A 58895-nucleotide genomic window follows, 5' to 3' on the forward strand; every position below is an offset into this window, starting at 1 on the left:
AGATAGTACCAAACCTGTACAGAGTTTTTTCCTGTAGGTACACAGCTGTGTTTTATAAAAGTTTAATTTGTAAAGTTGGCACGGTACAAAATTAAGAAACATAACTAATAATAAAATAGAACCATTAAAACAATATACTATAGGAGTTCCTTTTGTGGCTCATTGGGTTAAGAACCCAACATAATGCCCACGAAGATGTGTGTTCAATCCCCAGCCTCACTTAGTGGGTTGCGGCAAGCCATGGCATTGCTGTGGCTGTGGCACAGGCCTGCAGCTACAGCTCCGATTCAGCCCCTAGCCCGAGAACGTCCATGTGCTGCAGGTCCAGCCTTTGCATTTCTCTTATAATCAGGGATGTATAGTATATTGTTAAAAAATAACAATATACTATAATAAAAGGTATGTGAATGTGGTCTCTCTCTCCCAAAATACTTTATTGTAGGGAATTCCCACTGTGCTGCAATGGGTTAAGAACCTGACTGCAATGGCTTAGGTTGTTGCAGAGGTACAGGCAGCTGTGGCCTGGATTCAATCCCTGACCGGGGAACTTCCATATGCCATAGGTGTGGCCTTAAAATAAAAACAAAAGAACTCATTGTACAAACGTGATGCCTTTTCCATTTTAACTAAGCACTTTTCACGCACGGTGGCCTCAATTTTTGCAGTTGGAGGTGTGACAACAAAACTAGCATAAAAATCTTTTTCCCTCTTCACAATTTCACAGTAGAAAATTTGTTCTTACCATAGATCTTAGAAACCTCGGCATACATTTTTTTCTTTTCTATTCACGTCAAGAATGGTCATTTTTTCAATTAAAGGAAGCACTTTATTGTTTTTCTCCAGCACACCTGAGTCGCCAGCATCACTACTCTGGTGCTTTGGGGCCATCATTAAGTAAAATAAGGATTATCTGAACACAAACACTGCAACACCCAGAAGAATCAATCTGATAATCCTGACAGCTGTTGTGATTAATGGGCAGGATACACTCCATAAAGGGATGATTTATGTGCCAGGTAGGCTGCAGCTATTGGCATGGGTTTCATCATGCTGCCAAGAATGGTGAGCGATTTAAAAGTCTATGGATTGCAAATGAACATTTCCACAGAAAAGAAACTCATGGACTTGCAGAACAGGCTTTATGATTGCCAAGGGGAAGGGGGAGGGAGTGGGATGGACTAGGAATCTGGGGTTAATAGATGCAAACTATTGCATTTGGAGTAGATAAGCAATGAGATCCTGCTGTATAGCACTGGGGAGCTATATCTATTCGCTTAGGATGGAGGATGTGAGAAAAAGAAAGTATACATGTATGTGTGACTGGGTCACTTTGCTGTACAGTAGAAAATTGACAGAACACTGTAAACCAGCTATAATGGGAAAAAATCATTAAAAAAAAGAAAAATAAATTAAAAAACATGGGTTGTTTCTGGAATTTTCCATTTAGTATTTTCAGGCCAAGTTGGACCACAGGTAAATGAAACCACAGGAAGTAAAACCATGGATAAGGGGGATTACTGTCACCTTTAAACTGAAGGATGAGGAGGCCATTGAAGGGAACAGGAAGCATCATCCACCTGAAAGCAAGCATTTAAAACCACAGGTGCAAACATGCCTTGAGGCAGGGAGGAATTTGGCATGACAGAACTGGAAAGAGTGAGCTGGAGCCTAATGTGGCAGATGGTGAGATAACAGGTGGGGAGACAGGCCAGGAAGAGAGGTGCAGGTCCTTAGAAATCATATTTTAAATGTGGAGTTTTATTCAAAGGGCAAAGCCTTCAAGGTTTTAACCAGGAAGCAAATAAGCAGAATAATGATTTTGAAAAATTACAGCTTTAGGTGTGAAACTCAATACTCTGAGCCCAAGGAGTCCCAGGCATATTTTCACCTCTATGGGGATATAACTAACTTTTGTTTTGGGCTGCACCCATGGTATGTGGAAGTTCCTAGGGCAGTGATCAAACCCAAGCCACAGCAGCGAAAAACACCGAATCTTTAACTACTAGGCAACCAGGGAACGCCTAAATAACTTTTTAAAAACGTTACCAGCACAGTGATAAAATATGTCTTTGGCAAGGAAAATGCAAAATTGACATTTTCCTAGATTAAAGTCTTAGGGGAGTGTACGGCAAACTGTGTTCCTTAAGGATTCCTTTTCTTTAAGTGGGGTCTATGTATTAAGCAGTCTGAGAAGTGCTGCTCAAGGAGTTGGTCAATCAGAGAATGACTCATGCAAGTGACTACGAAAAAATTTGGAAGTTACTATTAAGGTGCCGAAATTATGGTCATTTGGACCAAGGTCATGGCGGTAGAGGCAGATAGAAGCAGGTTCCAGAAGGTAAAGTATATGACACTAATCAGATCAGTAATTGAGGGAGACAGAAGTTATCAGGTTTGACAACCAGACTTAGGTATAGACAACCAAGTTGATAGTTATTGGTGAGACAATGAGAGTTAACAATTATATACTGCCTATTATGTACTAGGTACTATTCTAATCACTCCCACAGTAACTCATCAAATTCTCACAAAACCTTGGGAGATTATTATTACCTAAAATTTACAGACAAGGAAGCTGAGACTCAGGTTAAGGCACTTACCTAAGGTCACACAGTTATTACATAGCAAGGATGGCAGTACCAACAAAGTGAGCAAGTTAGCAATAAAAGAAAAAGATTTCATGGGAGTTCCCATCATGGCACAGTGGTTAACGAATCCGACTAGAAATCATGAGGTTTCGAGTTCGGTCCCTGCCCTTGCTCAGTGGGTTGGCGATCCGGCATTGCCGTGAGCTGTGGTGTAGGTTGCAGACGCGGCTCGGATCCCGCGTTGCTGTGGCTCTGGCGTAGGCCGGTGGCTGCAGCTCCAATTGGACCCCTAGCCTGGGAACCTCTATATGCCGCGGGAGCAGCCCAAGAAATAGCAAAAAGACAAAAAAAAAGAAAAGAAAAAGATTTCAGTTTTGGATATGCTGACTTTGAGATTCCCATGAGACCATCCAAGTAGAAATATGGAGAAAGTATTTGACTAGAAGTTGTGTCTCAGAAGGGAATCTAAGATAGAAACAAAAATGTGGAAAATATTAGAACGTTTGAAGGCTTCTACTTGAGTGTGAGACAACCTAGAGTATGTAGGATGAGGAAAAAAACAATAGTTTAATGCAAAGCTCTGAGGACCTACAACATTTGAAGTTAAAAATATGTATCTATTGGTAGTGAGTACTTAGAAGGAGCAGTCAAAAAACTGGGACGGAGCTCCCATCGTGGCTCAGGGCTAATGAACACAACTAGTGTTCATGAGGAAGCAGGTTTTATCCCTGGCCTCACGCAGTGGGCTAAGGATCCGGTGTTGCCATGACCTGTGGTGTAGGTCAAAGAGGCAGCTCAGATCTGGCATTGCTGTGGCTGTGGCTGTGGCGTAGGCTGGCAGCAGCAGCTCCTATTCCACCTCTAGCCTGGGAACTTCAATATGCTACAGGTGTGCCCCTAAGAAGAAAGAAAATGAAAATGAAAAAAAAAATCAAAAATAAAATGTGGTCAAGTTAGGTGAAAACTTAAAGCTGCCTTACATTTGGAAACAATTTGTTGGTAACATTGACTAAGAAGTTTGATACAATGGTGGGGCAGAAGCCAATTGTAGAAGTTGAAAGGAGTCTGCCAGCCATTAGACTACTGTAAGGGCTGTTCTCTGCCCTTCTCTTCTCAGCTCTGAATCAGAGAGCTGATCTCTACAATCTTATTCCCCACCAGATGTCTCTACTAACTGGCTTGCAATTAGGAGTAACCAGTGCGAAGCTGGATGGTAAGAATTTCCATCTGGTTCTATTACTGGTCATCTAGTTTTCAGGGATGCCTGGGAATCTGACCCTTGGTTAACTCTCTTGACATAAATTCAAGGAAATGTCATGAAATTACCTATACCAGGTACAAAAGAGATGACAATCTAAGCAAGGACTATGTACTGCTTTGTCGTTGCTGCCCCAGAGAGTGAGGGCTAGTCACATATACCAAGGAGCTGTATAACGAGGTAGGCATGAAAGGGGAAGAGCCCCTGGTACTGATGGTTTCCTTGAGCTAAGTTTGTCCATCTACAGCTAAGCCTCAGCTCTCATGGCCATGCTCATTTCAAGTGCCAAATGACCAGAACATCAGAAGCTGTGCCTGGGAGTTGTAACATCTCCCCTATGGTGATATTGTGCTTGCTGAGTAATTGTATGTCCTGTACCCTTTGTTATGGCTAGGTAGACCTGATGCTGAGAGAGGTCTACAGTGCCTCCTGAATTTGGTCATGAATCTGCATCCAACCTCACCGCTGCTGGTACAGCAGAGTGGACCTTGCTGGAAGGAGACTGGAGGGTGGGAGAAGAGGAGGATCTAGGGTATGTCTCCCCCTTAATCTCTTCTTCTGAGACTTCTCCAGTGAGTCTACACCTGCTAGGCAGACCTACCTTCCATAGTTCCATTGCTTCTATTTACCACTCCAAGTCTAGGGTAATGGCAATTGGCAGCCACCAAACCTGGGGTGCCTCGCCTTCTCCTATTTACTCTTTCAGTTCATCTAAAACCCCTCATTATTAGCAGAAAATGAGATAATATCCTGTGGCATGGGATGGCATCACATCCCTTAATTTGTCACCCATTGTTTCTTACAATGGTGAACCAGTCAAAGGCAAGATTTTTGAGGATGTAACTTCTGCAGTTGTCTGTGGTAGCAACAATAAAGGTTAAGGAGAATATGGGGTGAGGTGGCTGCCTCTGACATTGTGGATCAGCTTACAGGAATAACATTTTCAATTCAAGATCTCAATTTCTCTTACTTCGACTTACATTCCAAAAACCAGAAAGCATCTATACAAGCTGACAAGGTGTAATTATTTTTGCTGTCCACAGGCCAGAGGAGGCTGAGAATTAAAGCCAAGATCTAATTGTTCAGCTCACAGAATTATAATGCAAGTTTAGCGTACATCCCACCAAGGTCTCTATTGTAAGGATTTGATCATTGTCTAGGAAGCAGCGAGATCCTGAGACTCAAGATAGGTATTTTGAATACACCTGAGAGGATCTGAGCCTCTCAATCATCTAATCACTTTGAGACTTAAAGCATTAGCTTCTCCTTTTCTGACTGAACAACCTGGACTTCCTTTGCTTGAAGACCCTGAAATAATCTAATGTGAGGCAGTTTTCTTGTTCCAAAGGATATGTCTGTTCTCCGTCAAGCGTATACCTATAAATTATTGTCTCTGGAACCATCACTAGGGTTGGATCCCAGTCTGCAACAAGAAGACACATAAAAAGTTTGATCCAACAGGAGATAGCTTAAACACAAAAATAATGACAAGATATTTCTAATTTATATTTGCATAAATTTAGGAGATGTATTTGGAATTGAATTCTTGGTGAATTAGATTTTTTTTAAAAAAAAAGAACACAAGTTGGATTGTGCCACACTTATTAATGTAGATGCAGTTATGAAATGTGCTATCTTAAGCAACAAGAATTGACCCCAACATTTTGCTTGATGGAAAGCTGAACTTGGAGTTCCCTGGTGAAGCAGTAGGTTAAAGATCCAGCATTGTAACTGCTATGGCTTGAGTTGCAGCTGTGGTGCAGCTTCAGTCCCTGGCCCTGAAATTTCTGCATGCCACTGGCACAGCCAAAAAAGAAAAAAGAAAGAAAGCTGGTCTTAATAGTGACCAAGAGTAGGAAGAATGGAAAGCCAGAAATACATTGTCAAGTGCTTAAGGAGTTGGTAATGTTGAAGAGGATTTATTAATGTACAACCCACTCACCTAGTCTCTTTCTTCCTTGGGAAGGTGTGGAGATCTTAACTATGACATTGGGAAATGAACTAGTGAAGGGAAATGGTTGGGAGGGATAGCCAGAGATGGGGCCCTGAAATTATCTGTCAGTTTAATCTGATTCTAAACTTGCTAAAATCAGATAGCGGTCCTTAATCACTAGAGAAAAGGTTGTAGCAATGTCTCTAATTGGTTACAAAACCAGGGTGACAATAGGAGTGTTCTGACCAATAGAGATTTGTGACATCAGAGAATGAGTAATAGGTAGAAATGAAATAGATGGTCAGCTACAAGGATTTCTTAAACTACATAACTGGAAAAAAATTTAATTATTGCATATCAATCATCTAGTGCTGCATAACTAACCTATAATAATAATCCACTTTAATAAGTGGATTAAAACAATCATTTTCTCACAAATTTGGGCTGGATTTAGCTAGATAGTTATTGTATTAACTTTGCTTGGGGTTAGCCATGTTATTTTACTCATCTGGTGGCTCACCTAATGCAAAATGATCAAAAAAACACCCCACTCAATACCAAGGGTTCCAGGCTGACAGCTAGACTGTCCCAGTTCTCCACTATATGGCCTTTCCAACATACTAGCTCATGTTCATACACATGGTGGGTCTCCAGAGTCAAACAGCAGCACTCAATGCAAAAGAAATTTTCAACCTCCCATTTACATCATATCTGCCAACTTTCTATGGAGCCAAGGAAGTCACATGACTAAGCCTAAATTCAAGTCTAGACCTAAGGAGATCTCCTGTACAGAGATTTAAATTTTAGAAACCTTAGCATCTCAGTATCACTTAAAGCATTGCGATTTAATGAGCTCACTAAAGGAGAAAGAAGCACTTCAGGAACTAGAATATTACAACTTTTAGAAACTTCAGTCACATTAGGAAGAAGCAGCAAGAGAAAACCACGAAGGATCAGTCAGAAAGGTAGGGGAAAAATTCCATAAGAGGATAGTGTTCCAGCCAAGTAAAGGAAGTATGAAAGAAGAGAGCAATCAATTGTCAGGTGAGGTAAATGAGAACTTAAAATCAACATTGAGAGCAGCAGTGTGGTAGTGACATGGGATCTTGATAAGACTTGCTTCAGTGAAGGGGTGGGGGCTATCCAAGTCTAAATGGAATCATTTTAAGTCAGAAATGAGAAAGTAGTTTGTAGCTGTAAGACATTGCTTCTGATGCAATAACTAGGAAAAAATATGACAAAATTTTTAAATCACATTTTGAAGAGACTGGAAAGCTGGAAGTAGCAAAGGCTAAATGAATTAGAGGTAGTAAAGTGTAATTCTAAAAAAATAAAAAATAATTTTTAACCCCAAAAATGAAATACACACACACACACACACGTGTATGTAATCATCCTCAAATTAAAAAAAATTGGAGTTCCCTTTGTGGCTAAACAGTTCACAAACGCAACTAGGATCTTTGAGGAAGTGGGTTCTATCCCTGGCCTCGCTCAGTGGGTTAAGGATCTGGCATTGCTGAGATCTGTAGAGTAGGTTGCAGATGCAGCTCTGATCTGGTGTTTCTGTGGCTGTGGCATAGGCTGGCAGCTGTAGCTCTGATTTGACCCCTAGCCTGGGAACTTCCATATGCTGCAGGTGTGGCCCTAAAAAGAAAAAAAAGGATCTGTCCATTGTAATGGACAACGGAGGCAAACCCATAGGTGATCAACACATCAGCATTAGCAGAGGGAAAACATGGAGGAAAGTATGTCATAATTAAGTCCATACCTAAGTTGATACAGTCTTTTTTCCCATCTTTATTGAAATATAGTTGAGAAACAAAAATTGTATATATATCAAGGTGAACAATAAGATGATTTGATATGCATATATATTATGAAATGATGACCACAAGCAAACTAATTAACATACTCATCATCTCACATAATTACCATTTTTTTCGTATTTGAGGGGTAACACCTAAGATCTAGTCTTTGCAAATTGCAAGCATACAATACAGTATTATCACTTATAGGCACTATGCTGTACATTAGATCCTCAGAATACATTTGTCTTATAGCTCAAATTTGTACCCTTGGGCCAACATTTCCCCCTTCATCTCAAGCCCCATCTCCTAGCAACCACCATTCTGCCATCTGCTTCTATGAGTTCAACTTTTTTTTTTTAGATGCCACATATAAGTGATACCATAAAGTATTTGTCTTGCTCTAATTTATTTCATTTAGCATAATGCCCTCAAGGTCAATCCATGTTGTCACAAATGGTATGAATTCCTCTTTCTCATGGCTGATTAATATCGCCTTGTATAAACATACCGTAGTGTCTTTATCCATTCATCAGTTGACGGGCATTTAGGTTGATGTCATAATCATGGCTTTGCCAACAATGCTGCAAAAAACATGGGAGTAAAGATATCTCTTGAAATACTGTAACCGGACTTGTTTTACAACCAAAGCCTTGTTAATAGCTAAAGCTCAGGGGTTTGATGGACTGGTTCTTGTTTCGCTTTGCCCATTTTGCTCTGTTTCTGCCTTGGTTCTTGTTTCTCCAGAAATGCACAGATGTGTGTGTGCTAATCTGGACCATGCAATGACCAGACTCAAGTTCTAATATCAGCAAAGCACCTCATGATTAATGTACACAGCTCCAAAAATGGAAGCATAGCCTGCCGTAGCACATGACCTGCAGCCATTTCCTGCTTTCCTTCGTATACAAATCCTGGCTAAACATGGGGAGTTGGAAGTTGGTTCTTTCAGACAGTAGTTCATCTTCCCCTGAGGTTGCCAACTTCCTTAAAATAAAGCTACTTTTCCTTTACCCAACACTTGTCTCTCAGTATTGGTTTCTTGAGCAACAAGCAGCAGAGCCTGAGTGCAGTAATGAAGCTGATTGCATTTCCTTTGGATACATACTCAGCATTGAGATTGCTGTGTCAAACAATAGTTCTATTTTTAATTTCTTAAGAAAGTGACATACTGTTTTTCATAAGGGCTATACCAGTTTATACTCCAATCAATAGAGCACAAGGGTTCCCTTTTTTCCACATCCTCATCAAAACTTGTTACCTCTTTTCTTTTTAATAACAGCCATCCTAATGGATGTGAGGTGATATCTCACTGTGGTTTTAATTTGTATTTCCCTAATGGTAGTGATGTTGAGCATCTTTACACATACCTGCTGGCCAATTATGTATCTTCTTTGGAAAATTTCTCTCGCTCTCTCTTTTTTTTTTGGGGGGGGGTCTTTTTTTTTTAGGGCATAGGGAGGTTCCCAGGCTAGGGATCAAACTGGAGCTGCAGCTGCAGGCCTGTGCCACATCCCTGGCTACTTGGATCCGAGCCGCATCTGTGACCTACACAGCAGCTTGCAGCAAGGCCAGATCCTTAACCCACTGAGACAGCCAGAGATCAAACTGCATCCTCATGGAGACTATGTCAGCTCTTAACCCACAGAGCCACAACAGGAACTCCAGTCCTTATATATTTTAGATATTAATACCTTCTCAGATATATGCCGTACGATATAAATATTTTCTCCTCCCATTCCCTAGGTTGCCTCTTTACTTTGTTGATGGTTCTTTTACTACCCAAAATTTTTTCAGTTTTTGTAGTTCCACTTGGTTTTTTTTTGTTTTGTTGTTTATGCTTTTATAGTCAAAAAGCCATTGCTTCTTCCCTATGTTTTTTTGTACATATAAATTCGATCCATTTACGAGTTTCCTTCAGTGGTGTTCTGTTTGCCTTTGTGATCTGCATGGCCTCACATTGGTGTCTGTACATTTCAAGGCACAAACCGCTCCCCATTTTACATACTGCTTTTTATAGCCTACTGTTATCAGGCTGTGGGCAGATGGGATTGCCTCTGGGATCACAGTCAAGCAGGGGTGGAACTGAGTCATTTGGCTGCTGAGTCACTTGGTCATCAGTTGAGTCTGCAGACAGCAGACCTGTTTCTGGGCACAAAAATGGCTGTGGTTCCTGCTCGGTCACTGGGCAGATCCCTGCATGAGCACTGGCCCAGAACCATACCTGAGAGGGGCTGGAGCCAAGTCGCCAGGTCCCTTCATGATCCCTAACTGAACCAAGGTCAGTGGACCTGCCCCTGGGCACAGATGAGTATGTCTCCTGCCAAGTCTCTGGGTGGAGGACACTCCCGGACCATGGCTGAGCTTGGATAGAGCCAGGTCTATATTTAGGATCCAAAGCCCTAATTAAGATTGGCAGGCTTATTACCCAAGGCTCAGTTGGGCATGACTTCTCCCATGTCCCTTGTCTGATGGTACCATTCGTAGGACCAAAGTCAAACAGAGCTGAAGCCAAGTCTTCTAGGGGATGAGGCTGTTTCTGGGTCTGTAGCCAGGACTACGGCCAGTGAGCCTTCCTCCTCAGGACAACAGGGAAATAACAGGCCAGGAAGAAAAATTTGAGCTGGAAGATGCTGTGCTTTAGTGTGCTTTTGTGTGAATGAAAATCTGTCTTCTTTAGTTTACTTTTTTAATACAGCCTCCTCTATGGCTTCACTGAGACCACAATCTTCTACCTGGAACCCAAAGCTTCCACACAGGAATCTTTGTCCATTGATGGCTGCTAAAATTACTATTGCTATGGGGGGCGGGGGTGACGTAGCAAAGGTCCTCCTATTCCGCCATCTTGCTGACTCGGAGCAAATATTTTAAAGCCAAACCAAGAGTATTCTCTAATACTTTTTTGGAAGAACTATGATAAGCAGCATTTCTCACAGGTAGCATGTAACATCCTTCCTGGCACACCAAAAATTCACTTTGATGTACTCCTCTATGATCTTCTTCTTCTTGGGCTAGAAAATTCTCAGAGCATCTACCTTAAGAGAAAATCAGAAGTCAAAAACCACTATGCCGGAGACCTTCTCATGCGCCAGGCTCCCGCATCCTGCCTGCTCCAACTTCAGATTTAGAGCTTCTACTTCCATTTGTATCTGTTGTCAGCCCTTGTCCCCATCCAATCTAATCTCTCAGGAGATAGAAATAAAGCGTAACCAAAATAGGATGGGAAAATAATCCTTTACATCATTTATTCCCACTGGGCCGAAGGCAAATAAGGAAGGAGGACCCTGCAGGTTTGGTATAGGAGACAAATAAAAATGATTTCTTCATTTTCCCTGACCGTATCTTTCAAGTCATCTTCCTGGTTTATTACATTATTTGGACAAACGCACTTGACCACACCTCCTGACATTGCTCAATATTTGCTTCAGTGAAAGAGGCTGAGGCAAACTAAAGGAGGAGCTCCCATTACCCTATGTCCATCACCCAATAAATAGACAGTCAAGCCCTCGCCATTCCCATACAACTGCTGGAGAGATGAGACAATCACACCAGCTGCCCCTCGTGGGGCTCCTATTATTCTCTCTCATTCCAAGCCAACTATGCCAGAGCTGTGGTGAGTATCCTTTGAGCTAAAATTGCTCTAGTATGATGGTCTCCTGAAGGCTACAGACAGGGAGCTTTGTGTAAAGTTACCTAAGAAAAGACCCTATTCCAGTGCTGTATGTTGTTGGACTCTACGAGCAAGGCGAAGGGTGGAAGGAGATGGTGAGGAAGATTCTGCAATGTGCGTTATCTTAAGAAGGATCCTAGACTCAATATTAACTTGCCTAACTGTTGTTCCCATGCTGAGATCATCTCGACCACAACAGCCCTACCAAGTAATTACCTCTTCTTGTTCATTGTCAATGACAGAAAATTCACAGAAGTTTTCCAAGAGGTGGAAAGGTATCTTTTGATGTTGAGAGGCAATCTTTTGATGTTCTGAAGTTCCACACATGGGTTTTGGGCTAACTCCTTGTAATGGCACAGAAAAAAAAAATAATATCCATAATCTCTTTGAAATGATGATGACTGCTGTCTTGTCATTATTGAGTTTAGTTATTCCAAGCTACACATACCTCTCTTGTCAACTCTTCCCCAAGGACATGGATAGAAGCAACATCATGTAGGCTCCAGAGAGTGTGTGATTCCATTAAAAAAGAAAGAATAATGAGGTTGAGGTCTAGTCTGATCCCTTAGTAACTTAACATTCCATGTTTCTAAATTTTTTAGTTTCATCCATCCATAAATGGAAAATAATCAGGGAAGAGTATTGAAGCAGGTGATTTCTTAAAGTCTGATATGGCTAACAGGTACATGATATCACTCTCTCTCCCTCTCTCTCTCTCTCTCATTGAAGTATAGCTGATTTATAGTATTATGCCAGTTTCTGCTATACAGCATAGTGACCCAGTCACACACACATATATATATATATATATATATATATACATTCTTTTTCTCATACTATCTTCCATCATGGTCTATCCTAAGAGATTGGATATAGTTCCCTGTGCTCTACAATAGGACCTCATTGCTTATCCATCTAAATGTAATAGTTTGCATCTACCAACCCCAAAATCCCCATGCACTCCACTCCCTCCTGCCTCCACCTTGGCAGCCTCAAGTCATTCTCCATGTCTATGAGTCTGTTTCTGTTTTGTAGATAGGTTCATCTACACCATAGTGTAGATTTCTCTTTTATAAGTCTTTACGCTGGAGTTGAGCTTCAAATCAGTGCAGAGATGATGCTACTAGGTGGTGCCATCTGCGATCACATCTTCTGATACTCTAGAGCCTACAAGAAGACATCCGGCCCACAGCAGAAAGACTAGAGCTCAGACTCTGCCAACTCTAATTTTTTTCCTGGCCTGTCATTTCCTCTGCTGTATCCTGAGAATAGGGGTTCTCTATAGATGCTTGAAATTTAAATCATCATACAAAACATAGTTAACTTTGTAATCAGTGGTCAAGGAAGCCGATTTGAGTTGTGGACCAGGAACTAAAAAGTCTATTTCAGTGCCAGAAAATCTGCTGAACTGGATGCTTCCACAGAATCTCAGAGGTGACTCACAATTGTCCAATTGTACAAACCTTTCTACAGTCACTTTATTCAGATCTTTCTGGAAAAAGTGAAGAAAGGTGGGTGTGGAAGATCACATTTCCAGGACTCCCTTAGTGACAGAAACTTGAGTTGAGCTAGAAGTAATAATATGCACAGTATTTTATATTTTATGAAGTGGTCTCTTATCCAACACCTATGAGCAATGTTAATGTCCATAATTTTTACTGAGGTCAAGAAAGTTACATAACTTACTCCCACTTACAAGTTAAGAAGCAAAGAATCCAGCCAATGTCTGCCTCAACCCAGGGTTCACGGTCTCACTATTCCACAAACCCATGAGATAACCTGGAGATGGATAGGCGTTTTCTTGGGGACCATGGTCAAACTACATTTAGAAATGCTGAAGTGACAGTTAACTCTTCTTAGTCCCCTCTAGTGCTTGGAGGGCTCTGTATTTTCTCTTCATCTCCACAGCGAAATGTGACTCCCTCCATTTTTGCCTGCGATTTGAACGTGCTGTAGGCTAACACTGGGAAATGTTCCAAAGGGTGCATATGGCTGAGCAACCATCTTATGATAATGCCTGGCCAGCTCGGCAATCAGACAATGCAGCTTTGGGGTCAATCACCAATGACGCATAGAGTGTTTTGCCGCCTTTCTCTTTTCTCTTCTTCTCTTTAGTATTAACCCAATGGGATTAGAAGATGGAAAAGGAAATAACTGAATCCAGAAAGCAGATTGGTCTCTAGGCTGGGAGGGCAAAAGATGTGTATTATGGTCTCAACTAAAGCTCTATTGTGGCTCAGTGGGTTAAGAACCTGACATAGTATCTGTAAGGATGTAGGTTCAATTCCTGGTCTTGCTCAGCAGCTTAAGGATCTGGCATTGCTGCAAGCTGCAGTGTAGTTCACAGCCGCGGCTCAGCTATGGTGTAGGCCTGGAGCTGCAGCTCCAATTCAACCCCTAGCCTGGGAACTTCCATGTGACGTAAAAAGAAAAAAAAAATTTTAAAAGGCTCCAGTGACCAAGGTCTCTTTAAGGACACACCCTCTAGGCCTCAAATCAGATGGGCGTACTAGATCTACCAGGCAGGACTTGAATTTCACCAGGATACAATGGAAAGGCTGAACCGGTTGTTAAAATATCTGACACTTCCATGCTGGTTCGCAAAAAAGTCCACCTGGCATAAGTGGGGCTCCAGACCCACCTTCGTCTTGTTACAGCAACATTGCCAGATGGGTCTATGTCTGTGCCATATCTGCTACTACATATTTTAATAGTACCCTTGTTCCGAGCCCAAATATTTCATGAGTCTGTTTTTCCTACTTCCTCCCTCCCTTGCCAAAGCGGTAAGCGAGAAAGACTACCCCCATCTAAGGCCGCTGATAAGCGCAATGGACAATTTAAAACAAATCAGAGGAATCTATGGAGCCAGCATCCTGTTGTCGCAAAGACTTGCCGGGATTCAGAACGCAAGCCTCGAAGAAGAGCTGAGTCAGCAAATCCAAGATGATATGAACAGGAGAGGTGAGTGTGCTTACATTCCCCAGAAGACTTAGGGAAAGACTCACCTACCTTTAAAGATGAACCCTGGTGAGTCCTAAGAATTGTGCCCAAAATATCCCCAATACATCAATATCAGCAGTATAACACCTGAAGTGAGCAGAAGTGGTAACAAAACACTACACACACAAAAGGTATGTATTATAAACCAATGCTACTTAAATTTTTTTAAAGAAATCTAGCACAAGTATGTAATTTTTTAAATAAATTTAAAAATTCACATTAAACTTTAAAAAAGTGAGATGACAAAAAGTTTCCTCAAAATATCAATCCCTTGCCACTTACTCTAGAGCTGGGCCTTCCTTCTTTGGGCCCTGAAAACCATTTTCTTTCCAGAAGTCACAGGGAAAAGCAAAAGTAATTATGGACTCACATCCATTAAGACTGTTATATAATCTAGCTGAGTTCAGGAGGAGACAGGAGTGAGAACCACAGCTAAGGAAACTGTCAACAGGAGTTTCCATTGTGGCTCAGTGGGTTACGAACCCGACACCATCTCTACGAGGATTCTGGTTCAATTTGATCCCTGGCCTTGCTCAGTGGGTTAAGGATCTGGCATTGCCATATGATGCAGTAGGTCACAGATGTGGCTCAGATTCTGTGTTGCTGTGGCTGTGGTTAGGCCTGCAGCTGCAGCTCCGATTCAACCCCTAGCCCAGGAATTCCATATGTCTCAGGTACAGCCATAAAAAAAAAAAAAAAAATTAATTTTTTTAACTCTAAAAAAGAAAGAAAGCTGACAACAGAGAGGCAACCATAGAGCAATGGAGATGTGGACTGGATTTGAGACCAGACCCCACCTGGAGCATTTCACATCAGTATGGAGCCTTTGCTTTCAAACAAGTATGGGGGGCCAGGGGGGCGCCATCCCCACCTCGCTAACAAAATTATTGTGAGAATTAGGAGCAACCTGGGAGTTTTGATACTCTATAAAGCAGAAAACACAAGTCAATTGCTCCTATCCTGCCAGATGGCACCCTCAAAAAGAAATTCCCAAGGCTTTATTATTTATCTATTTTTATTCTTTGTTCATTTTCACATGATTCCAAACAAGAGCCCATAATTTCATGGCGAAGGCTAAGATCTAGCTTGCTGCTAGAAAAGAATCGTATCTCGTGGAGATAAAGAAGAGAACTATCAAATATCACTATTGAGTGGAACAGGAGAAAGAAGTGCTGGCAATGGAAGTCACAAGGAAGACTGGAGGCAAAAAAAAAAAATCACACGAGCATGTACCTTGTTTAACTTGAATACTTTTCTTTGCAGACGTGTCCAATTTAACCTCAGGACAGCTTGCCTTGATTATTCTGGCTTTTGGAGCATGCAAAAACCCTGATGCCAGGTTTATACACGATCATCACCTTGTTGAGAAACTAGGGGAAAAGTTCAAAGAAGAAATTAAGAACATGGGTGAGAATCAAATGTTCAGAGACCCTGGACACTCTTGCCTTCTCCTCCACTGATTCAGAACTGTATGACGTTTCTCTCCACTCCTTCCTTCTCTTCGTCACATTCATCCTGCTCTCCCTTTGAAAATCACTTTCCCTTCTTCCCTCTTTCGACGTGTGCCTTGACTTTTCTTTCCAAACGTGTTCAGCTGAGCATTGACCCTATGTCAAGCACCACATCCCCACACAAATGAATGGGCCACAGTTCCCTAATCCTTGGAAGCCTGGCTTTTAGACAAACGACACCAGAAATAATCAGGCAATACAAGACACTGTGTCATAAGTCCCCAACTATGTGATCCTTGAATAAAAGCTAAAGATGGCAAAAAGAATTTCATCACTGGGAAAAACAGGCTGACCATCCTGGCTGCTGGTGAGACATGGTTTTTATTTCTGGGGTCTAGCCTTAGCGCTGTTACCGCTGAGTAAGAGGATGGCAAGGATGGCATTTTTATCTCTTTAGCACTGGATCTCCCAAGTCATAAAACGAAAGGGTTTTTTTTGGGAGGGGGGGTTGGTTTTTTCATCTTTTTAGGGCCACAGCTGGGGCATGTGGAAGTTCCCAGGCTAGGGGTCACATCGGAGCTACAGCTGCAGGCCTGTGCCACAGCCACAGCAACGAGGGATCTGAGCTGCATTTGAGACCTACACCCCAGCTCATGGCCACACCCACTGAGCCACTGAGGCCGGGGATCAAACCCGCATCCTCCTGGAACCTAGTCGGGTTTGTTACTGCTGAGCCACAACGGGAACTCCCTAAAACGAAAGCCGAGTTGCATTTGGTGGCCCTTAACAGCCCTTCGATGTCCCCGGTTTGTTGATTCTCTGTGATCTCTCCTCTCCCTTAGTCACTTCTCTTTCAATGCAAAGAAATGGAAATCAAGGCAGGAGAAACAAGGTGAACCAGTACCATGTTCCCGAGTAAGGTGTTTGTTTTCTCTCTGCCAGAAATACACGACGGCAATCCGCTGACTAACTACTACCAGCTCAGCTTCGACGTTTTGACCTTGTGTCTGTTCAGAGGGAACTATTCAATCAGCAATGTTACTCATTACTTCAATCCTGAAAATAAAAACTTTAATCTTAGCGGCCGTTTCTCAGTGGGTGAGTCATTAAACACAATCCCCTTGACTGAGAAGCCACGGACACCAATAGGTCTTGTCCTTTGAATTTTTCCACCAATAAGTACTTGAAATTTTTCTATCCCCTTTACCCTGGTCTCCTCGGGAGAGAATCTGTTTTAGAAAAATGGATGTTGGGTGGTATTTAAGCCTCTTTCTAGACAAGCAATATAGTATATAGACCTGGTTCCTGCTCCCTCTTCTCATCAAGTCACCAATGGATGTCAACCCTTGACTTTAATTTTCCCATCAGTAAAGTGAGGCTAGATCATGAGAATCTTCATATGCATCTCAGAAGGTATAAATGTTAGAGAAAGGGGTGGCTGCTATATCTTGAAATCCCTCTCTCCCATCATTAACTAGCATGACCGACCATCCCAATTTGCCCGGATCTATCCTTCTGTTGGTAGTGACATTCCTTCATACCAGGGAATTGCTCCATCCAGGCAAACCAGGATGGTGGCCCTGTCACCCACATTTTGTGTCCTGACAGATACGGGAGCCATGGCTGTTCTTGCTCTGACCTGTGTGAAGAGGAGTATAAGCAATGGGAAGATTAAAGCAACTATTAAGGATTCAGACACAATCCAAAAATATATAGAGTCACTGGTACATAAGATCCAGTCTGAGAAAAATGATGGTCTCTTTGGAAACGCGTATAGCACAGGAGAAGCTATGCAGGTGAGTCAGAAGGTAAAACAGAAGACAGAAGGAATCATGCAGGAAAGCAACATCTTGATCCTTCCTTACTGGCCTCCTGAGGGCATAGTATCCATCCTGTTTCCTACACTGACTGATTTGGCCCATGTGATACCCCTTCCCTGTTTGAATTGTACTCGCCTCACCTCCATATTTACCTTTCCACATCTGCTGCTTCTGTGAAGCTTTTCCTGACTACATTTAAGAAATTCTAGAGCCTACTACATACAACCTATCTTGCTCTATCACAAGCAGTTTCACAATTGACCACGGACCATTGTTTGGTGCTTTCATCTTTCCTCCCCAAATTAGGCTATTGTTATGAAAATTACAAGTGGTAGTGGCAGCTGGCATATATTTATTGATAGTCTGTCATTAATGTACACAACCACCCAATGAGGAAAGATTTACTACCTCCATTTCCTAGAATAAGAGCATGAGTCATGGAGTACCAGTAACTTGCTTAAGGGTACGAGGCCAGAGAGTGATTACAGATGAGGTAGGATTGAAATAGCTGGTTTCAAAGTTCATACTCAGCACCTATACTGTCCTATATATGTTCTTTAAAGTCTGAGACTTTATTCTTGCATTCACTCACTGATCTACTCAACTCTAAGGAGTAGAGACAAGAAGAGATCAAGAAAGGTGTATAGGAAAAAAAAAAGTTTACTACGTCTTTAGTATGACTTAGCGTCTGTTAGGCTGACTCAGTTTAAAAGGACTTTCAAAAAAAGAGAAGCAAGGACAAAGGACAAAGGCAGGAAAGGACATTATGTTAGGAAGATCACGGTGTTCGGCATGGCCAGCACAGAGTCCTCGGGAAAAAGTACAACACGAGGCTGAAGACGTAAGCAAGGGGCTGATCATAAAGTTTGCTTGTGTTGTTGTTCCTGTTTATGCTTGCTAAGCTTGAAATTAATATAAAACAGGGAGTTCCTGTTGTGGAGCAGTGGAAATGAATCCAACTAGCAGCCATGAGGCTGCGGGTTGAATCCCTGGCCTCGCTCAGTGGGTCAGGGATCCGGTATTGCAGTGAGCTGTGGTGTAGGTCACAGATGCAGCTTGGATCCTGTGTTGCTGTGGCTATTGTGTAGGGCAGCAGCTGCAGCTCTGATTCGACCCCTAGCTTGGGAACTTCCATGTGCTACAGGTGTGGCCCTGAAAAAAAAAAAGAAGAAATTAATATAAAATAGCGGTTTCCCATTCTGGTTGCACATTTGAATCACTGAGAGGCACGTTTAGAAAGCATTAATGTTTATGCCCCACCCAGCCAGTTAATACCAAAATTTAGGGGTGGAATGTGGGCCTTGGTCTTGTTGAAAAACCCTACAGGTGGTATTAATTCACAGCAGGATCAAGAGCTCCTTGTCTATCAGACAGTTTATAAGAGGAGATGTAATAGGATCAGGTCGTTTTAACATCCCACAAATGCTGGTTGACTTCATGGTTATTTTTAAGGGTCTTTGAGAAAAGATGAAAAGGGGGCCTGTCCTTCCTTGAGAAACTACAGAGAAACATCTTTAAGTTCAGCCCATTTGAGTCCTTGTCTTATTCACTCTCATACCCTCCTAACTTTTCCTACCCCATAATTCTGCCCCTTCAGTCCAGTTTACATCTGCTGCATGGATAGTTTTAATTCAAGAACCTATTTGACTTTCCACTGCCAAGTAAACAATGGCAAACATTGCATTGCGAAACTCAAGGCTCTACCAATCTGGCCCCAAACTTCTCCAGGCTGTCCCACAATTGCCTGAATGCTCCCCTTACACCAGTCCTCTTAAGCCAGAAGGAATCCTCTGGGGATTTTACTAAAGTGCAGAGACTCTCATCATGGCCAGGCCGTGCCCTGCCCATTCCTACTTTAGCCCCTTTGGTCACATCATTGCTTCCTCATGTCATCTGCTGAAACGTCATCACAGCGCCAAGGTCTATTCAAGTATCGCCTTCTCCACCAAGCCTTTCCTCAGTCTCACTCAGTGTGTAGGAGCTCTTCCTCCTCAGAAACGCCACGAATCTGTTAACAATATTTACGGAGTGCCTCCCACATGAGGGCATTGTTCCAGTCAATGTTGGCAATACAAGAGTGAAGAGGGTAAAGAAAGCCTGACACTATGATAGTTTGTGCTATTATGCAACTCCCACCTCCCTATCCAAGCTAGCTCATGAGCTTCTTGATGGTAGGAAACATATCTTAGTGGTCTAAGGCGGGTCCTACACAATGTCCAATACATATTTACTGAATTAGATGTCAGCTGTCCCCTATTTGAAATTTCTCTCATTTATTCTCATTCTCTCACTCTCTCATTAGGCTCTCTTTGTCGCATCAGACTATTACCAAAATGAGTCAAATTGCCAAGAAACTCTGGACGCAGTGTTTGACAACATTTCTCAGGGAGTATTCCGTCTACCAATCGCTGCAGCCCAGATCTTACCTGCCCTGATGGGAAAGACCTACCTGGACGTTAACGAAACTGCTACTTGTCCCCAAAGTCCAGGTATAGTACTAAAGAGCAAACTCTTTTGCCTTTCAGCATAACACCCAAAGTGTGTGAGATGTGAGTGTCCGCTGGGACTGAAAGGGACCAGATAAACCCGTAAAGCATAACAGTCCCCAGATGGAATTCAGCCCGCCAAATGTCATCATGGATTAGAACCACCTGACGGTTCATTCTGAACAGGGTAGGAGATGCTGTTCTTGGTTCAAACACTGACAAACAAGGTGGGGGTTGATTAAAGGATGCTGATCTCCCAAGGGGTGTTTTCTGATTGCCATGTGCAGAGCTCAATGAACAATCCCTCGGGGACATAAAGCATTTGTATGGAAAGAATAAGGCAGTACTATAAGAAAATTGCAACATGAATCATTCATCAAACTGATTTTGCAGCAAGAGATAAAAAAGGGACATTTTTTTTCCCTTCTATCTTGTTCATTTCTGTTTCAACCACTTATAGGTTTAGGGACTTTGGACAAAATGTTTAACATCTAGCTTCAGTTTTCAACTATAAGAAATGCAGGGAGTTCCCATTGTGGCTCAACGGGTTAAGGACCCAACGTTATCTTCATGAGGATACGGGTTGCTCCCTGGCCTTGCTCAGTAGGTTAAGGATCCAGTTGCCGCAAGCTGTGGTGCAGGTTGCAGCGAAAGCTCTGATTTGACACCTGGCCTGGGGACTTTCATATGTCGCAGGTGTGGCCATAAAAAAAGTGCAAATGATAATAGTATGTAACATAGGTAATCATAAGGACTGGAAGGAGAGAACCCATATAAAATGATTAGTACATTTCCTCAGCACTTACTGTTTTCAATAAATGTTAAGAAATAAAAAGGAAGTGGATTGGGTGAAATAGGGGAAGGACACTAAGAGGTACAAACCTCCAGTTAGAAAATAAATAAGTCATGGTTATATAACATACAGCATAGAGAGCAGAATCAATAACATAACTTTGCTTGGTAACAGACCGTTACTAGACATGTTGCAGTATCAATTCATAATGTATGTTTGTTTTGCTTTGTTTTGTTTTTTGTCTTTTTGCCTTTTCTAGGGCCGTGATGTGGCATATGGAGGTTTCCAGGCTAGGGGTCGAATCAGAGCTGTAGCCACCGGCCTATGCCAGAGCCACAGCAATGCCAGATCTGAGCCGCGTCTGTGACCTACACCACAGCTCACGGCAACGCCGGATCCTTAACCCGCTGAGCAAGGCCAGGGATCGAACCCACAACCTCGTGGTTCCTAGTCGGATTCGTTAACCACTGCGCCACGACGGGAACTCAATTTGTAATGTATGAAAATGTCAAATCACTGTGTTTTACACCTGAAACTAACATAATATTGTAGGTCATGCTGCATAGCACAGGGAACTCTACCCAGTATTCTGTGATAATCTATGCGGGGAAAGAAGCTGAGGGAGAATGGATGTGTGTATATGTATGACTGAGTCACTTTGTTGTATGCAGAAATAATCACAAACTTGTAAATCAACTATAATAAAACAAAAAAATATTGTAGGTCAATTATACATAAATTTTTAAAAAAGGAAAAAAAAGAAAGGGGGAGCAGTATTGTAGGCTGTTGTAGGCTGCACCAAAGCAAAAAAAAAAAAAAAAGCCAAACCACTTCTGTAGGAAGTGGGAGGTGGGGCAATTGAATTTTACTGAAATAGCTAGAGGCTGAGGCAAACACAAGCCTTCCCAAACTGATGAGTATCTGGTTTCAACTTGTGCTCTAGTCATGTGAGATCCACCCCTCAATGGATGGTACTTGGTTCTTGCACAAACCCTCTTTTACCTAAAGAAAAGGGGTCAATAGATAGGGGTTGGATAGCTTGCAGATTCTAACAGCATTTTTATTATTCTGAACAATAATTTTTCTCTGCTTTTCCATGTCTGCCAGTTAATATCACTGATGAGTCTGTACCTGTGGTACCTACTCTCTCACCTGAAAATATCTCAGTCATTTACTGTGTGGAAATCAATGAAACATCAAATTGCATTAACATCACTGTGAAAAATGGTTCTGTCTTCCTCGATGTAATGAAGGCGGCTCAGGAAAAAAACAGAGCTATATATGGGTATGTCTGTATGTAACCTAAGGTTAAGGAATGTAATATGATTATAAGAGCCTCGGCAAGAATGCATCTGCACCTGAATACAAAATACATTGAAAACACTTCTCAATCAGTACCTTTGCTGTCCACCCACATTGCAGGGCAGGACTTAAAAAAAGGGAGGTGAAACTTCACCTTCTAGTACATAGCATATACTAAATTACTGCTCACTGAATAGATGAATAAGTACCAGGGATCTCTCTCCTGTTAATAAAACTCTTTCAAGAAATAGAACTTCTTCGAGTTCCCTGGTGGCTCATCGGGTTAAGGATCTGGCGTGGTCATTGCTGTGGTGCAGGTTCAATCCCTGACCAGGGAACTTCTGCATGCTGCAGGTGCAGTCAAAGAACCCCTGCAGTCAGATATTTTATGTTTAGAACCGTGGTTCTTAACTTTTTTTTTTTGTCTTTTGTTGTTGTTGTTGTTGTTGTTGCTATTTCTTGGGCCACTCCTGCGGCATATGGAGGTTCCCAGGCTAGGGGTCTAATCGGAGCTGCAGCCACCGGCCTACGCCAGAGCCACAGCAACGCGGGATCCGAGCCGCGTCTGCAACCTATACCACAGCTCACGGCAACGCCGGATCGTTAACTCACTGAGCAAGGGCAGGGACCGAACCCACAACCTCATGGTTCCTAATCGGATTCGTTAACCACTGCGCCACGACGGGAACTCCCTTAACTATTTTTGAATCACCAATCCCTTTGAAAATCAAGCAAGTGGGATTCTCATCCCAGAAAAATGAACAAATGCACAAAACTTGTCATTTAAATCAGAGGTTTCACAAATGCCCACTTCTTTATGCCATCCCTACCTTTAGGGGATTCATGTACATCCTAGGTTAAATTCCTCATACTTGAAAGGATAAATATTAAATTAAGATATTGACTTTGCCTCTAAAAAATACGGTGTATTTGGCTTCTTAAATCCAACTGACAAGAGTTTATCATGTCAAATAGCATAAAGTAAGACACTACAGATAAAGTCATATACGTGTGAAAATATATGCCTGTGTGTGTTTATAACTCTAATTATATATATGTAGTTATAATTATGAAGGTGGCTTTCAAGTGTCCCCAGGAAGATAGAGAAATGTGACTAAAGACTATGAAACAGACATTGACTATGTCACTTTTTATTAAACAAACATAAAATATTAAATATCCTTTCCTGTTCCTCATTTGTAAGCGCCTGTAGGACAAGAGGTTAACACTTCGTTGTACTGCTTTAGTATCTTCGACAGCTACTGTCTTGGGTAGAAGATTAGAAATTGCTGATGGCAGAGCGTCCTCTACAACAGGAGGGAGGGGCAGAAACCTTGGGAATGATTTCTCTAGTTTTGCATGGATTGTCAGTGCCTGTATCAGAATTATCAGGAATGTTGACAAAATGTGCAGGTTCCTGGTCTCAGAACAGACTTACAGAATCAGAGTATCTGGGGATAGGGTGAAAAGATGTGCATTTTTTTTTTGTAATATCTTCCAGTGATTCTTAGGTACATTAAAGTTTGAGAAATGCCCATGTGGAGTTGCCTTGAACATGCTAAGTTCTTGTAACCCATTCACTGTCCCCCAATAGTTTCACCATGAAGGAGACCCCATGGGGCCCCTACATCACCTCTGTTCAGGGCATACGGGCCAATAATAATGAGAGAACCTACTGGGAACTTCTGAGCAACAACAAACCACTAAGCCAAGGTAAGGGGGAATACGCCAAACAACTACGCAGGGTGAGATGCCCAAAGCATTTGGGTGTGAAAGTGAAAGTTTTGGTGGAGAGTGTGCCAAGGAGTTGGGAGAGCAATATCCATTATTTGATGATTGGGTGATCCAATCACTTGACCCACTTCTCCTCCTTCATCCTTTTCAGGAGCTGGGAATTATGTTGTCAAAAATGGAGAGCATTTAGAGATTCGTTGGGCCACATACTAAGAAACTCAAACCCTCCTCCATGGGTCTAATCCTCTTGGAATGGAATTACGTGTGGAAATTGATTTTCATGTTTTCCTTTTCATTTAGCTCAATCCCAATAACACAGTCAATAACCTCGGCATCTCTCTTTGCACATTCAATAAAATATCAGCAATTATACAAAAAAAAAGCATGTCCTAATCATTTCACATTAAAAGGGGATGCTTATTAGAGAGAAAACAACCTCCGGAAGAAGTGAAGCGAAAGAGATTAGACCAATGTGTCTAACAAGCTGAGTTCTACTCACGGATCCCCTACTCACTATCTAGGTGACCTTGGGCAGCTGAGGGAAATGGAGAAAAAAGTTCTAGGTCTAATGTTGCAGCTGCAACCAATGAGATCCAGGAGAAAGTTTGTAGGGAGACTGAGCTGTCTGAAACTCAGATGCAAGTGAGGAATAGAGATGTCTTGGCTTCCTATAGACAGTGGGTAGGGAGAAAAATATTGCTCTGGAGAAAGGGTAAAATGTGAGGCTTATACATCAAAAGTCAGTCCATAAAGTTTGAGCAACAATTTCAACCTCTCCTCCAGCTGCCTCCCCTGGGTCCCACTTGTTCTTCTGCCACATTTATTTTCCTTTTATTTCACCATAAAAATCACTCTTATATTTATATCATCAAAATACACATGCAAAAAAAAAAAAACACTCTAATGTTCATTTCAGCGGAATTCACTTTAAAAAAAAGTTGAATCATATCTAAGCATCACAAGGTGGGCTAACCTTTTTACCGAGTACCTGAGCTCCATGCACATTCAGTCGGGAACCAGAAATGCCTTTAAGATGCCAAAGGGCAAAGGATGCTCCCGATAAAGCATGAAGTAACCCATTTAGGCCATCAACATAGGATTGGATAAAGAAGGTGTGGGACATGTATACAATGGGAAATTACTCAGCCATAAAGAAGAATGAAATAATGTCATTTGTGGCAATATGGATGGACCTAGAGATTATCATACTAAGTGAAGTAAGTCAGACAAAGAAAGACAAATATCATAAGAAATCACTAAGATGTGGAACCGCCTTTTAAATTGATACAAAGTAACTTATTTGCAATACAGAAACAGACTCAAAGATTTTGAAATCAAACTTGTGGTTACCAAAGGTGAAACATTGAGAGGGAGGAATAAATCGGGAGGTTGGGGTGGGCATATACACACTACTATATACTAAATCAATAAGTAACAAGGACTTGCTTTATAGCACAGGGAAGTCTACTCAATACTCTATGATGGCCTATATGGGAAAAGAATCTGAAAAAGAATGGATATATGTATATGTATAACTGATTCACTTTGCTGTACACCTGAAGCTAACACAATATTGTAAGTCAACTAGACTCCAATAAAATTTAAAGAAGACAAATAATCAAGCAAAATGTAACACATTTAAAATAACCTCCAGAAGGAAGGAAGCCTGTAAGTAGAATTAGTTAAATTATTTCAGCAGTGTCTCCCTCATTTCTCCTTGCGTTTTCATGATAATCTCTTGTTTCCCCTCCACCAGCAATCCTTCTTCAGAGTCAGGGTTTGAGCTCTCTTCTAGTTTCAATTCTCAACTCTGCCTTGGCCTTCACTAACTAGATATGACAGATGACTCCATAGCTGGACAGCAATGGATTCTGCCCTCTTGGGTCTGTGTTGCATCTTGAAAGCTAAGACACGGGGGACCCTCCTGGTGCCATTAGCATGGTACCAGCTGTCAGATCTGTTTGTAGACTATACAGTCTATGTCAGATTGAAGGATAACAGTTTCGGGTCACAGATATGGAAACTCATATTTGATTTTATCATCATATTTAATGATAAACTGTGACTACTGAAAGTGAATACTATCAATAATTACACTCAGAAAAAAGAAAACAGATTAAAAACTGAGACTCTCCCGGGAAAACCAGTGCATATGGTCAATATTGTCCATAAGGAAAAATAAAGACACTCAAGCAAAAAAGTACGCAAATATGTCAAAATAACAAAAAGTATTGCCCCTAAAATTAACCAATGAAACTGAATCTCAATATCACAAAGTTGGATCAGGTCTCTCTAAGATCTGTAACTTTCTCAATGGTTTTAGCTCAATTTTAATAATAGTTGGTCAATACCAGTGAAGTAGCCAACTTATATTAAACCTATTTTCCCAAATATGGTACAGTGGCATTTTTCTAGTGGTCTAGTGGTTAGAATTCAGTGCCTTCACTGCTGTTGGCCTGGGTCCAGTCCTTGGTCTGGGAACTGAGATCCCACATCAAGCTGCTGTACACCATGGACAGAAAAAAAGAAAGAAAAAAATTTATACATCCAAATATGGTACAAGAAATTAATCTAATTGGTATACCGACATGGACTCAAATAACATGGCATCGGAAGTATTAAAGCCACTTTCTCTGCAATCCTCATTTAATTCTGATGGGATCAAACATAAAATCTCACTTTATGTCACTATGTTTTCCAATACCAGCACTGCTAGCCTCCGTTTCTGACAGAGATGAGTTTCTCCGAGCTGCGGTCTCTAAGTAGAAGGTAGTTAACGCTGCTGTTTGATAGAAATGCCATTAATTCCAGAGACAGACATGAAGCTCAGTAGAATAATATCCTCTTAGCCTTCCACCAACATCAGCCAGTGAACTCTTGCTCAGGCCACACTTGCACTCTGAGACGTGCCGGTGGCTTGGGATTATGTCAGAACCTAGACCGAGTCTGAACGGAGAAATTTATGTCTGCTGCTACAATCAATACAAATAAATCTTTTGGATATCCAGAGAGAGTCTGGATGCTCTGATACCAGAAAATTAGGCACAGGGAAAAAAAGGGGGGGGGTATGGAATAAATAAATAAGCCTAGTCAAGAGTTAGCCAAGGACTGGGTTGTGGCTCAGCAGGTTAAGAACCCAACTGCTATCCATGAGGATGCAGGTTCAGTCCCTGGCTTAACTCAGTGGATTAAATGATCTGGCCTTGCCACAAACTGCGGTGTAGGTCATAGATGTGGCCGCTTAGATCCGGCATTGCAGTGGCCGTGGCATAGGTCAGCAACTGCAGCTCGGGTTCCACCCCTAGGTGCCTGCCTAAAAAGAAAAAAGTAAAAGAAAAAAAAAAGCCAAGGACTATCAAAACATACTAGTTAAGAAATGTATGGCCTCTGTGGTTTCTGTTCTGGAAGTTGTTTGCTAATGGAAACAATTGTGTCAACATGAGTCTTGTAGCAACCTTGGCTGTGAGTGGTAATTTACAACAAAGTGTGTGTTGGAAGAGCCAGCACATCAAAGGCTGCCTGGGTCACCTCAGATGGTTATGAATAGGCTCTGGAACCCAAGGCCAGCACCATGCTGGTTCCTAATACTGTACTGGGTTCTTTCTTTTCTTTTTTGTCTTTTTGACTTTTCTGGGGCCGCACCCATGGCATATGGAGGTTCCCAGACTAGGGGTCTAATTGGAGCTGTAGCCACCGGCCTATGCCAGAGCCTCAGCATGCGGGATCCAAGCCTCCTCTGCGACCTACACCACAACTCATGGCTACGCTGGATCCTTAACCCACTGAGCGAGGCCAGGGATCAAACCCGCAACCTCCTGGTTCCTAATCGGATTCGTTAACCACTGAGCCACAACGGGAACTCCTGTACTGGGTTCTTACTGCTGCTGTTAACAAATTACCACAAATAGACTGGCTTAAAATACACATATATTCTCATACACTTCTGGAGGTCAGAAGTCTGTCCTGAGACTTTCTGGGCTAAAATTAAAGTGTTGAAAGGGCTGTGTTCTTCTAGAGCTTTCAGGGGAGAATCTATTTCCTTGTGTGTTCCAGCTTCAGAGAGAATACCATCTAACTAGGCTCAGGGTGACTCCATCTTCAAAGCCAGCAATGGCGTCATTCTGACCTCTGCTTCCTTCTCACATCTCCTTCTCCACTCATAAGGACCCCTGTGATTATGTTGGGCCCACACAGATTATCGAAGATAATCTTCCTATCTTAAAGTCAGTTTAATAACTCTCTTCACCGTGCAACCTAACATATTCACAGACGCCAGGGATTCAAGGTTAGGACATGGACCTCTTGCAGTGAGGAATTCTCTAATTCCTCACATGGCGTGCAAAGCCCTCCACCGTGCAGACCCAAACTGTCTTTCTGGCTTCATCTCCCACCAAAGGCTGTGTAGTAGTTATACACTGCTGTGTAACAAGTCACCCTAGAACTTAACAGCTTACGGGAACAACTGTATTATCTCACAGTTTCTATGGGTGAGGAATCCAGGGACAGGTTACCTGGGTCCTCTGGCTCATGGTCCTTCCTGAGGCTGCCACCAAGATGTTGTGGCTAGGGCTGTCTTCATCTCCAAGCTCAGCTGGGGAAGGATCTGCTTTCAAGATCACCCTCCTAATCATTGGCAGGACTCCTCCCTCCCTGGCTATGGACTGGAAGATGCTCTCAGTTCTTTGCCTCCTCAAGGCAGCTCACAACATGGCAGCAGCCTCATCAGAGCAAAACGTGGGAAGAGCCAGAGGGACTGCAAGCAAGAGGGAGCTGGTCTTCTGTAACCTCATCCCATCACTTTTGCTGTTTTCTATTTATTGGAAGCAAGGCCAACCCACATGGTGAGAGAAGGGAATCAGTTACCTAATGACAGGATCACCAGGAGGTGGGGACATTCGGTGATGATAGAAGCTGTCTGGTACACCCCAATATGTATCCTGTGTTCTCACCTAAGAAACCACTGACATTCACCAAGAAAGAAAAAAAAATGCTTTATCACCCATGTTATACTAATGTCCACTAATTCACTCACTCGCAAAGTATTCACTGGATAATGCCACGTGCAGCAACATGGATGAATCTAGAGATCATCATGCCAAGTGAGACAGAGAAAGACAAATACTATATGATATCACTTATACGTGAAATCCAAAATATGACACGTGAACTTATTTACAAAACAGAAACAGACTCACACACATAGAACATAAACTTGTGGTTGCCAAGGGGGACACATGGGGTGGGGGGATAAACTGGGAGTTTGGGATTATACATAAAATAGATATCTAACGAGGACCTAACTGTGTAGCACAGGGAACTCTGTTCCATATTCTGTAATAAGCTAGAGGGGAAAAGAATCTGAAAAAAATGTATATATGTATATATTATGGCTTATTCACTTCGCTGTACACCTGAAACTAACACAGTGTTGTAAATCAACTATACTCCAATTAATTAAATAAAAAAAAAAACCTTATGGTTACCAAAGGGAAAAGGGTGGGGGAGAGGTAAATTATGAGCTTGAGATTAGCAGATACACACTACTATATATAAAATAGATAAGCGGAGTTCCCATCGTGGCGCAGTGGTTAACGAATCCGACTAGGAACCATGAGGTTGCGGGTTCGGTCCCTGCCCTTGCTCAGTGGCTTAACGATCCGGCATTGCCGTGAGCTGTGGTGTAGGTTGCAGACGCGGCTCGGATCCTGCGTTGCTGTGGCTCTGGCGTAGGCCCGTGGCTACAGCTCCGATTCAACCCCTAGCCTGGGAACCTCCATATGCCGCGGGAGCGGCCCAAGAGATAGCAACAACAACAACAACAATAACAACAACAACAACAAAAAGACAAAAAATAAATAAATAAATAAACTAAAATAGATAAGGAAGTTCCTGCTGCAGTACAGTGGGTTAATAATCAGCTTGTCTTTGTGGAGGCTGCAGCTGTGGTGTAGGTCACAGTTTCAGTTCATATTCGATCCCTGGCCCAGGAATTTCCATATGCCATACAAGTGAGGCTGAAAGAGAAAAAATAAAATTTTTTTTAAAAAGTAGGAGTTCCCATTGTGGCTCAGAGAGTTAAGAACTTAGAATAGTGTTCATGAGCATGCAGGTTTGATACCTGGCCTTGCTCAGTGGGTTAAGGATCCGGTGTTGCTGCAAGTTGTGGCATAGGTCACAGATGCAACTCAGATCCGAGGTTGCTATGGCTGTGGTGGAGGCCAGTAGCTACAGCTCCATTTCAACCCCTAGCCTGGGAATTTCCATATGCTAGAGGTGTAGCTGTAAAAAAGTAATTAATTAATTAATTAATTAAAACCAAAAATAAAATAAACAACAAAGTCCTACTGTATAGCACAGGGAACTATATTCAGTATCCTGTAATAAACCATAATGGAAAAGAATATGAAATTATATATATACATATAATTTACCATATATACAAATCATTTTTCTGTACACCAGAAATTAACGCAACATTGTAAATCAATTCTATTTCAAGAAAAAAATAAAATTAGATTTTAAAAATGTTTTTCAGTATTCATTTGATTCCTACTGTGAGTTTGGTAGTATCTCAAGTGCCTGGGACAAAGCAGTGAACAAAAGAGGAGGCCTTACCCCTTTGGAGCAGCGGGGAACAAGACAGACCATGAAGGAACCACTCACATGATGTGACAGAGGGTGAGGAGCTATAAAGGGCTCAGTGGGTGTCAGCGGGGGTGATGCTGTCTCCTATGTCATGGTCTGGGAAGGCATCTGTAAAAGCTGACCATCGAGCAGAGACATGAAAGAAGTGAAGGAGCCGCACTGAGGATATTTGGAGTAAGAGTGTCCTGGCCAGAGAGGACAGCAAGTGCAAAGGTAGCTGAAGGGTTCAAGGAACAATGAGACATGCTAGACCATGGGGGCTGAGCAAGCAAGGAGGAGAGGGTGGTGAGGTCCAGAAGGAAACCAGACACCAGACTTTACAGAGCCTGTAGTTCACTCAAAGGACTTTGAATTTTGGAGTTCCCATTGTGGCTCGGTGGGTTAAGAACCTTGACATAGTGTCCATGATATGCAGGTTCCCTGGACTCTCTCAGTGGGTTGAGGAGGTGGTGTTGCGGTGGCTGCGGCTCAGGCTGCCATCTGCAACTCCCGTTTGACCCCTAGCCTGGGAACTTCCGTATGCCACAGGTGCGGCTGTAAAAAGATTTTTTAAAAAAAGAACTTTAAATTTTTTGAATTTTATTCTAAGATGGGAGTCACTAGAGAAGCCCCCCCCCTTAAAGGAGCTACTTAAAATGTGGTCGTTAGGGAAAAAAGGTAGCCCCACTTTATACTCTCATTATTTCCAGTTTCTGTGATAGGGAAGTGTACTTTGCTTTATTATACAGCTACAACTCTGAAAAAAATATACCTGTATGTCAATGAAAAACTAATCAATCTAAGAAAGAAATGGACATTCTTATTTGAGCCAAACTGAGGTTGATAAAGAGCATCTCAGAAAGGTCTGAGGACTCAAAAAGCCTGTGTTGTTGCTAGGAGCTTTCTAATAGCCTTCAACTCTGAGTCAGACTTTCCCTGGTCACAGATGCCATTTTGGCCTTTAGCTTTGCCAAATTTAAGGCAAAATACTTCAAGTTTCCTGGAGAAAGCCTAGGCAGGAGCTTTTAAAACTCATAATTCTTTAAATTGTCTAATGCTGCTGGGCATGTAATTATTACATATGTGTAATCAGGCTGGTTGGAGGGAGGAACAGAAAAGGGGACACACAGGAAAGCAGACTTGGAACCCTCTTCAGAATTATAACAGCTGGCTTATACTGGGAGGAATCGTATATCTTTGGGGAACTATAATAATAAAAGACATCAGTATCCAGTATAATGGAATACATGTGTTATCTTTACCAATAAAATTTTTTAATGATTTTTTTTCCATTGTAGTTGGTTTACAGTGTTCTGTCAATTTTCTACTGTACAGCATGTCACACCTATACGCCTACATTCTTTTTCTCACATAATCCTCCATCATGTTCCATCACAAGTGGCTAGATATAGTTCCTGGCACTACACAGCAGGATCTCATTGCTTATCCATTTCAAATGCAATAGTTGGCATCTATTAACCTCACACTCCCAGTCCATCCCACTCCCTCCCCCTCCGGGTCCAGCCAACTTAATTAACTGCATAAAGCCAGACCTCACCTGGAGAATGCACTACCTGAGAGCCTAAAAGGGCTAATTGTAAACCAAGTGCCCTGGACCTGAAGTGAGGTGCCGCCTTAGGACTCGCCCAAACCACCATGAAGCGGTTGTTGATAAGCAGCCAGGAGGCAGTCTGGGTGTGAAAAGACTTTGGAGGAAGCTTCTTTATACTCACACAGGAGCCAATGACCCGTGTGACCTCTTAGGGTTTTGGTAAAGACACTTTGTCATCATTGCCTTCACTGTACACTAAGCCCTAAGCATTTCATATGACCCCACATGACCGGGCTGCCTAGAAGTCACCTTCAGACACCTTGGAGGGTCTATAGCAGGTAAACTTAGATAAGCAGATGGAAAATTATTTCACCCAGGGAGAGAGAGAGAGGTCAACAGAAGCAATTAGAGTAGCTGGGAGGAGGGAGGAGGGCAGGGTGTTTTACCAAGGGAAGCATATATAAGAAAAAGGAGAGGAAGAGTCTATTTGTGAACCCTGGGACTTGTGAACAGGAGACATGGATAGCACAGGAGAGAGTGGGATGGCCCGAGCTGCCCTCCAGCTCCTGACCCTTCTCTGGGCTGTGGCCGGAACCAGCACCCAGACCCGAAGCTCATGCTGTGAGTAGAGTATTTTTTCCAAGTAGGTCAAGGCAGCAAATACCCTGGGGACAGGAAGAAACCTCAGACACTGGCTTCTGCTGATGAGAAAGAGACTGAAAATAGCCATCATGATGGGAGTTTCAAAATGGGAGGGTCAGGGAGTGAGTGTGTGTGCTTCACCTTTCCTGACTCAAGGGCACAAGTTCGTCGAGAGGCAAGTCTATGCATTTTACATTAAGAGCAACCGAAAAACTGTTGCAGGAATGATGGTTGGGTGGTACAGGGAGAGACCTTCAGGGGCTGTTCTGACCAGATACCGCCACTAGTGGGAATGTTGGGTACCTGCTACAGATAGGTCAGATCCCAAATCTTTCGTATTTTTCTGGTAAGAGTAAGGGGAAAAAGAGATGCAAGGAAACCAATGCTTTCTAGGAACAAGCTAGAAATAGTATGAAAGGTCTGTGAGTCATATGGCTTGATGTTACTAAGTGAGAAATCACTCTTTTGTTATTGCTGCTGTTTTTGCTTTTTTATGGCTGCACCTGCCACGTGAGGAAGCTCCCAGGCTAGGGGTCAAATCAGAGTTGCAGCTGCTGGCTTATGACACAGACACAGCCACAGCAACACAGGATCCGAGCTGCATCTGCAACCTATACCACAGCTCATGGCAATGCCGGATCCCTAACCCACCAGTCAAGGTCAGGGATTGAACCTGCATCCTCATGGATAATAGTCGGGTTGTTACTGATGAGCCACGACAGGAACTCCTGAGAAATCACTTTCTTAAAGATAAGATTTATTTGGGTAGGTGGAGGAACCGACTGACCTCTAAAGAAAATCTCAGTGTTTTCTCCATTTACCTTTTTTGTTTATTTTAATGCAATTTATTTATTCAATTTAAAAAATTTTATCCAGGAGTTCCCATCGTGGCTCAGTGGTTAACGAATCCGACTAGGAACCATGAGGTTGTGGGTTCGGTCCCTGGCCTGGCTCAGTGGATTGAGGATCCGACGTTGCCGTGAGCTGTGGTGCAGGTCGCAGACACAGCTCGGATCCTGCGTTGCTGTGGCTCTGGTGTAGGCCGGCGGCTACAGCTCCGATTAGATCCCTAGTCTGGGAACCTTCATGTGCCAAGGGAGTGGCCCCAGAAAAGGCAAAAAGACCAAAAAAAAAAAAAACCAATTTATCCAAGTATAATTGATTCTCCATTTCTCTTTAATAATCACCCCTATGAGTTCCCTTGTGGCAAAGCAGCTTAAGGACCTGGTATTGTCACCATAATGGCTGGCACCACTGTTGTGATACAGGTTCGATCCCTGGCCCAAGAGCTTCCTCATGCTGTGGACGTGGCCAAAAAATAATAATAATCACCCCTAAAGGAGGCGTCTCTGAGTATATTGATGCTTATCCTGTCCTCTCTGAGAGATGCAGAAACCGTGTTTCTGAGAAAGGAGGAGTGAGGGAGAGGGGTTTAGTAAATGGCTTTGCCCTTGTCAGCTGTTCCCTCTGCAGAGCAGCCCTTGGTTAATGGCATCCAGGTGCTCATGGAGCACTCCGTGACCAGCTCAGCCTTCCCAAACCCCAGCATCCTGATTGCCATGAACCTGGCCGGAGCCTACAACACAGAGGCCCAGGAGCTCCTGACTTACAAGCTCATGGCCAGCAACACCTCCGGTGAGAAGCCACAGCCCTCTGCATGCCCCCTGAATCTCCACCCCCAGACCCCCATATCCGTGTCCCCCCAACCCCAGTGCCACTTCTGACTGCACCTGAGTCACCCAAACACCTTTCCCTACATACCTGGGAGGATCCTCAGAGGAGGGCAATAAAGCAGAAAGAGCTCCAGATTAGATGTCAAAGAGCCAGCTTCTGGGTCTGCTCTGCCAGTTATTAACTCTGTGACCTTGAACTGGTCACCGATCCCAATCAACCTCACCTTCCTCATCTGCAAGATGCAGATAATTCTAATACCAATAACACTGACAGCAAGATGCAGATAATTCTAATACCAATAACACTGACAGCAAGATGCAGATGATTCTAATACCAATAACACTGACAGCAAGATGCAGATAATTCTAATACCAATAACACTGACAGCAAGATGCAGATAATTCTAATACCAATAACACTGACAGCAAGATGCAGATAATTCTAATACCAATAACACTGACAGCAAGATGCAGATAATTCTAATACCAATAACACTGACAGCAATAACAGAGACAACAATAATAAAACCTCTGTTCAGCCTACCTCACTGGAGTTGCCTTGAGGCTCAAGTTAGATAAACATGAATCCAGTAAAAAATTATTTTGTACCTATACATTCCTGTATATGAATTGGTGTGAGGACTCTTGCTGCTTTTCCAAACAGATACCAGAAGTTCCTGATGGGCTTGTCAAGTCCCAGAGGCCACTAGATTAAACGTTCCTTTGGTGTTTTTCTATACGCCTTTCCTTCAGGAAGACAGGTCAAAAAAGCATCTAATCACATTATTAAAAAGTCAAAAGGATCTGGAAAGAAGCCGAGAGCCCAGCCCTGATTTCGGTACTCTCTCCCCTAAGAATGCCTTTATTGAACGATTTGTTCTCTCGTCTACAGACCTGACCACAGGTCAGCTCGCCCTCACCATCATGGCACTCACCTCCTCCTGCCGAGACCCTGGGAACAGAATAGCCATTCTACAGGAGCAAATGGAGAACTGGGCACCTCCAAGTAAGAGGAAGGGAGAAGGGAGGCAAACGGTCCTTTCCAAAAATTTGAAATCTATAAAGAAAAGGATTGGGAGACTGGAAACTTAGGGAAGAGATACCAAGTAACTCTGATAACCCCACCGGTGAGCTCTCCACTTCCAGTCCAGTGAACTGACCACTATCCCAGGGATGCAAGTCAATGCTATCACCTGAGGACAGCAGCATCCTTATATTCTCTTCTCATGCCACATGACATTCTGAGACCCCCTGAAGTTACCCCCTGCCACTATGGAATCTTTCTTTTTGGACAGGTTTTCTAGCAATGTCTATGTAGACAGATCACAGACATGGAGAGCAGGCTTGTGTTTGCCATGGGGGAAAGAGAGAGTGAGATGGAAGGGGAGTTTGGGGTTAGTAGATGCAAACTATTACATTTGTAATGGATAAGCAATGGCGTCCTACCATACAGCACAGGGAACTATGTCCAGTCACTTGGGTTAGAACATGATGGAAGATAGTACAAGAAAAAAAAAAGAATGTATATACATGTATGACTGGGTCACTTTGCTGTACAGCAGAAACTGAAGGAACACTGGAAATCAACTATAATTTTTAAAAAGAATCACCATAATATAAAATTCTACCATTTTAACAATTTTGTTGTCAAAGGGTCCCCTTTCTGGTCATGTTACTAAAATCAAGTATCAAATGAAAAAGAAAATAACTAGCCTTAGACAATTTTTTTCTTTTTCTTTTTTTTTTTTTTTTTTTTTTGCTTTTTAGGGCCCCACCTGTGGCATATAGAAGTTCTCAGGCTAGGGGTCTGCCAGCCTACACCACAGCCACAACAACATGGGATCCAAGCCACATCTGCAGCCTACACCACTGTTCATGGCAACTCCAGATCCCTGACCCACTGAGCAAGGCCAGGGATCGAACCTGAATGCTCACGAATACTAGTCGGATTTGTTTCCACTGTGCCACCACAGGAACTCCCCAGCCTTAGACAATTTATTTAACCTATGTTGTCATCAGTTTCCTCATTTGTAAAATGAATTTACAATTAAGAAAAAAAAAGGTTGGCTTTTCCTTTTTCACAACATTAGTCTTAGGAAGGCCCTCCTTCTCCTTCCCAGGCCTGGATACCCATGCTTCAACCTTCTATGAGCCAAGTCTGGGAATCCTGACGCTGTGCCAGAATAACCCAGAGAAGACCTTACCGCTAGCAGCCCGTTTTGCCAAGACCCTGATGGCCAATTCCTCTCCCTTCAACATGGGTGAGTAGGTCAGCACTTGCAAACACCGTCCTGAGCTGGGAACATCAAAGCACTGAAGGGTAGAGCTACAGGGGACAGTGCGGGGGGAGCTTTCCATGGAGGAGGGGCTGAGGACCATGAAAATGTCTGCAGATGGAAGATGCTTAGCAAATATTGGTTAGACATGTGAATGAAGGCATAAATGAAAGAGAGAAAGTAAAACATGGAAACCAGGACAATGCTTGCCATGTCTGCTAGTTACAGAATCTCCGTTGGGAATAAGAAACACATCATCCAAATCAGGCATTGTTCCCAGGGGAATGATTCAATGATTAAATCAATGTCGACACAAAGCCCCACCCTGAACCTCATCTTGAACTGATACTGATGCTTCCACGCATGCTTCTTCTCAGTGCTTCCCCTTACAACATCCAAATGTTCTCTTTATAATAAACAGCTACCCTCTGAACCTTAAACCCATGATGCTCCCCTCAAAGGATACACTAGAACCATCATTCCTTTATCCTACAAGCACGTGGCTACTTGTGAATTTCCGAAGCCTTATCCTCTACAACGCCACAGCCTTCTTCTGTGCATACCAATCCCTTCTCTATATAATCCCCTCTGTGAGGGCCACTTTTATGTCCCTCACTTGTGGTCATCTTTTTTCCTCTGCCACTCTCCAAGCAATAGCATGATCTCAGGTTTTCACCCCTTATACGGGCCTCATCAGCAACCTCTCTCATTTCAGGTTCAGTCAGACCAACACACAGGTAGATATTCATTTACTAAAGTACCCTCCCTGGAGTTCCCATCGTGGCGCAGTGGTTAACGAATCTGACTAGGAACCATGAGATTGTGGGTTCGATCCCTGGCCTTGCTCAGTGGGTTAAGGATCCGGCATTGCCGTGAGCTGTGGTGTAGGCTGCAGATGCGGATTGGATCCCGCGTTGCTGTGGCTGTGGTGTAGGCCGGCGGCTACCGCTCCAATTCAACCCCTAGCCTGGGAACCTCCATATGCTGCGGGACGCGGTCCTAGAAAAAGGCAAAAAGACAAAAATGAAAATAAAATTTAAAAAACAAATAAAATAAAGCACCCTCCCTGTGAGTCAAAAACACGGTAGTCTTTGTTCCCCATCTGGGACCTTGTGCATTGCTGGGGTATCTCTGCGGGTTCAGGAAATTGGGACTTTGCCAATGTTGTCCCCCTTAATGAGGTGATGCAACCTTTGGGTGGAGATTAGGGTGAGGAGGAAAAAAAATCAATGAAAAAAAAAATGCCATCTGGCAAGTGTTTGATTTGTTCTGGTCTCCTCATGCCACAGTTTGCTATTATATGTTTGAGTCCACATACAATAATAATGAAATAATGAAAAAAATCTCCTCTGCTGGTTACTGTGGGGGATGCAAAATCCAACCCCCCACACCCAAGCTCCCAGAGCACAGTGACAGCACAAAGTGTCGAGATGTTAAAACAGGTACAAACAACAAACACTAAGGGAGTTCAGAAGAGAGCCTGCACCTGTCGGGTGGGAGGGGCCGGAAGGCTTCATGCAGAGGTGGGCCTCGCTGGGCCTTCACGAACTGGTGACATTTCGAAAGAGAAGCCCCAGGACAAGAGGAGTGGGCTTGCATATGCTGCCGGTCTCCTTTCATTCAAAACATGAGTTGTGGCATCACACGGATCTGCATTCAGGTGCCAGTGCTGCTGCTTACGAGCTGTGTGGCCTTGGGCAGTTACCTATCTTCTCTGAGCCTCCATTTCCTCCTCCCTTACATGGAGATCATTAGGTCCTACTTCACGGATTGTCCTGAAGGGTAAAGGAAATGCTAGCTGTTCGTGTTGTGGTGGAGGTGGTGGTCTTACTCCGCTAGCTGTTCGTGTTGTGGTGGAGGTGGTGGTCTTACTCCTCTCTGTGACTCACAGACACAGGAGCAATGGCAACCTTGGCCCTGACCTGCACGTACAACAAGATCCCCGTAGGCTCAGAGGAAGGGTACAGAGCCCTGTTCGGTCAGGTACTGAGGAATACTGTGGAGAATATCGGCATGAGGATCCAAGACAACGGAATCATTGGAAACATCTATAGCACTGGCCTCGCCATGCAGGTAACCGCATCACTGACGCTCTTCCTTGCACCCATGCCGCTAAGCCTGGCTTGTGGGACCGAGACCAGGCTGCTGCTTATATCTTGGGGAAGACTGGCTAGTGTGACCCGAGGTAGATTCCTTATGGCACCTCACTTTCTCTACTGGTCAAATATAGGTAAGCGGTAATTCCCCCACCTCATAGGTAAAGTATAAAAACAAGCATACATAAACTCTTTTCCATTCCTTGGAAACTAAAAAAAGGAACAAATCTAAGAAATGTATTTGTTTGTTATTAATAATAATCAGCTTGTTCATAATCATTATGGACAACTGAAAGTTTGGTGCCTAAAGAAATGGATATTCGAGTAGGTTCTCAAAAGGTATTGAATCTCCTGATTCCATCTTGCCAATCAAGTGTTCTTTTACCAGCCCTTTATCTTGACCCGAAAATGGTGGGATTGTATTCAAAATGATTAACGAAAATAATCTAAAGCTGGCTGGACATTAATCTTTATCAAGCTCTTTTGCCATCTCAATCTCATCTCAATCCCACAAAGATCCCTAATATATGGCAAAGCCAGATGGGTCTGGTCATCAAGTCTATATTCAGTCCTATGCTTCCCTCATATAGATTCTCAGGCTTGGGTCCTATAAGATGCTACTTGATATAGCCCCAAATACGACTACACACACACACACACACACACACACACACACCTCCCTCTTCATTGATTAGGGTTGACTAGAGCACCATCATTCCTTGGAAGAGACTCCAGTAATAGTGGGGAGAGAGAACAAACTAAAATCAGAAATTGAAGGGTCGTCTGTGGCCAAATCCTCTAGTCTAACCGAAGAAATTTATTTTCCAAAAATCTCAAAATGCTCTACAGGATTGACAGAAAAACTACATCATGACCTTTCCAACTTGGAAAGCCCTAGAAACAGAGAATCACAATATTATGCTTAGTGAAATTAAATCAGACAGAAAAAGATAAGTGCTGTATCATATCACTTATTGGTAGAATCCAAAAAGTAATACATGGTGTTCCCATCGTGGCAAGGCAGAAACGAATCCAACTAGGGACCGTGAGGTTGCGGGTTTGATCCCTGGCCTCGCTCAGTGGGTTGGGGATCCAGGGTTGCTGTGAGCTGTGGTGTGGATCGCAGATGCGGCTCGGATCTGGCTTGGATGTGGCTGTGGCATAGGCTGGCAGCTGTAGCTCCGATCAGACCCCTAGCTTGGGAACCTCCCTATGCCGCAGGTGTGGCTGTAAAGAGCAAAAAAGTTTTTTTAATTAATAAATAAAAAATAAAAATAATACAAATGAAAGCGCATGCAAAACAAAAATAGACTCCTTGATAGAGAAAACAAACTTGTAGTTACCAAAGAGGAGAGGGAGGGAAGGAGGCACAAATTAGGGTATGGGATTAACAGATACAAAAGACCACATATAAAATAGATAAGCAACAAACACATAACTCTATAGCCCAGGGAATGATAGCTATTATTTTATAATAATCTATAATGGGGTGTAATCTGCAAAAATGCTGAATCGCTATGCTATACACTTGAAATTAATCTAATATCATAAATTAACTATACATCAGTTAAAAAGAAAACAGAATCATGGAGTTACAGCCTCAAATCCAAGTTAGCTCTGAACTAGTGCTAGGGGATGAAGACCAGTTTGATATTCCACACATCAAAAATTAGCAATGTAATATACAGCATGGTGAATACAATTAATAATACTGTACTATATATTTGAAAGTTCCTAAGAGAGTAAATCTTAAAAGTTCTGATCACCAAAAAAAAGTTCTCATCACAAGAAAACACTGTGAAACTATACGTGATAGAGGTTAAACAGACTCACTGACAATATACACCTTCAGCAGTGTACCTTTGACAGTATACACAAATACCAAGTCATTTGTTAGTATACTTGAAACTAAGATAATGTGATGTGTCAATTACATCTCAATTTTAAAAATATTTCTAAAAATTAAGATTAGGAGTTCCCTGGTGGCCTAGCAGTTGAGGATTCCGCATTGTCACTTCTGGGGCTCTGGTTCAATCCCTGACCCGGGAACTTCTAAATGCCATGAGTACAGTCCAAAAAAAGAAAAAAATTAAGATTAAAAAAGTAAAGAGAGGGCATAAAGAGACTAGAAATGTGTTCCTGTTAAACATAAGAATAAATACAAAATCCCCGCTCCAATGTGCCATAGAACCAACTGAGGAAAACAAAGCCAGTTTCTACATCATGTTGTAGTCAATGAAATTTTGCCAGAGAACAAAACGCTGTTTCTATAGCTGAAACGAAAGCATTCAATGGGCTCAGGTTCAGAAAGCTTTGTGGAGGAACAGAGGGAGAATGGAAGAAATACAAAACCTGTTTTCCTTATGACTCAGGTAAAACAAACTTGCTCACCTTATCGCCGTAGAAATGTTTGCTTTTGTTAATTTGGTTTGTGAATTCTGTTTGGGATTTTATCTTGTACAGGGTACACCCTGACAAACTGTCCCGGGGAACTAAAGCTATTCCTGGGAAAAAGGCAGGACCTCATCCATCTAGATAGCAAAAGCCACTTAGATTTCTTGTCAGAACACAAAACCTTATGCCAGAGTTTACCCAGGCAATCGAATGTCTAAAATCACCAGACATCTAATAAATAATCTTTTTCCAATACAAAATTAGTGTAGAAAAGCAAAGCGTTCTAAGGCTGTAACAACTTGGATTTGAAACCCAGATTGGCCGATACTGAATTCCTCAGAATTTCATTTTCCCCATAATAGCAAAGGTATTTTTAAAAAAAATCACCAGCACAGTGCAGTTTTCCATAATTGTCCCAGCAGAAGAGAGGGCGATCTTTTTTTTTTTTTTTTGGCTTTTTTTTAGGGCCACACTCATGGCATATGGAAGTTTCCCGGCTAGGGGTCTAATTGGAGCTACAGCTGTGGGACTTAGACAGCAGCCACAGCAACACAGGATCTGAGCTGCATCTGTGACCTACACCATAGCTCATGGCAACCCTGGATCCTGAACCCATTGAGCAAGGCCAGGGATCAAACCCCCGTCCTCACGGATCCTGGTCAGGTTCATCACCACTGAGCCACGATGGGAACTCCAAGAGGGTGATCTTAGCCTTCCTTGTCAGCCTTCCTTCGCCCTCTGCCAGCTGTCATTGCCCTTCGAGTGACCTAAGCCATCCACACTGCTTCCCAGAGGCACTCCTGGGGCATTTCCCCTCTTCCAGAATCCCTCCTCTTTCTTCCATCGGCATTCCAACGCTCTCAAGCTTCCTCTAACAAAAACTGAACTTGGAGAGATAAACTTCTTCATGCAAAATAATTCATGACTTGTAACAGTTACACCTCTCTACAGAGTGTTGGCTTTGGAAATGTTTTATCCCGTAAGCAAGGGGATACATCTTGTTTAGTGGGTTTTGGGAGGCGAATGTGGCAAGTGGACAGGATGTTTGCTGGGAGTAGCGACCTGATGCCCTTTAACCAAACTGCCCTGTAACTTGGCCTCTGGGACAAGTCATTGTTATGGTAAGAGGGAGGAACAGGGCCCAGCCAAACTGCCCCGTTGCTCATACTGCTGCCTCTAGCTCACAGAGCCTTTTCTAGCTCCCGTCTCCCTCTTCTCTCATTTCCCACTCAAATCTCAGGTAAATCCATCATCAGCAACCCCAGCCCATTAACACACTCTGGTGGCTGTGGTCAGCATGGCCCTAAAAACAGAGAGGTGGTAACGACAGCTTTCACATCACACATCCCAAAGTGCATTTGCCTGGGGGTCCCATCTAAGCCTGCAGCGACCGCTCCAAAAGTAGGCAGGAACTATGATTTCTCTTTTACCCATGAGCGATAGAAAGCTCAGCAAAGGAGAGTGACTTGCTTGGTGTATTCCTCAAGACTCATTTTGCAAATGAGTCTTTTTGCTTAAGAAAAAGAAAAAACAAAAAAAAACTGGGAATCACTATTTCACTGTAAACTGGGGGAATTCATGGCTGGATTGGGTGATTTCAGGATTCATCAAAATAAAGGGCTCAAATCATGATATCAGGGACCACTCTTTCTTTGTCGCTCAGCCTTGGTTTGTCTTACTCTCTCCTGCCGCATAGCTTCTTCTAAGTGGCTGAGAAAGAGGGTCACTAGCAGTTCAGGGATGACTCACATAGTTCCAGCTAAGTAACCTCAGCAAGAAAAAAAAAAAAAGAAAATGTTTCTTTCCCCTAGTGTCTGTAGATCAGGGAAGGACTCTGATTAGTGCACATGCCCCCAATCCCTGTCACCCAAAGGATGGTACTTGCCACCCAAGGATGGCACTATCCCAGCCCAGGCCTTGAGTCCTCCCTACCCACCCACCATGGCCAGAGTTATGGAGAGGCTGGCTGACCATCCTGACATGATCACAAAATGTGGGAAGAGTCCTCTAAAGGGTATACAGAACAACAACAACAAAAAAGACACCTATTATGGTTAGATGGCCAGGTAGTCCCATCCTGGAGCTTACTTTGCCCAGCTCCCATCCTCTTCTACATATAAGAACTATGAGTAAACACAGCAGCTCTAATGACACTCCCTGAATCTGAGTCTAGCTCAGACCTTGTGGTGTGACTGCTGTGTGACGCACTGTGCCAAGTGGTGGGGACACAGCTGTGAATAAGACACATTGTCCCGAACCTCATACAGCTTTGGTTTTTGAACTCTGGTTGATCACAAAAACGAGGGATCAAGTCTTTCCCTTATAAGGTTTATAAAAGCCAACTCTCAGCTTTGCCTAATATCTCTCTCTCTCTCTCTTCCCCACCTCCCTGTCCCAGGCTCTCTCTGTGACACCTGAGCGACCTAACAAGGAGTGGGACTGCCAGAAGACCATGGATACTGTACTTACTGAGATTAAAGAGGGGAAATTCCACAACCCCATGGCCATTGCCCAAATCCTCCCTTCCCTGAAAGGCAAGACCTATCTAGATGTGCCCCATGTGTCTTGCAGCCCTGGTAAGAACCCTTAACTTCTGCCTCTCCCTGTGTCATAAAAACGGCAACTTATGCCAGGAATGATCCACGGATCAATTTTTTTTTTCATTTGACTATTATATATCAAGTACTATTGCTTAACTTCAATTCTTCATTTGTTTTTTAAATTTTATTTTTATTAGAGTATGGTTGATTTGTAGCATTGTGTCAATGTCTGCTGTACAGCATAGAGACCCAGTCAAACGTACACATACATTCTCTTTCTCATATGATCTTCCGTTGTGGTCTATTCCAAGATACTGGATATAGTTCCCTGTGCTGTACAGTAGAACCTCATTGCTTATCCATTCTAAATGGGATAATTTGCATCTACCAACCCCAAACTCCCAGTCCATCCCACTCCCTCCTCCCTCCCCTTTGGCAACGATGAGTCTGTCCTCTATGTCCATGAGTTGTTTCTGTCTTGTAGATAAGTTCATTTGTGCCACATCTTAGATTCCACATATAAGTGATATCATATGGTATTTGTCTTTCCCTTTCTGACTTACTTCACTTAGTATAAGAATCTCTAGTTGCACCCATGTTGCAGCAAATGGCATTATTTTGTTCTTTTTATGGCTGAGTAGTATTCCATTGTGTATATGTACCACATCTTCTTTTTTTTTTTGTCTTTTTGCCATTTCTTGGGCCGCTCCCGCGGCATATGGAGGTTCCCAGGCTAGGGGTCGAATCGGAGCTGTAGCTGCCAGCCTACGCCAGAGCCACAGCAACTCGGGATCCGAGCCGCATCTGCGACCTACACCACAGCTCACAGCAACGCCGGATCGTTAACCCACTGAGCAAGGGCAGGGACCGAACCCGCAACCTCATGGTTCCTAGTCAGATTTGTTAACCACTGCGCCACGACGGGAACTCCAAATTAACTAATTTTAAAAACCCACAAGTGAACAGTGAGTACCATGTAAAACCCATGACTTAGGGCTCACAATCCTCCATTCAGCTTTCAAATTCTTTTCATAAAATAAATGTTTATCGTTAAGCTAGCTGTCAATGCTTCAGCTACGATAAATTCTCTAGAATGGAAATGAGCGCTTTATAGATCAGATCATTTTCTAAGAATAATCCATGAAGGACACACAATCACTGTTATTTCTTGAAATGTTTTCGGGGGCAAGCTGCCAATAACAGAGACTGCACCATAAATTTTTTTTTTTTTTGCCTTTTTGCTATTTTCTTTGGGCCGCTCCCGCAGCATGTGGAGGTTCCCAGGCTAGGGGTCGAATCGGAGCTGTAGCTGCCAGCCTACACCAGAGACACAGCAACGCGGGATCCGAGCCGCGTCTGCAACCTACACCACAGCTCACAGCAACGCTGGATCGTTAAGCCACTGAGCAAGGGCAGGGACCGAACCCACAACCTCATGGTTCCTGGTCGGATTCGTTAACCATTGTGCCACGACGGGAACTCCTGCACCATAATCTTTAACAAACTTGGCCGCTTTGCTCTTCACAGGTCATGAGGTGCCACCAACTCTACCCAACCCCCCCAGCCCTGTTCCCACCCCAGCATCCAACATCACCGTCATATACACCATAAATAACCAGCTGAGGGGCGTGGAGCTGCTCTTCAATGAAACCATCAATGTTAGTGTGAAAAGAGGATCCGTGCTACTTATTGTCCTGGAGGAGGCACAGCGCAAAAACCCCAAGTTCAAGTGAGTGCTATAAGGGATAGTTGCCATTCCCCCCAAGCCCTACCTGATTCTCATTCTCTCTCTCTTCTTCCTTCATTTTCTTATGTTTCCCCCTTCTGATAGTTTAACAGATCTTTATTTAACAGCCCCTTGAGGTGTCTGCAGTCTAGTAATGAGGCAAGGCTCTCACAAAAATTAAATCATTGGAATAGACCATGATAGATTATATATAAGAAAGTATCATAATACATATATGACTGGGTCACTTTGCTGTACGGTAGAAATTGGCACAACATTGTAAATCAACTCTACTTGAATATGAAAAAATAGAGATGAATGGCCACAAAAAATAAATTAAAATTAAATCATTCCAGTCAGCCTATGATGGAGTTTTCAAACCAGAAATTCAAAAGAGAGAGAGCCCAGTGTGGATCTGAAGAGTCAAGGAAGGCTTGTGGCTTTGGGCCACATTCAAAGACTAGATACACTATAGAAAGATATGGACGGATGGTGTTCCAGGAAGAGGGGATGGTGAGGACAAGGCACCTGAGACAGGACTGAGAAAGGAATTTAGGGTCAATGAATAGACCAGCTTGACTAGAGAAGATAATACAGGACTAATTGAGGGAGTGGTGTCCGCAAGGATAGGCTGGGTGACATTGCAGCAAGCCTGAAATGCCAAGCTAAGAAAATCAGACTTCAGGTTACAGAGAAGCCTTGCAAGTTTTTGAATCAGGAAAGTCATATTGTAAAGTGGTGACTGGGTTGGAGAATGAGTGACCAGGAGGAAAACTAGGACCTGACTGCAGAAGTGAAGCTGTAAAGTGGGAGGCCTTCATCTAGGATAAATGGACACATCCCGAAGAAGTCTCCCCAGGGCTTGTGCGTGACTGGATGGGAGGTCAAGAGGAAGACGCTTCAAAACTATTGACAGGAAATGTCTCAAAGAAAGACTGTCCTTCAGAGAAAAACAAAATTCCTTTAGACAGGTCTCACTGATGGTATTTGAAACAGAAACATGAGGAGCTTTTGGTGGAATAAAGGAAATCCTAGGAAAAAAAGGTTAGGACAAGCAAAAAAGATTGGGTAGTCATCAGTAGAGGTGACAACTGAAGTTAGGGACCATGCGGTAGGTGGCAGATAGAGTGCTTCCAATAAAACCATGAGACCTCTGCAATTGGTCCCATTTTACAGAAAGAACCCATTCGATCCAAAAAGTTAAGTAATATTCTAAAGATCACATAAAGTGAATCCAACAGAGATGAGATCTGAACCCAGATCTGAGTGATTCCGAAGGCCACGTTCTTTCCATTGCCCAGGTGGGAAAGGGAGGAATGTAGAGATTAACCACGGAGGAGAACATTAAATTTGAGGGAATGTTTATAGTTTGCAAAAAATAGGAAACAGTAGAGGAATGCGGAGAAGACAAATCTAGAGGAGGAGGAGGAGGGAAAATGCCAGGTCATGGAAAGGAAAAAAGGAGGTCCTTTCAAAGGAAAGATAACATGAAGGAGTTTCCTGGTGGCCTAGTGGGTTAAGGATCCAGAGTTGTCACTGTTGGGACGCTGGTTGGATCCCTGGCCTGAGAACTTCTGCAGGCCGTGGGTGCAGCCAAAAAAAAAAGGGGGGGTGGGCAGGAGAGAAAAAGAGAGAGAGAGAGAGAGATGACGTGATCAAATTCTGCAGAGACACTCCAGGAGAAAAGCTGACAAAAGCCAAGGAACTGACGGTTAAGCGACATGGGAGCTAACCCCGCCGGGTCAGGATAAGTACACATGCCTGCTGCTCCCAGACAAGCTCCATCACTTCCCAACTTCAGTAGAACAGGTCAGGATAAAGACTGACTTTCGAGGATACTTAATTTTCAAACAACCCTCAATATATTTACTTCTTCTCTAAGCTTAGCTTTAATGCTGCCTGATTTTTCTTTTTCTAACTATAAATGTCATAAATATACACAGTAGAAATTTTAAGGGGGCAAAAGCATAAAGAAAAAAAAACAAAGCATCTATATAGTCCATCCACAATATAATCACTGGTATTTTTTATAATTTCATAGGTGTTTTTCTCCACGTGTATTACAAATAGTTGTGATCCATAATATACATCAGATAGGGAGATATTTCTTATGCAGTGTGTATCCCACATTTTCACTTAACATGCTTGCATAAGCATTTTCCCATGTCACTGAAAAGTCTTGAAAAATATGATTTTCACAACTGCAAAATATTCAATTTTGGATATTCATTCCCTCACTCTCCTAATTCTTTGCCCCTTTTTGGACATCTACACTTTAAAAATTTGCTGATTGACGGTTTTGTTTTGTTTTTTTCAAAATCTGTTTAGTTTCTTTTTACTTACTTCCTGGTGATGTATGCATTAGTGATTTTGTATGCATTAGTGATTCGCATTTTCTCTTCTCAACATGATTTTCCTGACCTTTAAAGCATTCAGAATGTCTCTGTCCTTTCGTTTTAACTTCTCATCACCGGACTTAAAGTGAGGTGTTCCTCACAGATGATTTTACTCTTACAGATTTGAAACGACAATGACGTCCTGGGGACTGGTGGTCTCCTCTATTAACAATATCGCTGAAAATGTCAACCACAGGACATACTGGCAGTTTCTGAGTGGCCAGACGCCCTTAAACGAAGGTGAGAGAAGAAAAGGAATGTGGGCCTTTCCTCCACCATTTGAAGGCTAATTCTTTTCACGTCCATATTTCATTCATTCATGCAGTCGATAAACAATGATGGCATTGTATGTAAATATACAACAATTGTACATACAGCGGCTACATAAGTATGTACACGTGCAGGTACATTATGACTACACATGGTAACTAAGATAGGTAGATAGACAGATAGATAGATAGGCAGGCGAGGGAATGGATGGGTGGCTATCTAAAATAGCTTTTTAAAAAAATCAGGGGAGTTCCTGTGGGGCTCAGCAGAAACGAATCTGACGAGCATCCATGAGGACGCAGGTTCAATCCCTGGCCTTGCTCAGTGGGTTAAAGACCTGGCATTGCCGTGAGTTGTGGTGTAGGTCACAGACTCGACCAGGATCTCGTGTGGCTGTGCCTATGGCCTAGGCCAGCGGCTGCAGCTCCTAGCCTGGGAACCTCCATATGTCATGAGCGCGTTCCTAAAACGGCCAAAAAAAAAAAAATCAGGAATCCTAACTCCACTTTGAGCCAGTGGGAAAATATCCAATGAACAAGAAAAATGGACTGAGCTACCACTTTGAAAAAAAAAAGCTGATAATGTCACTTGAAAAAGCAGATAATGTGAGAAAGGCTTAAAAAAAAAGTGATATAAGAAGATGGCCACTTCGGGGTTAAAAAATTAAACGTGGATGCATAAAACAAAAGAACAATGAATTCAGTGGGAAATAAATGTGAGGCACATGAATAACAGCTATTAATGTAGTAGCATTATCTTCTTTCATATGCACGTGGAAATTAATGACTTCAATTTTTTTTATTACAGTATAGTTGATTTACAGTGTTGTGTCAATTTCTGCTGCACAGCAAAGTGACCCAGTCATACCTATATGTACAATCGTTTTCTCATACTATCTCCCATCATGTTCTATCCCAAGAGACGATAGAGTTCCCTGTGCTGTACAGCAGGACCTCATTGCTTACGCATTCTAAATATAACAGTTTGCACCTACTAACCCCAAATGAACCTATGTGCAAAACAGAATTCATGATTCTCTTTTACAGAGAAAGAAACCGAGTCTCAGAGACATAAAAGGGACTTGCCCAAGGCACACGTGCAGCGTGTAATAGAGCAGATAACCAAGCCCAGGACAAGTGTGCTTTCCACCACAGCTCCGCTTGAAAGCCATGCTTCACCTTCTTTTGTTGTAGTTTTTTTAAAAATTGCCAACGAGAGGAATGTTTATGCTAAGAAAGTGGGAAAACTGAAATTCAGACTTTAGCAAAACTTTACCAATCTTTAAATCTTTTGCACAAATACTAAAATATCCTCCGACTTAAAGAGCACTGGTCTATGGGGTTTGGGGGTTCTTTTTGTGGGGGGTGGTTTTTGTTTTTGTTTTTGTTTTTGTTTTTGTTTTTTTTGGCCTTCCCTGCAGCATGCAGAAGTTCCCAGGCCAGGGATCACACCAGTGCCACAGCAGCAACCCAAGCCACAGCAGTGACAACACCAGATCTTTAACCCACTGAGCCACCAGGGAACTCCTGGTCTATGATTTTGTCTAAGAATGATGTTATCTAGCTAACCGGATGTTCATTACCATGTGCACAGAGATGTGAGGTCAAGACAGTCACAGCAGAGCCAAGATTGAGGCTTTATCACGATGCTTTCTTATTCAAGATTACAATGAAAGAGACACTTGCCTTAGAGCCTATCATGCATCTAACAAAATCTAGCCAGTCAGAATTTAAACTGCAGAATTGCAGCAAAGCATCTAACAAATACCTTAGAGTCTTATAGGCCTTGCTTAGAAGTCCCGTCTCTTATATTCTAACTTCACCAGGCAAATAATGAATCTTCTCTGAGCCCCAGTGTCCACAGCTATAAAATGGAAATGGTTATAACCATTTCCTAGGTCACTGTGAGGATTGGAAATAATGTGTTTGACTTATATGTGGACTCTAAAATATGACACAAAAGAACCTATCTATGAAACAGAAACAGACTCACAGAGAACAGACTTGTGGTTGTCAAGGGGGAGGGGGTGTGGAGGACGGAAAAATTGGGAGTTTGGGGTTAGCAGGTGTAAGCTCTTATATACGGGTTGAATAAACAAGGTCCTACTGCATAACACAAGGAACTATATTCGATATCCTATGATAAGCCATAATGGAAAAGAATATGTACACACACACTCACACACACACACATATACATAGGTATGTGTGTGTATATAACTGAATCACTTTGCTGTACAGCAGAAAAAGAAAAAGAATTTGTTTGAAATAAGTACAGTGCCTTTCACATGGTATTTGTTCAAAAATACTAATCAGGGAGTTCCCGTCGTGGCGCAGTGGTTAACGAATCCGACTAGGAACCATGAGGTTGCAGGTTCGGTCCCTGCCCTTGCTCAGTGGGTTAACGATCCGGCGTTGCCGTGAGCTGTGGTGTAGGTCGCAGACGTGGCTCGGATCCCAAGTTGCTGTGGCTCTGGTGTAGGCCAGTGGCTACAGCTCCGATGTGACCCCTAGCCTGGGAACCTCCATATGCTGCGGGAGCGGCCCAAAGAAATAGCAAAAAGACAAAAAAAAAAATACTAATCATTATTATTATTAGTTCTATTGCCCTCATCTCAAGAATTGCCTTGGGAGCTTAAATCAAGCTTATTCTCAGAGTTCCCTGATGGCTTAGTGGGTTAAGGATTCAGCGTTATCACTGCTGTGCCATGGGCTTGATCCCTGGCCCGGGAACTTCCACCAGGGGCACAGCCAAAAAAAAAAAAAAAAAAATCAGGCTTATTCTCATGTCTACTACTTACTTTCTTTTTTTCTGGGGACAGAAAGTCCTCTGAAATCCAGAAAGATTTGGGCCCAGGACGGTCCTGCTTTCTGACGCCTGGCCACTTCAGAGTTAGTCGTCAGTATTGTCTTCATCTGGCTGTCTTGCCTGGCAAGACAGGAACTTTCAAGCTGCTGTCTTTCCTTACTCCTTACAAAATCTTCCAAAATGGATACAAGTTCCCACCTTGCATGCTCTAAATTTGGCTTAAATAAGCCATTTTAACAATAACAACATTTCTTACACACTTTTTGTGTGTCAAATACTGTATGAGGCACTTGGCAGTCATTATTTATCATTCTGAACATAGCTCTTCAGTGTAAAGACTAGTGGTACAATTTCATATATGAGGGAAGGAAGCTGGCACAATCTGAGGGGTGTGCCCATGGGCATGCTCCATGTGGCAACCTAGAGCCCGCAAACAAGCCCTTGAATCTCAGTTCCATGCTCCTTCCATACTAGTCAACTCTGCAACGAGTTTGCTCCTCTAACCAATGCAATGGGCTGGTCCTGCGGGAGGTGGGCCTGTTCTGAGCACCATGGTCACATGTTCTCTGCTTGTTTCCAGGAGTTGCGGACTATATACCCTTCAACCACGAGCACATCACAGCCAATTTCACACAGTACTGACGAGGAGGGGGTTCGGCTTCTACGGAACATCTCCACGGGATGGCTGGAATTTCTTTCATATCATTTCAAATCTATGCCAAAGTGTGGATACTTACAATGCTACCAGATTCCTGGTTGAAATATGGACACTGCTCTGTAAAATAAATGAGGTCAACTTCCCTAGAGTCTCAATATCTGTGAACTATCAAAGAAAAAATCTAATTTCTCAAGACGATGGTGGCCAGTCATCATTTAAGTTTAGGCTGAGGGGAGAAGGGGGTGTCTGGCTGATATTTTGGGAGGCTGTTCTGATCTTTTCGATTAATTAACTAACACACTTTCTTTTTTTTGGCCACACCCACGGCATATGGAAGTTCCCAGGCCAGGGATTGAATCCAAGCTGCAGCTGAGACCTACACCACAGCCGTGGCAACGTGGGATTCTTAACCCACTGTGCCACAGCAGGAACACCCCAACATACTCTTATTCTGTAAATGAAATTATATATTTTTTTAAACTCCTACTTTTATTTCTTATACCAAGTACTCCTTTTCAAGTCACCCAGTGTAAGCATATACGCATATATATGTACACACATACATACGTATATGAAATGACCAAAATTATTTCATATGAAACTCCCAGATGGTTCAGAACTAGGTAAATGATGTTATGGCACACCTCTCCCCTCCTATTTCCAATATTTGTCCTGGGTAAATCACATTGAAAATATATTTTTATGTAATTTATATATATATATTTAATATTTAAACAATGTTCATTTAAAATGTACTATAAATGTAACATATACTTCATATATTAAATGTAGAAATATATCTATAACTGTACCCCATAAAAAACATATAATATTTTAAATATTAAATATAAACATAGATCTATGATCTCACCCTATCCTATCTATATATACTTATAGTGAAGTTATAGATCTTTGGGAGAAAAATTTAAGACAGCTAAATTCTAAACTCTGCTTACTGGAATAAACATTGGAACAAACTTTTTATTAACGAATACAAAAATGTGTATCAAAAGGCCCAAAATATATTCACCTTTGACCCAAAAGGATCCCAATGCTGAAAGTTACAAAAAGCAGGTAATCATAAGAGGACACAGATAAACAAGAATCAAAATGTCAGCTGGGACAATTAGAAAAAAGAATAAACCTTAGGTATTCAGCCTCAATACACTTCCTAAAACTGAACCCCAGAATGGACAGACCAGGAGTTTCCATCATGGCTCAGTGGTAATGAACCCGGCTAGTATCCATGAGGACTCGGGTTTGATCCCTGGCCCTGCTCAGTGGGTTAAGGACCTGGTGTTGCAGTGAGCTGTGGTGTAGGCCAGTAGCTGCAGCTCCAGTTTGAACCCTAGCCTGGGGACTTCCATATGCTGAGGGTGAAGTCCTTAAAAAAAAAAGACCAAAAAAAAGCAAACGGAAGAAGTGGACAGACCTAACTGCCCCATCACAGGCCTCCCCTCCTGGCAACTCAGAGCAAGAACCTGTCTCTGGCAACAATCTGACTCCCAGGGGAAAGAGGCATGAACCTTGCAGGCCAGGTCCTCATCCCCATCACAGCTATTAGGTAGGTCACTGTACCCCCGAAAAAGACCAGAACTGTTACAGGAGGAAGCCTCAGGGAGTAGGGAATAAATGCTCCCTCATGACATATCACAATGTTGGAAATATGAAAACAATGGAAACTATCTCTGTCTAACAATAGAGCAATGCAGAGATAAACCCGGGTGGGTCTCTCCAGTAGGATTCTTTTTTTTTTTTTTTTTTTGGCTTTTTAGGAACACACTCGTGGCATATAGAGGTTCCCAGGTTAGGTGTCGAATCGGAGCTATAGCCGCTGGCTTGCACCACAGCCACAGCAATGTGGGATCAAGCCGCGTCTGTGACCTACACCATAGCTCACGGCAACGCCGGATCCTTAACCCACTGAGTGAGGCCAGGGATTGAACCTGCATCCTCATGGATGCTAGTCAGATTCATTTCTGCTGAACCACGACAGGAACTCCCCTAGTAGGATTCTTAAAAGTCACTAAAATTCATGTTAAAGATAAATACTTGCTGATGTGAAAAGACACCCATGCAAAGCCAAGTGAAGGAATCAGACATCACAACACTGCACTATCATCCACACCAGAGCATGACAGTGGTTATCTCTGCATTACAGAATGGTGGTTGGTTGATTTTTGTTTGTTTGTTTTTCTGTTTTCTAAGTTGTCTCTATTCAATACACAATAATTGAGCAACTGAAAAAATAGTGGGAAATTATTTTAAACAAAGACGAAATGAGATGTTTCTCATTTAACAATAAGTTGGGCAATTAAAGGAAGATGCGTGTGTGTGAGAGTCCCACACCCAACTTTTGCTTTAATGATAGAAACTGAAGGAACGAGAGGGGTATGGAAGACAAAGAAGGGGAATCTGGCTGGTTTCATGTATGAAAACTTTGTTTTAATAACCTGCTAGTAATTAACAGTGTGTTCATCTGTCTTGGCAGGGGAGATGTGGTTGACCCTGGGTCTGCTATCAGGAGCTGCAATTCCGCTTTAAGGAAGTGTCTTAATAAGAGGTAGCCTGTGCCTTGCTCAGTTTTGCACAATCTGCAATGCCCCAGCCTGCATTCAGTGGTTTCAGCGACTATAAGCACTTTTGTGACCTCTAGTGGTCAGAGCTGGTAAAGGCTAAGCTTAGGGAATGACTGATTATGCACAATTTTTTGTTTTGTTTTAGATAAGCTTGAATTGAAAATAAACCCAAATATCCATTTCATTTGTGTACTTGATAGTTACAAATTTTAAGGTACATTACAGGTCCGGGTATCTACATATGCACACAAACTGGCTCTATTTACTTTAATAATGAGATTGCTTCTTCAGAGCAAATGATGCAATAAATGCTCAACTATTTTAAATAGTTGCTATTTCTACTTTATGGTCAGTGATATGTCTTCATTGTTTTGAAAACACAGACAACTGAAATTAAATAGTACCATTCCCCTACAGTAAGTACTAAGTACATGAGCACAAACATTTGTAAAAGCATCTTATTCATTCCTTTGGAACAGGTGAAGAAAAATAACAGCCATAACTTGCTAAAGTCATGTAAAATATCTGCCTTTCTACTGATGACATTTTTGCTTCTAGAGTTAGGAAAATTAATATTTTTAATGTGGAGAATTTACAAATAAACAGGAAATGTGTGATACCCATTAACCAAGACTCACAAACCAACATAATTCCATGGTCACATATTAAAAGAAGCTATAATTTATAACATATACCAAGTAGCAATGATTATGCATAACAATTTTTGTGAGGATGCAGGGAAGAGAGGAAAGAAGACAGCTACCAAATACTTTCCCCCATTTAAAAATAATACGCAATTGGAGTTTCCTTGTGGCTCAGAGTATTAAGGATTTGGCATTGTCACTGCAGCCACTTGGGTCACTGCTGTGGCTCAGGATTGACTCCTGGCCAGTGAACTTCCACACATCTTGGGTGCAGCCAAGATAATAATAATAATAAACAATTGACAAAGTGGATATAGAGGGAACATACTTCTATATGATAAAGGCTATACATATGACAAGCCTACAGCCAGCATCTTACTCAAGGGTAAAAAGCTAAGGCATTTCCTCCACGATTGGGAACAAGAAAACAATGCCCATTCTCACCACTTTTATTTAACATGGTTTTAGAAGTCCTAGACACAGGAGAAAAGAAGGAAAGAAGGAAAGAAAGAAAAGAAAGAAAGAGAGAGAGAAAGAAAGAAAGGGAATCTAAACTGGAAAGGAAGAAATAAAGCTGTCATTGTTTGCAGATGACATGATACTTTACATAGAAAATTCAACACATTGCGAAAAAACTAGAATAAATGAATTCATGCAAATTAATACACAGAAATTTTGTGCTCCTATACACTTCTATATCAGGAAAAGAAATTAAGAAAATAATCCCATTTTTAATTGCATCAAAAAGCATAAAACAGGACTAAATCTAACCAAAGAGGTAAAAGACTTGTACTCAGAAAACTATACAACACTGATGAAAGAAATTGAAGATGACACAACCAAATGAAAAAATACATTGTGCTCATGGACTGGAAGGATTAATGTTAAAATAAGCCCAGGGCATGCTACAGACTCAATGCAATCCCTATCCAAATAACAATGGCATTTTTCACAGAACTAAAACAAATTCAAAAATGTGTATGGTGACACAAAAGACCGTGAATTGCCAAAGCAATCTTGGGAAAGAAGACCAAAGCTGGAGGTATCACACTTCCTGATTTCAAACTATACTACAAATTGGTGCAACCACTATGGAAGACAGTATGGAGGTGCCTTAAATAACTAAATATAGAACCACCATATGATCCAGCAATCCCAACCCTGGGCATATATCCAGAGAAAACTGTAATTCAAAAAAAAAAAATAAATGCACCCCAATGAACAAAAAAACTATACTACAAAGCTACAGTAATCAAAAAAGCATGGTAGTGGCACACACATGAGTCAGAATACAGGAACAGAAGCATGAGTCAGAAATAAACCACACTTGGAGTTCCCATCATGGCACAGTGGAAAGGAATCCGACTAGGAACCATGAGGTTGCAGGTTCGATCCCTGACCTCACTCAGTGGGTTAAGGATCCGGCATTGCCATGAGCCATGGTGTAGGTTGCAGACGTGGCTCGGATCTTGTGTTGCTGTGGCTCTGGCATAGGCCAGAGGCTACAGTTCCAATTAGACCCCTAGCCTAGGAACCTCCATATGCTGCAGGTGTGGCCCAAAGAGACAAAAGATGAAAAAAAAAAGAAAGAAAGAAATTGTAGATTACTTGACCACACTTATATGGTCAAGTAATCTACAATGGAGACAAGAATATAAATTGGGAAAAGACATCCCTTTCAATAAATGGTGCTGGGAAAACTAAACCATCTAAGCTATATGCAAAAGAATCAAACTGGACTACTTTATCACAACATAGACAAAAATAACTTCAAAATGGATTAAAGACTTAAATGTAAGACCTGAAACCATAAAACTCCTAGAAGGAAATATACACAGTTCATTTTCTGACATCAACCTTAGCAGTACTTTGGGGGGATATGTCTCCTTAGGCAAGGGAAACAAAAGCAAAAATGAACAACTGGGACAATAGCAAACTAAAAAGCTTTTGCACAGCAAAGAAAGCTATTAAATAAATGAAAAGGTAGCCTACTAAATGGGAGAAGATATTTGCAAATGATATATCTGATAAGGAGTTAATATCCAAAACATACAAAGAACTCATCGCTCAACATCAAAAAAAGAACAACCTGATTTAAAAATGAGTGGAGGACCTGAATAGACACTTTTTCCAGAGCAAACATACAGAAGACAACGGGTACATGAAAAGATGCTCAACATCACTAATCATCAGGGAAATGCAAATCAAAACCACAGTGAGAGGAGTTCCCACTGCGGCACAGTGGGTTAGGAACTGGCATTGCTGCAGCTGCAGTGTAGGTTACAGCTGCAGCTTGGAGTCCATCACCAGCCCAAGAACTTCCATTATCCTCAGGTATGTCCGAAAAACCGAAAAAAAAAAAAAAACACAGACCTCACACCTGTCAGAATGGCTAATAGAAAGGATAACATATAACAAGCGTTGACAAAGACGTAGGAAAAAAGAACCCTTGTGTACTGTCGGTGGGACTATAAATTGGTGCAGCCACTATAGAAAACAGTATGAAAGTTCCTTTAACAATTAAAAATAGAACTGCTATATGATCCAGCAATTTCACTTTTGAGTATTTATCCAAAGAAAACAAAAACACTAATTCAGAAAGATATATGCACTCCATGGAGGAGTTCCCGACGTGGCACAGTGGTTAACGAGTCTGATTAGGAACCACGAGGTTGCGGATTTGATCCCTGGCCTTGCTCATTGGGTTAAGGATCCGGCGTTGCCGTGAGCTGTGGTGTAGGTTGCAGATGCAGCTCAGATCCTGCATTGCCGTGGCTCTGGTGTAGGCCGGCGGCTACAGCTCTGATTAGACCCCTAGCCTGGGAACCTCCATATGCCATGGGAGTGGCCCTAGAAAAGGCAAAAAGACGAAAAATTTTAAAAATAAAAAATTTTTTTAAATTTTAGCAAAAGAAATATATGCACTCCAATGTTCATTGCAGCATTATTTACAACAGCCAAGATATGGAAGCAACCTAGGTATTCATCAACAGACGAATGGATAAAGAAGATGTGGTATACACACACAATGGAATATTGCCAGCCATAAAAAAATGAAATCTTGCCATTTGTGACAACCTAAATGGATCTAGAGGGTATTATGCTAAGTGAAAGAAGTCAGACAGAGACAAATATCATCTGATCTCACTTATGCGTGAACTCTAAAAAAAAACGAAACTAACGAAACAACAGGAACACAGACCTGATTTAAAAGATCATAGATGAGAGACAAACAGGTGGTTTCCAGAAGGAGAGGGGTGAAACAGGTCGGGGATTAAGAGATTCAAACTTCCAGAGTTCCTATCGTGGCGCCGGGAAAACAAATCCAACTAGGAACCATGAGGTTGCAGGTTCGATCCGTGGCCTCACTCAGTGGGTTAAGGCACCGGTATTGCCGTGAACTGTGGTGTAGGTCCCAGACTGGCTCAGATCTGGTGTTGCTGTGGCTGTGGTGTAGGCTGACGGCTATAGCTCCGATTAGATCCCGGCCTGGGAACCTCCCTATGACGTGGGTGCAACCCTAAAAAGACAAGAAAAAAATTTCTTTAATTAAAAAAAAAAGATATACAAACTTCCAGTTATATGATAAATAAGTCATGGGGATACGGTACACTGCAGAAGGAATGTGGTCAATAGTATTGTAATAACTGTGTATAGGGCCAGATGATTACTAGGCTTACGGTGGGAATCACCTCATCATGTAAGCAAACATCCGGTCATTATACGGTACACCTGAAACTAACATTACACCGTATGTCGCTATATATTTCAATCAAAATACTTTTTAATAAAAAATAAAACAAAGCAGTATGCAATTGTACTTGCCTTTAACCAGCCATACGAGAGACCAATAACAACTTCATGACTGAAAACAGCACACTGATAAAGAGGTGAACTAAATTCTTGTCTCCTCTTGTTCCTTTCCGCTGACAGCCTGTAGTCCTTTGAAACAGCAAAAGCCTTCAGTCTTGCTCAGAAGTGCAAATGATTCTGAGGCTAAAGTGGAAAAGAAAAAAACAAAGAAACAAAACAAGTGTTATAGCCAAGAAAATAAAAATGGAACTTAACAGTTTTAAATTTCATCTTGAAGACCCAACATGCAAAAACATACAACGGTTTCTTTTTTCTTTTCTTTTTTTTTTCTTTTTTGCCATTTCTTGGGCCACTCTCACGGCAT

The 58895-nt window shown here is 42.3% G+C and overlaps 2 protein-coding genes across 2 annotated transcripts; both read left to right on the plus strand.

The window, feature by feature from the left end:
- Nucleotides 1–11055: 11055 nt before the first annotated feature.
- TCN1 (transcobalamin 1) lies at nt 11056–24222 on the plus strand. Its single transcript, XM_047774126.1, has 9 exons — nt 11056–11197; nt 14036–14215; nt 15518–15661; nt 16648–16803; nt 17314–17501; nt 19828–20014; nt 21912–22089; nt 23701–23819; nt 23992–24222. The coding sequence occupies exons 1-9, from the start codon at nt 11119–11121 to the stop codon at nt 24051–24053; spliced, it is 1293 nt and encodes a 430-aa protein (XP_047630082.1). The 5' UTR covers nt 11056–11118; the 3' UTR covers nt 24054–24222.
- An 8283-nt stretch (nt 24223–32505) lies between these two features.
- CBLIF (cobalamin binding intrinsic factor) lies at nt 32506–51638 on the plus strand. Its single transcript, XM_047774127.1, has 9 exons — nt 32506–32637; nt 34117–34293; nt 35224–35337; nt 36452–36592; nt 38499–38680; nt 43496–43673; nt 45165–45366; nt 47881–47999; nt 51418–51638. Exons 1-9 carry the CDS (start codon nt 32535–32537, stop codon nt 51477–51479), a joined length of 1278 nt encoding a protein of 425 aa, XP_047630083.1. The 5' UTR covers nt 32506–32534; the 3' UTR covers nt 51480–51638.
- The last annotated feature ends 7257 nt before the right edge of the window (nt 51639–58895 follow it).

This window comes from Phacochoerus africanus, chromosome 4 (genome assembly GCF_016906955.1).
Source record: "Phacochoerus africanus isolate WHEZ1 chromosome 4, ROS_Pafr_v1, whole genome shotgun sequence".
NCBI classification, from domain to species: domain Eukaryota; kingdom Metazoa; phylum Chordata; class Mammalia; order Artiodactyla; family Suidae; genus Phacochoerus; species Phacochoerus africanus.

Excerpts from the sequence above, each read along its gene's own strand:
- TCN1 (XM_047774126.1), top strand. The coding sequence starts at position 11,119 with ATGAGACAATCACACCAGCTGCCCCTCGTGGGGCTCCTATTATTCTCT. Across the intron at positions 11,198-14,035 it reads CCAACTATGCCAGAGCTGTG|CGGTAAGCGAGAAAGACTAC; the intron begins GTGAGTATCCTT and ends CCCTTGCCAAAG. Across the intron at positions 14,216-15,517 it reads AGATGATATGAACAGGAGAG|ACGTGTCCAATTTAACCTCA; the intron begins GTGAGTGTGCTT and ends TTTTCTTTGCAG.
- CBLIF (XM_047774127.1), top strand. The coding sequence starts at position 32,535 with ATGGATAGCACAGGAGAGAGTGGGATGGCCCGAGCTGCCCTCCAGCTC. Across the intron at positions 32,638-34,116 it reads CCAGACCCGAAGCTCATGCT|CTGTTCCCTCTGCAGAGCAG; the intron begins GTGAGTAGAGTA and ends TGCCCTTGTCAG. Across the intron at positions 43,674-45,164 it reads CCATGTGTCTTGCAGCCCTG|GTCATGAGGTGCCACCAACT; the intron begins GTAAGAACCCTT and ends TGCTCTTCACAG.